Source organism: Rattus norvegicus, chromosome 5 (assembly GCF_036323735.1).
Source record: "Rattus norvegicus strain BN/NHsdMcwi chromosome 5, GRCr8, whole genome shotgun sequence".
NCBI lineage: Eukaryota > Metazoa > Chordata > Mammalia > Rodentia > Muridae > Rattus > Rattus norvegicus.
In genome coordinates this window covers 59539146-59611234 of record NC_086023.1, presented here as the reverse complement: position 1 = coordinate 59611234, position 72089 = coordinate 59539146, and the positions used below count along the sequence as shown (strand labels likewise).

Below are 72089 nucleotides of genomic sequence, written 5' to 3'. Positions count from 1 at the left end.
GTATACAGTAAAGGACTGGAGGATAAAAATAGATGTTAGGAAAAGGAAATTGAATGGATGGGTGGGGAAAACTTATGGATGGATGGAAAATGGAATGGGAGGAACAAATGGGGTGGGAAAGGGGATAAGGTAGGTATATGGGAGAGACAGCTAAAATTAAGGGCCATTTGAGAGGTAATATCAAAATCCAATGCTGTAGAATTTCCTAAAATAAATACACGCATAAAGGTGATCTAAATGAAGTTACCAATTAATGGGGGAGACAGAGTCCCAACTCATCACTTATTGTCATTACATGAAGATTCAGTATCAGGATTAGGTTACATTTAATTGAGTGTTGGGCAAAGGGAGCCTACAGGAATCCACAAACAACCCAGGCTGTTGCCAAGATGATAGATTGCTGCCTACAAACTGACACATAACTGAAAACAACACCTTACAACTCACTGAATTTGGAGAATTCAAGCTGGTGCCTACATGAAGCCATCACACCTACAGTCTAACGTTGTACAGGGATGTACTCTGCGTGCAACCAAAAGAGAAGTCAACCCAGCAGCATACCCTTTGATTTACAGTGGTGTTCTGTCTGCAAGATAAGCTAGGGGAACTGTAGCACAATGCTTGTTGAGCTACCAACCAATATCTGATGGTACTTAAAGCTCACTCCATGAGATAGAACCCGTATCTGGCACTGCTTGGGTGACCTAGAATTAGAGACTAGATAGCACATGGACCTAGGATAAAACCAAATACTACTGGTAAAAATTTAGTGATAAAATGACTTCTAATGAGATTCTGCTATACTCATGGTTCAGTGCCTTGCACGGCCATCATCAGAAAAGCTTCCTCCTGTGGCAGATGGGAACAAATACAGAGACTCCCAGTCAGACATTATGCAGAGTGAGAAACCTTGGGACACTCAGCCCTAAATGGGCTATCTCCATGAAACCTCTGATCTCAGGCTTATTGAACGTTGCAAAAGAGGAGGAGGAAAAAGTGTAAGAGTCAGACCAGATGGAGAACACCTCTGCTGAGCAAAGGTCATAAGAAAGCACAGATACTGAGGCAGCAAGCACAAGGTCTTCTGTGAATATGTTATAGCTTCCTGTTTAGTGTTTTAGTAGGATTCATGAGTATGAGAATGAGTGGGGCTCTGATTCTTATGCCTTTTGGGGGTGGGGCTTTTGGTTTTCCCCTTATCTTATTCAATTCCCATGTGGGAATTTTCACTTTGTTTCATTATACTTTATTTTGTCATATTTTCATACTATCCTTTAGAAGCCTGTTCTTTTCAAATGAGAAACAGAAAGGGAATGGATCTGAATGGCAGGGAAAGTGGGGGAGGAACCGGCAGATGAGAAGGAGGGGAAGCTGTAATCAGGATATATTATATGAGAAAGAAATTTGTTTTCAATAAAAGAAAAATGTGTTATATATTATACAGGCAATATTAAAATATGCATTATATATGTGTTACATGATATTAATGTATTCCCGGAAAGACAAGCACAATATGTACTTACTTATAAGTGGATATTGGCTATCAACTAAAGGATAATCATGCTACAATACCTGTGGATTTTAGACCCAGAGAGTCTAAGTAACTAAGAAGGCTGAAAGGGTAGGGGTGCAGAGAAAATAGAATAGATGTTGCAGATGAACTGGGGGTGAGTGAGGATGGGAAAAGAAGAGATTAGGCTGGGAGGCACAGTGAAGAGTGAGAGTACTGGAGAGATGAATAGAATTGTGTGCATGTGTGGGGGGTATTTTGAGGGTTATGTGGAAACCTAGTGCAATGGAAGCTCCCTGGAATCTATGAGGGTGATAGTAGCAAAGACTGCTATCAATGGCAACTATGGAGTGTGAACCAGACATCTTCTGTAACCTGGCAAGGCTTCCAGTGGAGGGACTGGGATGTCAACTGAGGCACAAAACCTTTAACGTACAATTTGTCCTGCCTGCAAAATGAGCTGGGGTAATGGTGATGCAGAAGTTGTGGGAGTGGCCAACCAATGACTCATCCAATTTGAGTCCAATGCCATGACAGAGAGCCCACTACTGACACTGCATGGGTGACCAGGAATCAGAGGCTGGATAGCCTAGAGACCTAGGATAGAACCAAACACAACTGGCAGAAAAAAAGTCAACACAATGATTCTGCTACACTTAATGACTGGAGCTTAGCCTAATCTTCACCAGAGAGGGTTCATGCAGAAACTGATGGGAACAGATACAGTGACCCATAGACAAACTTCAGGCAGAGCTTGGGTAACCCCCATGAGAGAGGGGGAAGAAGGATTGTAGGAATCAGAGGACTCAAGGATACCATAAGAACACAGCCCACAGAATTGACTAAATAAGGCTCATAGAGGCTCACAGAGACTGAAATGATAATCAGAGAGCCAGTATGGGTCTGAGTTAGGTCCTGTGCATATAGGTTATGGGTGTGTGGCTCTGTGTGGGAGTCCTAACAGTGGGAGTGAGGGTGTCCCTGACACTCTTGCCTGCTGTTGTGATCCCTTTTCTCCTACCGAATTATCTCATTCAGCCTTGATACGAAGGTATGAGTATGTGTCAACTTTATTGTAACTTGTTATACAGTATTTGACTGATATTCTAGGAGGCCTGCTATTTTCTGACAGGAAAAGAAGAGGAGTAGATCTGGCTACAGGGCAGTGGAGGGAGTAGCTTGGAGGAGTAGAGGGAGAAGAAAGTGCAGTCAGGATGTAATATATGATAGAAGAATAAATAAATAAATTTTAAAAATAGTATATTGCATGCTATAATATGTAAATAGATGGAATGGAACTACATTAATAAGGGATGACAGAAATTTGATCAATTTAACATGGTGTTCTTTGTTCATCTATTCATAATTCTTAATGCTGAGAGCTCGATTTATTCATTTATATTTCTTCTTTAAAGTTGATACATTTTGGAAATGCAGGAGCTTTAGTAGTTTAAGGGAAGTTTTATGTAATCTTGTATCACATCTAAGATGAAGGGATACTGATTTTCTCAGCTTCTAACATCTATAAATTACTATCATTATAGAAAATATTCAACAGTAATAAGAATGTTTCGATAATAATATGATCATATAAATGACTCATGCAGGGAGATGATTATAATTCTCATTATACACTTATTTACCCTTTCATTAATGATTTCATTTTAGTTGGTGTGGAGTCAGTCTTTTGTTAATTTGACACAAGCTAAAGTCATCTTGGAAAGGGAAACCTCAACTCAGTAAATTCTCCTACCAGATTGGCCTGTGGGGAAGTTGGTAACACATTTACTGGATGCATGATTGATGTGTGAGGGCCCAGATACTGACCATAATGACACCTCCAGGACTAGTGGTTCTGAGTTCTATGAGAAAGCAGGCTGAGCAAGCTGTTATGAGTGAGTCAGTAAGCAGCACCCCTCCAGACATCTGTATCAGATCCTGCCTCCAGGTACCCACCCTGCTTGGGTTCCTGCTCTGACTTCCTTTAATGATGAATTGTGAAGTTTAACTGCAAGCTAAATTAAATCCTTGCCATCTCATTTTGCTTTTGGTCATGGCATTTTATCATACCAATAGAAACCCTAACTTGGACAACAAAATTATAACACATACACACACATACGACATATAGCATTTGAAATACATGAACTTTGAGTATTATAAATAAGTATTATTCTTATATGTTCTTACCCCTCTGCATAAATTATTTCAGGACATTAAAATTTTTCATTTTAAAATGAAAAAGTATTTTATTGTAAACTTCCTATATACAAATGATAAATGTACTGATATAGAAATCAAGGAGACAACACCTTTCACAATGGCCTTCTAGCCAAGCAAGTGAAAGGCTTGTATAATAAAAAATTTAAGACATTGAAGAAAGAAATTTAAGAAGATATTAGATGACACAAAGATCTCCCATGTTCATGTATCAGTAGAACTAATATTTAAAAATACCCATTCTACCAAAAACAATCTACAAATCCAAGACAACTCCTATGGAAATTACAACACAATTCTTCACGATCTTAATAGAAAATTTAGTTTCATATGTATTCACACACACACACACACACACACACACACACACACACACACACACACACACACATACCAGCAAACACAATTTTGCATAATCAAAGAACTTTAAGAGGTATCACCATCTCCAATCTCAAAAAAAAAAAAAACAAAAAAACAACTGGATATCAAGAAAACAAATAACCCAATTTTAAGTTGGGCTATAGATCTAAACGTAGAGTTCTCAAAAGAAAGAAAATAAACATAAATGGCTGAGAAGCACTTTCGTCCAATAGACTTAGTCATCAGGAAAACGCTAATCAAATTACTTTGATGGTTATACTCCTCATTATACATTTATTTATTCTTTCATTAGTGATTTCCTTTTAGTTGGTGACCTGCCTGAAAGATATACTGGTGCAAACCAGTATCTAATTGGATTTACAACTCAGTCTGTGTTATGGAACCATACCCATCACTGGTTGGGTGGCAAAGAACCTGACACTAGTAGGTCAGAGACCAAGAGGAAAATCAAATACTAATGTTTTGCTAAAGAAATATAGCAATAAATAAATACATAAATAAATAGATAATCTGTGTCTTGTTCAGCTCTCATCAGAGAAACTCTTACCTGCAGTAGATGGGAACAAATACTGAGACCCACAGCCACACACTATTCAGACTGTGAGAGACCTTGGAATGCTTGGTTGTCAATGTGATGTCTCTATCAAATCCCTTCCTCTCAGGGCTCAGGGAATCCTGCAGAAAAGGAGAGAGGAAGATTGTAAGAGCCAGAGGGATGGAGGACACCGAGGGAGCACGGCCTTCTCTTTTTTTTTTTTTTTTTTTTCTTTTTTTTTTTTTTCATCTTTATTAACTTGGGTATTTCTTATTTACATTTCTTTTTTTTTTTTATTAACTTGAGTATTTCTTATATACATTTCGAGTGTTATTCCCTTTCCCGGTTTCCGGGCAAACATCCCCCTCCCCCCTCCCCTTCCTTATGGGTGTTCCCCTCCCAACCCTCCCCCCATTGCCGCCCTCCCCCCATAGACTAGTTCACTGTGGGTTCAGTCTTAGCAGGACCCAGGGCTTCCCCTTCCACTGGTGCTCTTACTAGGATATTCATTGCTACCTATGGGGTCAGAGTCCAGGGTCAGTCCATGTATAGTCTTTAGGTAGTGGCTTAGTCCCTGGAAGCTCTGGTTGCTTGGCATTGTTGTACTTTTGGGGTCTCGAGCCCCTTCAAGCTCTTCCAGTTCTTTCTCTGATTCCTTCAATAGGGGACCTATTCTCAGTTCAGTGGTTTGCTGCTGGCATTCGCCTCTATATTTGCTGTATTCTGGCTGTGTCTCTCAGGAGCGATCTAGATCCGGCTCCCGTCGGTCTGCACTTCTTTGCTTCATCCATCTTGTCTAATTGGGTGGCTGTATATGTATGGGCCACATGTGGGGCAGGCTCTGAATGGGTGTTCCTTCAGTCTCTGTTTTAATCTTTGCCTCTCCCTTCCCTGCCAAGGGTATTCTTTTTCCTCATTTAAAGAAGGAGTGAAGCATTCACATTTTGATCATCCGTCTTGAGTTTCGTTTGTTCTAGGGATCTAGGGTAATTCAAGCATTTGGGCTAATAGCCACTTATCAATGAGTGCATACCATGTATGTCTTTCTGTGATTGGGTTAGCTCACTCAGGATGATATTTTCCAGTTCCAACCATTTGCCTACGAATTTCATAAACTCGTTGTTTTTGATAGCTGAGTAATATTCCATTGTGTAGATGTACCACATTTTCTGTATCCATTCCTCTGTTGAAGGGCATCTGGGTTCTTTCCAGCTTCTGGCTATTATAAATAAGGCTGCGATGAACATAGTGGAGCACGTGTCTCTTTTATATGTTGAGGCATCTTTTGGGTATATGCCCAAGAGAGGTATAGCTGGATCCTCAGGCAGTTCAATGTCCAATTTTCTGAGGAACCTCCAGACTGATTTCCAGAATGGTTTTACCAGTCTGCAATCCCACCAACAATGGAGGAGTGTTCCTCTTTCTCCACATCCTCGCCAGCATCTGCTGTCACCTGAGTTTTTGATCTTAGCCAATCGCACTGGTGTGAGGTGAAATCTCAGGGTTGTTTTGATTTGCATTTCCCTTATGACTAAAGATGTTGAACATTTCTTTAGGTGTTTCTCAGCCATTCGGCATTCCTCAGCTGTGAATTCTTTGTTTAGCTCTGAACCCCATTTTTTAATAGGGTTATTTGTTTCCCTGCGGTCTAACTTCTTGAGTTCTTTGTATATTTTGGAAATAAGGCCTCTATCTGTTGTAGGATTGGTAAAGATCTTTTCCAAATCTGTTGGTTGCCGTTTTGTCCTAACCACAGTGTCCTTTGCCTTACAGAAGCTTTGCAGTTTTATGAGATCCCATTTGTCGATTCTTGATCTTAGAGCATAAGCCATTGGTGTTTTGTTCAGGAAATTTTTTCCAGTGCCCATGTGTTCCAGATGCTTCCCTAGTTTTTCTTCTATTAGTTTGAGTGTGTCTGGTTTGATGTGGAGGTCCTTGATCCACTTGGACTTAAGCTTTGTACAGGGTGATAAGGATGGATCGATCTGCATTCTTCTACATGTTGCCCTCCAGTTGAGCCAGCACCATTTGCTGAAAATACTATCTTTTTTCCATTGGATGGTTTTGGCTCCTTTGTCAAAAATCAAGTGACCATAGGTGTGTGGGTTCATTTCTGGGTCTTCAATTCTATTCCATTGGTCTATCTGTCTGTCTCTGTACCAATACCATGCAGTTTTTATCACTATTGCTCTGTAATACTGCTTGAGTTCAGGGATAGTGATTCCCCCTGAAGTCCTTTTATTGTTGAGGATAGCTTTAGCTATCCTGGGTTTTTTGTTATTCCAGATGAATTTGCAAATTGTTCTGTCTAACTCTTTGAAGAATTGGATTGGTATTTTCATGGGGATTGCATTGAATCTGTAGATTGCTTTTGGTAAAATGGCCATTTTTACCATATTAATCCTGCCAATCCATGAGCATGGGAGATCTTTCCATCTTCTGAGGTCTTCTTCAATTTCTTTCCTCAGTGTCTTGAAGTTCTTATTGTACAGATCTTTTACTTGCTTGGTTAGAGTCACACCGAGGTACTTTATATTATTTGGGTCTATTATGAAGGGTGTCGTTTCCCTAATTTCTTTCTCGGCTTGTTTCTCTTTTGTATAGAGGAAGGCAACTGATTTATTTGAGTTAATTTTATACCCAGCCACTTTGCTGAAGTTGTTTATCAGCTTTAGTAGTTCTCTGGTGGAACTTTTGGGATCACTTAAATATACTATCATGTCATCTGCAAATAGTGATATTTTGACCTCTTCTTTTCCAATCTGTATCCCTTTGATCTCCTTTTGTTGTCTGATTGCTCTGGCTAGAACTTCAAGAACTATATTGAATAAGTAGGGAGAGAGTGGGCAGCCTTGTCTAGTCCCTGATTTTAGTGGGATTGCTTCAAGTTTCTCTCCATTTAGTTTAATGTTAGCAACTGGTTTGCTGTATATGGCTTTTACTATGTTTAGGTATGGGCCTTGAATTCCTATTCTTTCCAGGACTTTTATCATGAAGGGGTGTTGAATTTTGTCAAATGCTTTCTCAGCATCTAATGAAATGATCATGTGGTTCTGTTCTTTCAGTTTGTTTATATAATGGATCACGTTGATGGTTTTCCGTATATTAAACCATCCCTGCAGAGCACGGCCTTCTAAGGACAGTGTAACCAACACACATATGAACTTACTGAGACTGTGGCAGCATGCCCAAGGCCTGCACACCATGTGTTTCTTAATCTGAAGGGAGACATGGTCAAACTTCTACATGCCTAAAAAGGTAGTTTCAATTGTTAACCGCTTGCAGATGGAAAATTAGTTCTCTCCAAGACAGTTGAACTTGGGGAAGAAACTAAAGGTAGGCCCTATGCTCAGAGAAGATGAAAACAAAAGAATCCAGTGGCAACTTCAGAGGATCTTTGTCTCATTACATTGTGACAGGGCTTTTTTTTTTTTTTTTCATTTTATAGGTCCTCCAGCAGATACTCTGACTTCCGGTTTTGTGTTTTTTATAGGATCCCAACAAGAGTGAATGTATCTGTGTCTGTATGTGTTTCTCAAGCTTTTTGAACTTTTCTTTTTTTTTTCTTTTTCTTTTTTTTTTACATTTTATTTTTTTTTATTAACTTGAGTATTTCTTATATACATTTCGAGTGTTATTCCCTTTCCCGGTATCCGGGCAAACATCCCCCCCCCTCCCCTTCCTTATGGGTGTTCCCCTCCCAACCCTCCCCCCATAGCCGCCCTCCCCCCACCAGTCTAGTTCACTGAGGGTTCAGTCTTAGCAGGACCCAGGGCTTCCCCTTCCACTGGTGCTCTTACTAGGATATTCATTGCTACCTATGAGGTCAGACTCCAGGGTCAGTCCATGTATAGTCTTTAGGTAGTGGCTTAGTCCCTGGAAGCTCTGGTTGCTTGACATTGTTGTACATATGGGGTCTCGAGCCCCTTCAAGCTCTTCCAGTTCTTTCTCTGATTCCTTCAACGGGGGTCCTATTCTCAGTTCAGTGGTTTGCTGCTGGCATTCGCCTCTGTATTTGCTGTATTCTGGCTGTGTCTCTCAGGAGCGATCTACATCCGGCTCCTGTCGGTCTGCACTTCTTTGCTTCATCCATCTTGTCTAATTGGGTGGCTATATATGTATGGGCCACATGTGGGGCAGACTCTGAATGGGTGTTCCTTCAGTCTCTGTTTTAATCTTTGCCTCTCTCTTCCCTGCCAAGGGTATTCTTGTTCCCCTTTTAAAGAAGGAGTGAACCATTCACATTTTGATCATCCGTCTTGAGTTTCATTTGTTCTAGGCATCTAGGGTAATTCAAGCATTTGGGCTAATAGCCACTTATCAATGAGTGCATACCATGTATGTCTTTCTGTTTCTGGCTCTTTTTCTTCTGTTTGTTTGTTTTGTTCTATATTGATTTGTTGTTTCTTAATTGTTATTTCCTATATGCCTGATTGTTTTCTAAGGAGAGACAGAAAGGGTATGGATCCAGATAAAAGGGGCAGATGGATTAACTGGGAGGAGCTAGGAAAGAAGTATGTAAAAAAATCTATTTTTAGTAGAAGAAAAAGTCAGTGTTATATAGAGCAGTATGTTATTTGGGAGAATAGTCTGATTCAATGACTGGAAAAATGTGAGAAGTTCCTTGTTGTCAAAGTCAATCTTATGTTGATTACTGAGAACCTTAGATGTCCTGAGAGGGTGTGCAAGAATTTTGGTGCTGATAGTAAACACATAAAGGCAAAAAGATGAGACCACAGAAGGAAAAGTAACATAAGGAGAACTGTGGGTATCAGTTCTCCTTCTTAAGCTCTGACTCTGGAGAAAGGAGAAAAGCATTCTCTTGGTCCTTTCTAATCAAACCAGTCCTCACAGGGACAGGAACAAAATTTACATCTTATGGTGGGGCAAAGAAACACTGAAGACAAGAACTTGACAATTTAATGTCAGTTGTCTAGACCAGAAGACGTCAGGTGAAAATAGGTAAAATGTATCATTGTGTACAATTCATCTCCGCTATAAATCCAAGTCCAACCAACTACCGTCACCAACACGAGAAGCCAGATGCATGTCTTGGCTGTAGCATGTCTTGATTCAGGCCTCAGAGAACTTGTAGAGGCGTAAGTCTTCCAGAAGAAAACAAATTCACACGTCAGGATGAAAAAAAGAGAGTAATCCATGCAGAAGAAGATACTAGAAATATCGAAAGTTCACCCGAGAGTCTGATCAATTATACATAGCCTATGAAATAAATGTCTTTGTGTCAGAGAAAGAGAGAGAGAGAGAGAGAGAGAGAGAGAGAGAGAGAGAGAGAGAGAAACAAGATCATATGTGACAAACAAGGTCCTCATAGGTTACTGTGAACAAAGTTTAGTAAACAAAGTGAATGCTAGAAAAATAAGGTATACAGACAGCATTTCTGGATCTTTGTCTCTCTTCATAGGGGGCCACATTGAACACAGTTCCTTTGTCTGTGCTCTACTATCTCTCTCTCTTTCTCTTTCTCTCTCTTCTCTGTGAGAGAGTTTCACAAAAGTCAACTGAGACACTCAACATGGTAGCTAGGAATCAGAAAGAACACAGTTGAATTTGTCTGCTAAAACTTAAGTGAGACGAAGTTTACTCAAGACAGGTTTCAAAGCAAATTGAAGCAAGAGCTATTCTTTACTAAGAGAAACACAACAAACCCTTACCTTGGAGAAGGACCAATGGCTACAAACTCACCTTGTATTCATTGGAGTCGAGGTCCTGTTATGAAGCTGTGAATGAATAAACAGTCTAGAATGTGAAAACTGGAAGAGAGAGATTAGTATTATCTATCAACATATAGATGCCTTAAAATACATAAATTACCCATGGACTATATAGCATATAACCAATAAACATATAGAAAAATGCTAGGAAGATAAACAATTAATTTTTAGAAGTAAAAGAGCTTCATGAAAGTCAGCTAGGAAACAAGTACACCCTGAATTGGTTAGTCCAATTAATGCCTGAAATATGCAAGTTAAAATTATCATTAAAAAAAACACCACATTTTTTTTATTAACTTGAGTATTTCTTATATACATTTCGAGTGTTATTCCCTTTCCCGGTTTCCGGGCAAACATCCCCCTCCCCCCTCCCCTTCTTTATGGGTGTTCCCCTTCCCATCCTCCCCCCTTGCCGCCCTCCCCCCAACAATCTAGTTCACTGGGGGTTCAGTCTTAGCAGGACCCAGGGCTTCCCCTTCCACTGGTGCTCTTACTAGGATATTCATTGCTACCTATGAGGTCAGACTCCAGGGTCAGTCCATGTATAGTCTTTGGGTAGTGGCTTAGTCCCTGGAAGCTCTGGTTGCTTGGCATTGTTGTACATATGGGGTCTCGAGCCCCTTCAAGCTCTTCCAGTTCTTTCTCTGATTCCTTCAACGGGGGTCCTATTCTCAGTTCAGTGGTTTGCTGCTGGCATTCGCCTCTGTATTTGCTGTATTCTGGCTGTGTCTCTCAGGAGCGATCTACATCCGGCTCCTGTCGGTCTGCACTTCTTTGCTTCATCCATCTTGTCTAATTGGGTGGCTATATATGTATGGGCCACATGTGGGGCAGACTCTGAATGGGTGTTCCTTCAGTCTCTGTTTTAATCTTTGTCAGGCCAGTTTCTTAATAAAGTTAATTTAAACTAAGATGAGTTGATATTTCTGTTGTTGAAGTTTGTAATTTCAGGGGTTGGGAAGTGATTCAGTGGCAGAGCATTTTTTTTTTTGAGAGGGTGCAGCAGAACTTTATTGAAGGTATTCAAGAGAGAAGGGAGGGCTCCCTAGGCCCTTCCTGTTATTATGGGGTCTGGGATGGAATTGTGAAGGAGATGCTCAGTGTTGGGGGCTGAGTTGGGATGGGGACTCCTCAGCAACTGAGGGCCTCTCTCTTGCTCTCAGTGTCCTTGCTGGGCTGGGTGGTCCAGGGTTTCTTACTCCTTGGAGGCCACGTAGGCCATGAGGTCCACCACCCTGTTGCTGTAGCCGTATTCATTGTCATACCAGGAAATGAGCTTTACAAAGTTGTCGTTGAGAGCAATGCCAGCCCTAGCATCAAAGGTGGAAGAGTGGGAGTTGCTGTTGAAGTCACAGGAGACAACCTGGTCCTCAGTGTAGCCCAGGATGCCCTTTAGTGGGCCCTCAGACGCCTGCTTCACCACCTTCTTGATGTCATCATACTTGGCAGGTTTCTCCAGGTGTAGGGAGCGGTGCGACAGCTGTATGATAATGAGGTGAATCTGGCGCCCTCCTAACAACAGTACTGAGCATGCGTGGAGTTTTGCACCTGACGTCAGTCTGGCTGGGGCGGTACTATGCTAAATGGGAGTTCATGCCTCGCCAATCTCTGGAGGACAAGTAGCTGGGATGGCAGTGGGGTGACTCGTGCCCCACCAATCCCTGAAAGAAGATTAGCATACTGTTGTGTATATAAGCCGAGCGGCTTTGCCGCTCGGCGCGGTAACACTTAAAGCTGTAACACTTGGAGCTGTAACACTTGGAGCTGTAACACTTAGGGCTGGCTGCCGCCGCCTCCCTGTATCAACAAAGAAGGTCTCCTACAGTAAAGGCTGTTGAGAAGAATCCAACCGTGTTGCGTCTTCCTTGCCGGACGAGGTGGGCGCGACAAAGTGGTGGCCCGTACGGGGAAGAGGACATCCTCGTGGATCTCAGAACTCTTCAGCTTCAGGAGGAGCGACGTTGGAAAAGTTCCCGGTAAGGGACCATAAAGTTCTCTGGAGGTGAGCAGAGACGATGGAAGCCTTGGGTTAGAGGCTAAAAGGTCTGCGGTCTGCAGCGATGTTGTTTCAAGTTGATCCTTTGTGGGCAGGTTTTATAATTTTGTTTCTTTTCGTCTTTGTGTTGTGTGTTTGCTTTCTTTTGAATTGCCACCGTCCCGGACGGGAGTGCACTTGCTCGGAGTAGCCAACAGGTGCCAGGCTACGGAGTTGGGTATAAACAAACAGGCCAGCTTGCTAAAAAACCGCTTGCAAATAAGTTCATTGAGTATGGGAAGCTCACATTCCAGCCCACTCCTGACAGCTCTCCAGGAGCTCCTTAATCGGCGTAAGCTCAAAGTTGAAAGGAAAATCCTGTCAAGTTTTCTTGATGAATGCGATCGTTGTGCTCCGTGGTTTATAGTGTCAGGATCTCTTACCTTGCGAGCATGGGACAAATTGGGAAGGGATCTAGATAAAGAAGCCACAGAGGGCAAGCTTAGACCCGGATCAAAGCCTCTTTGGCGAATAGTCCGTGCTTGTTTAGAGGATAAGCGATGTGAGGAAGTCGTTAGAACAGGTCAGAGAATCCTTGCAGAGCATCAAGAAAGTATGTCAGAGGGAGAAAAGGTCCCAAAGAAAGAAAGGAAAAGAAAAGGAGACAAAAGGAACAGAGAGAAGGCAGAGATAAAAAAAGGAGATAATCAGGACCAGGAAATAGATAAGATATATCCCTCCTTAAAAGCCTTGACTTTAGAAATGTCAGATGAGTCAGAGCTTAGTGAGGATGGTGAGGCTGACCTTGAGGAAGAGGCTGCTCAGTATGAGGGGGAGAGATGTGATCCGGACTGGCCACATGCTAACACCACGTGGCAAGGAGGCAGACAATTAGGCAAAAAGGTAGTTATACCAACCGCACCTCCGTACAACCCTCAACATAAAAGCATAGCGAGGCCTGCAAAAGGTACTTCCTTTTGCCCAGAGGTATGGAGAGAAATGGGATTAAGTTTCCCAGTATTTTTGGACGCCAATGGGCAACGATATCATGAACCCGTTGACTTTAAGACTATAAAGCAATTGGCAGAATCGGTTAGAACTTATGGGGTCAGTGCAGCTTTTGTTGTGGCTCAAGTTGAGGCTCTTGCTAGGTATTGCCTCACCCCTGGGGATTGGGGGAGTCTGGCTAAGGCCTGCCTCTCCTCAGGTCAATACTTGGATTGGAAATCTTATCTTTTTGAACATGCTAATGCTCAGGCTGCCATTAATCTGGCCTCAGGAGCAGACCCTCAGAGACATTGGGATGCTGACATGCTATTGGGTCTAGGGAGATTCGCTCTGGACCAGACCAGTTATCCAGAGCAAGTTTATAGCCAAATTAATGGAGTAGCCATCAAGGCATGGAAAGCACTGCCTAATAGGGGCGCAGTCTCCGGGAACCTTACCAAGGTTCTACAAGGACCTACAGAGCCGTTTTCAGACTTTGTGGCCCGCATGGTAGAGGCCGCTACCAAGATCTTTGGAGACCCTGATGCAGCCATGCCGCTCATTAAACAGCTGGTATATGAGCAATGTACAAAAGAATGTAGGAATGCCATAACACCATACAAACATAAAGGTTTAGAGATTTGGATGAAAGTCTGCAGGGAACTGGGAGGACCATTGACTAATGCTGGTCTAGCGGCAGCTGTGGTACAATTAGGGAAAACCACTACCACGGATACCTGTTTCCAATGTGGCTGTAAAGGGCATTATCGAAAACAGTGCCCTGAAAGGAGTAAGGGGAAAATTAGCAATAGATCCAAGCAGCCTGGACTATGTCCACGATGTAAGAAGGGAAACCATTGGGCAAATGAGTGTTGATCTGTGAAAGACTTGGATGGCCGACCCCTAGTGACAGGATATGGTGGTACACAGCCAAAAAACGGACAACGGGGCCCACGTCCCCAGGGCCCTCAAATATATGGGGCTCTACAGGGCGACAGACAAGGACAGGACAATCAGAGGCCTTGGCCTTTCCTTCGCCACCCGAAGGACCGAGGAGAGCCGTTAAAGGCTCCGCAGGACTGGACCTCCACTCCACCACCAGACTCGTACTGACCCCCCAAATGGGAGTGCAGCCTGTAGATACAGATTTTAGAGGACCCCTCCCTAAAGATACAGTTGGGCTTTTGTTGGGATGCTCCTCCTCTGCCCTGGACGGTTTGCAGATTGTGCCCGGAGTAATTGATCCTGATTATTTAGGTACAGTAAAAGTGCTGGTAGCCTCCCCCCAGGGTGTCACTGCCATTTCCCCTGGAGACAGAATCGCTCAAATGCTGCTTCTGCCCAGCTTACATAAGCGCTTTCCTGCTGAAAATAGGATTAGAAGGGATAGGGGCTTGGGATCTACAGGTTCCCGATTTGCCTTTATCTCATTGGAACTGAGTGATCGTCCAATGTTAACATTGACTGTGGAGGGACGTTCATTCCTTGGTCTATTGGAACTGGAGCAGATCGTAGTATTATCTCTGCTCATGACTGGCCACCCAGATGGCCTACACAAACATCGTCTCAGGCCCTACGTGGTTTAGGGTACGAAATGGCTCCTTTAATGAGCTCAAAAGAATTGACGTGGAGAGATACAGAAGGGAGATCAGGAAAGATCACTCCTTATGTTATAGACATTCCAGTAACGCTGTGGGGCAGAGATGTTTTAGTAGAGCTGGACATGAGACTGACAAATGATTACTCCCCACAAGTCCAGGATATGATGGCAAAAATGGGTTACGTGCCTAGAAAGGGTCTGGGAAAGAACTTACAAGGACGAGTTGACCCAGTACTGTCAGAACAAAAACATGACAGGACGGGTCTGGGTTTTTCCTAGGGGCCGTTGAGGGGGGAATACCCATTACATGGAAAACAGAGGAGCCTTTATGGGTTCCTCAATGGCCTCTATCCTCTGAAAAATTAATTGCTGCTGCCGAATTAGTATTCGAACAATTACAATTAGGACATATTCAACCATCCAGATCACCTTGGAATACGCCCATATTTGTTATTAAGAAAAAGTCAGGAAAATGGCGGTTATTACATGATCTAAGAGCTATTAATTCTCAAATGCAAATAATGGGTCCCATACAGAAAGGTATACCATTACTCTCCAGCATTCCTGCTGAATGGCCTATTATTATTATTGATATTAAAGATTGCTTTTTTTCTATCCCTCTTGCTCCACAAGATAGCGTGCGATTTGCATTTACTTTGCCATCTATGAATAATGAGGAACCTGATAAGCGCTATCAGTGGGTGGTCTTACCTCAAGGTATGGCAAATAGTCCTACTATGTGTCAACTTTATGTAGGACAGGCCCTACGGCCTGTACGTGACCAATTCCCAAAATTAAGAATGATTCATTTCATGGATGATATCTTGCTTTCTGCTAAAGATCATGGCACCCTGGAAGTAGCTTATGCGAAAGTGGTTAAGGCGCTTGAAAGCAACCAATTGTGCATAGCACCTGAAAAAGTCCAAATGGGCCAAATGGGAGAATACTTAGGAACAAAAATCACTCCTCATAGTATTTCTCCTCAAAAAATTGAATTACGGAAAGACCATTTAAAAACATTAAATGACTTTCAAAAATTACTAGGAAGCATAAATTGGATTCGACCCTATATTAAAATGCCCAATGTAGATTTACAACCACTTTATGAGATCCTGAAAGGGGATTCTCAGCTTACTTCACCCCGTGTTTTAACCAAGGAAGCACGATTATCCTTGAGGAAAGTAGAAGAAAGACTAGAAAAGACAATACTAAAAAGGTATAAGGAAGAGGAAGATCTGCTATTGTGTATACTGAGAACTTTTCGTCAACCTACAAGAGTATTATGGCAACAAGGTCCACTTCTTTGGATTTATCCCCACATTTCTCCTAATAAAACCCTTGAATATTACCCTTCTGCTGTTGCACAGCTAGCTATATTAGGCGTTAAATCTTACATTCAGCATTTTGGTATTTCACCAAAGAAAATTATTATACCATATACAACTGCTCAGGTAGAAACATTGTGTGCATTGATAGATGATTGGGCCATATTGCGCTGTAGTTTTGATGGAGAGTTTGACAATCATTATCCTAAGGATCCGCTGCTACAATTTTTTACTGAACATCCAGTGATCTTTCCAAAGGTCACTGCCTCAGAGCCTTTGTCTGGAGCGTTAGATATTTATACAGATGGCTCCAAAACCGGTGTAGGTGCCTATATGGTTGATTCTCAAGAACCAGTATTAATTCAATATAGTCCAGGTACCCCCCAAATTACAGAATGTAAAATTGTATTGGAAATTTTCAAAAGATTTCATGATTCTTTTAATTTAATTTCTGACTCTGCTTATGTGGTTAATGCGGTACGCTCACTTGAAATTGCAGGGCCAATTCGGTCGACTAGTACTGTATGTCAAATTCTTTTAGAATTACAAAATTTGATTTGGGCCAGAAAAAATAAATTTTTCATACAACATATTCGAGCCCATACTAATTTGCCTGGTCCCATGACCAGTAATAACGCCCTGGTGGATGCTAGTACTCGTAGAGAGTTTATTTTTCATGCTGCTCCGGTTGATCTCGCTAGAGAATTTCATCAAAAGTTTCATGTACCTGCCTTTACTCTTCAACAAAAATTTAAAATCTCTAGAGCTGCAGCTCGTGATGTGGTGTTAAGTTGCCAGAATTGTGTTCAATTTCACCACCCTCCTCATGTAGGGATTAACCCTCGTGGTCTGATCCCGCTAAAACTTTGGCAGATAGATGTCACACACATATCTCAATTTGGAAATTTAAAATATGCTCATGTTTCTGTTGATACATGTTCTGGTATTATACATGCTACTCTGATGACTGGTGAAAAGGCTCGTAATGCCATTAGCCATTGCTTAGAGACATGGACAGCCTGGGGAAAGCCTGATAGTCTCAAGACGGACAACGGGCCTGCCTACACTGCAAAGTCCTTTCAGGCATTTTGCCAGACAATGCAGGTCAAACATACTACAGGATTGCCATACAATCCCCAAGGTCAAGGAATTGTGGAAAGAGTACATCGTACCTTAAAAGAGCTGATAAAAAAACAAAAAGAGGGAATTGCCAGCAGCCGAACACCAAAAGAACAACTTTCTTTAGCTCTTTTTACTCTAAATTTCTTAGTTTTGGATGCGCATGGCCGCTGTGCTGCGGATCGCCATGCTGCTACTACACCTATAACTAATGCAGAAGTAAAGTGGAAGGATGTCTTAACTGATAAATGGTGTGGCCCAGATCCCGTGATCTCGAGATCTAGGGGAGCTGTTTGTGTTTTTCCGCAGAATCAAGAAAATCCAATTTGGGTACCTGAGCGCTTGACTCGAAAATTGCCTTCTGCTCTTCCTGAAGATGAGACTACGAACCCTACTATTGCTACTGGGAATGATAATACAGGTTAATTCGATCACCCTGTGGGCTATTGCCAGATCCTGGCCAGTACCCATGCCAGTCCATAGCAATTCTACTGTTTTACCAACCTTTTTCTCTACCTCCTGTTTGCGTGATGTTCCTTGTATAGTGCCAACTGGAGAAATGCCCCAACGGTATGCCGCCACTAACGTTTCTCTGTTGCATACCTTATGTTTTACCATTAAAGACTCTTCCCTGCCCTGTATTTGGTTACGTAGAGCCACGTTAGCTAATTGGTTGAATCCTATAAGTGACAGCACAATGAACACCGGGATCATCCTGGCTGCTTTGAGTCAAATTGCCCAGGGAGTCTCTTCACCCAGCGAGGACATGTCAGTCGATAGTTCTGCTGATCTGAACATTACAACACTAATTGTGATACATAATTGTAGTGTTCCATCACGCCCAGGGCAAGGTAACTATACACAGAATAGCTCTACCCGTCGTAGAGTCTTACCCGCTTGCCCCCCGAATCAAGAGTTTCCACCTAATTTTACCCCATGTCAGAGTCCATTCCATAGAACAAAACAATTCCTACCGGGATTTGAATTTTCCCCTCCTCTTGGCCATGTACAGTATGACTGGGGGGAGAATAAGACTGGCAAGCATAATCTCTGGCCTTGGTTTCAATGGGTGCTGTCCAATGAGCAAGGGGCATATACATCCCTGACCCCTTTTGCTAGGTTGATGGGTGAGAACTTCACGCTATATAATGTTTCGGCTACAAGAAAAAAGGATACCAGGTTGACCAATATTCAATATAATAACCTCTTGGAACATAATACTGCCACTAGTACTTCAGTATGTGTTAGATCACCTTTTTTCTTTCTGATAAGCACTAATGTCAGCAATGGTGTTTTAAATTGTAATAGCTCTGATGTAGTCTGCTATTTAGCTGAATGCTGGGATGGCAACAATGACACCGCAGTGATGGTCAAGATTCCCTCCTTTGTGCCAATCCCAGTAGAGGCAAACCCAGATAGTTTTCCTATTCTCAATTTGCTGAGAACCAAAAGAGATTTTGGAATTACGGCAGCCATAATTTCAGCCATCGTGCTGTCTGCTGCCGCAGCTACCACAGCTACAATTGCTATGACCAATCAAATACAGACGGCTGAGACTGTCAATCAGATTGTAGAAAGAACTACAATGGCGCTAGAGATACAAGAAGAATTTAATACTCATTTGGCATCTGGCCTTCTATTAGCCAATCAAAGGATAGATTTAGTTCAAGAACAAATTGAAGCACTGTATCATATGACACAGCTGTCTTGCGTTTCCTCCCTAAGAGGTTTATGCATTACTCCTTTGCAAGCCAACTTTTCTCAGCATTCTCAACAGAGCAAAGAAATCTCAAATTATCTGAAAGGAAACTGGTCCATGAAAGCAGAGCAACTATCCAGACAATTGCTGATGCAGATTGCTGTCCTCAACAGCACTAGGCTGGACCCCATCACAATTAAAGACTTTACCTCATGGATTACCAATGCTTTCTCCTTTTTTAAGGAGTGGGCGGGCATGTTTGCCTGGGGAGCTATTGTCCTCCTGGGATGCGGAGTATGTCTCTGGCTTATTGGCCGTTTAAAAAGAGAACATGCCAGACACAAAGCGGTTGTTTACCAGGCTATGACCGCCATTGACAATGGTGCTTCTCCCAATGTATGGCTGGCCTCTTTGAAAGATTAAGAGTTCGCCCTAGATCATTTTTGTCACAGTCATGTGGGGTCATTGTATCCAGGGACGGGCAACTTTCCTCGAGCTCGGACCAACCTAAGACACGGGGCCCGGTGGCGATAGGGTGACCCAACGACGGGTAAGGCCGAGTCATCGTCAGGAACGACCTAAGACAGGAGCAATGACAAGATTGACGTGACACCCAGATCTAGACCAGTCATTTTATTAAACAAAAAAGGGGGAGATGTAGGGAGCGGTGCGACAGCTGTATGATAATGAGGTGAATCTGGCGCCCTCCTAACAACAGTACTGAGCATGCGTGGAGTTTTGCACCTGACGTCAGTCTGGCTGGGGCGGTACTATGCTAAATGGGAGTTCATGCCTCGCCAATCTCTGGAGGACAAGTAGCTGGGATGGCAGTGGGGTGACTCGTGCCCCACCAATCCCTGAAAGAAGATTAGCATACTGTTGTGTATATAAGCCGAGCGGCTTTGCCGCTCGGCGCGGTAACACTTAAAGCTGTAACACTTGGAGCTGTAACACTTGGAGCTGTAACACTTAGGGCTGGCTGCCGCCGCCTCCCTGTATCAACAAAGAAGGTCTCCTACAGTAAAGGCTGTTGAGAAGAATCCAACCGTGTTGCGTCTTCCTTGCCGGACGAGGTGGGCGCGACATCCAGGCAGCATGTCAGATCCACAACGGATACATTGGGGGTAGGAACACGGAAGGCCATGCCAGTGAGCTTCCCATTCAGTTCTGGGATGACCTTGCCTACAGCCTTGGCAGCACCAGTGGATGCAGGGATGATGTTCTGGGCTGCCCCACGGCCATCACGCCACAGCTTTCCAGAGGGGCCATTCACAGTCTTCTGAGTGGCAGCGATGGCATGGACTGTGGTCATGAGCCCTTCCACGATGCCAAAGTTGTCATGGATGACCTTGGCCAGGGGGGCTAAGCAGTTGGTGGTGCAGGATGCATTGCTGACAATCTTGAGGGAGTTGTCATATTTCTTGTGGTTCACACCCATCACAAACATGGGGGCATCAGTGGAAGGGGCAGAGATGATGACCCTTTGGCCCCACCCGTCAGGTGAGCCCCAGCCTTCTCCTTGGTGGTGAAGACGCCAGTAGACTCCACGACATACTCAGCACCAGCGTCAGTCACCCCATTTGATGTTAGCGGGATCTCGCTCCTGGAAGATGGTGATGGGCTTCCCGTTGATGACAAGCTTCCCATTGTCAGCCTTGACTGTGGCATTGAACTTGCCATGGATGGAGTCATACTGGAACATGTAGACCATGTATTTGAGGTCAATGAAGGGGTTGTTGATGGCAACAATCTGCACTTTGTCAGAAGAGAAGGCAGCCCTGGTAACCAGGCGCCCAATATGGCCAAATCTGTTCACACCGACCTTCACCATCTTGTCTATGAGACGAGGATGGCACTGCACAAGAAGATGTGGCTATCTCTGGAACAGGGAGGAGCAGAGAGCTGCAGAGCATTTTAAATAGCGTGCACAAGGCCCTGGGATACATTCCAGCACCACAAAAATTCAAGACAATAAAATAATATTAGTAAAGACTAAAATTAAATATGTCAAATTTTGCCTTTTTTTTACAGGATTAATATCATCATAATAAAATAAAATTAGTAAAGATGATAAATTAAATATCATGTCACATTTTTACTGTTTTAAAGAGATTAATGTTAACACACTACTTGTAGAAATTTCAGTGAAAATTGTCTTTCTGGAATGTTCCATATGTGTCTTTAGTTTGAATTTACATTTCTGTTAACAGTACATAAGTGCTCCCTTTCCTCAGTCTCCTTGCCAACACTTATAGCTTATCCTTTTGATAGTTATCATCCTATCAAGGATTAAGGTTAACTTGATTACAGATCTGATTTTTATTTTTCTTATGGTTAGATCTGTCAAATAACATTTCTTTGTACTCTTGGCTCTTACACATCTTCTTTGGGAAGAGTGAACACACAGGTCCTTTGATGACTTATAATAGGGAGCTAACCTGGGGCTTCTGTTCGTCCTCCTACTTTCTCCATATTCACTGTTTACACATAAGGTTTACTCTGATCTTTGGTTCCATGCTCTTTATTCATCACTGTGGGATTTCTTTGAACCAGGAGAGTTTTCAATTCTCTCCTAAACGTCCTTTCATGTAAACCCCACTGCATTTTGTTTTTCCTTAACTAATTTTTTAAAAGACCTTTCACAGCTGTTTTATTTTTGTTGGGAATAGAGAAGACCTTGCATGGAGATGGCACACATCTTCCACAGGAGACAATGATTGCTGTGATGGTTAATTTTAAATGTCAACTTGTCACAACCTAACATCAACTGGACAGAGAACTTCATTGAGGAACTATCTAGATTAGGTTGGCCCGTTGGCAGGCTGGGAGGTTTGTTTTTGTTTGATAGGTAGGGTTACTTTTTGTAGTATGGGTAGCCTTTCAACTTACAGCAATCCTTCTGCCTCAACTTCCTCAGTGTTGGGCTTACAGGCATGAACCACCACACTTTGCTATTCTTCATTTCAGCTAAAATCTTTCTGAGGCACCAGTGAGGCATCAAGCAGTGTGGACTCATTCACTCAGGGATCCTAGAAGAAACGTCTCACTTTCCCCTCTGAATTTGTGCTTTATCATTGTAAGATAAGCATGTGCTTCCCTTAACCATGATCACAACCTGAGTATGCCCAGAAATAGCTGCACTCTTAATGTTCTTTCTTAAATGACTTAGATGTGCACCCCAGGCAAATTTCTTGTGTTTCCAGTTTTCTGGGAGACTGCTGCTTTTGGGATGACCCCTAGAGCTCTCCCTACCTATGAGATCAATGTCTTCTTTATATACTTCTAGATGGTTCAGTTTTGCTTTGCTCTCACCATGGGGTAAGATCATCACATTTGGTGATGCTTCATGTTTCTCCTGTTGTTTATGCTGCTCCTCAATGCAGTAAATGCTCATGATAATTCCACAAATTGTGCAATGTCTCTTGGTTCCTAAGGACAAAGATTGGTAGCTGAGCTGTAGTAGTACTTAAGTATTTGTTAGTTTATGCCTTTGTTCTTTTCTGTGGGGTGGCACTGTGTTTACTCTACCTCCCAACTTCTATTAAGAGAATGCTTGCTTACTCTAGGGATTTCAACCCCTTCCTTTTCTTACATCCATCTTTTTTCCCTCTTTTCTTTATAAATTGAGGACATTACTGCTCCTAGGTTTGATTAAAGGGAAGTTTTTTATTGCAGATATGGGGGAGAGTACAGCCAGAGGCATTTGAAAGAGTCAAGAACAGGGAGAGAGAGTAGTATACTGAACATGGCCATCAGACTGGACTTGGCCATGAGGGGGAGGGGGGCAGTGAGAGAAAAGGCAAAGAAAGTGCAGTGTAGGCAAAGGTCACCAAGGAAGATGAGAGAGAGAGAGAGAGAGAGAGAGAGAGAGAGAGAGAGGAGAGACAGAGACACAGAGAGACAGACATAGAGAGACAGAGACAGAGAGAGACAGAGAAAGACACACACGGAGACAGAGATACAGATAAAAAGACAGAGACACACAGACAGACAGACAGACAGACAGACACACACACACACACACACACACACACAGAGAGAGAGAGAGAGAGAGAGAGAGAGAGAGAGAGAGAGAGAGAGCGCACAGGGCTGAAATGGCAGAGTTATATGGTAATGAAAAGCTGATGGAAGGAAGTCCATGAGCTGGAAAAGTTTATGGTAGGAGGTGGGATGAGAAATACTGAGAAGAGCCAGGATTCCAGTATAGACTCTGTAACAGGTATTTTTGGGGGGATGGGAGGGATGCTGAAATTAGTGGCTAGCATGCACTGGGTATGTTAATAGGCACCATCGATAGCCATCGATGGCGTTTCTTTTGAACTTGATGTTCCCTTCCTGTGATAACTACCCCACAATTAAGTACCATGGACCACTCAGATGTTAAAATGTTCATGATAGATGGCTTCAGGGCTGTGTACGTGTGATCAACTCTGGAGGAGAATCACCCAAACACCCAAGCAGCATAGCTGGGTCCTTTCATTGGTGCGTTGCCTCACACCCCTTCCTCTCCCATCCAGCCCTTGATACATTTCTTTCTTCCTGCCAGCTCACCTTTGTATGTTCTCAGCAAAACTTCCTAAAAGATTTTTAAAGTCTCTTTAAAAGACATCCCATTTACCAGTTGTTTCTTTCTTCTGTGATTAAATACTCGTATCAAAAGCAAAATAAGGAGGAAAAGGTCACTTGGCTCCCAATTCCAGGTGATAGTCCATTACTTTGAAGAAGTGAAGGCAGGAATGCAGGCATTCCATTCATCCACAAGATCAGAAAGAATAAACTTGTTGATTCTGTGTACTCAGTTGCTCGTGCTCAGTTAGCTTTCTCCATTCCCCCACAATTCAGGGCCTCTGCCAGAGAAGCATGCCGAGTACAGTGGGTTTGCCCTTCCTGCTTCAATTAGCAATCGTGACCAATCTCCTGTCCACAGGCCAAACTATTCTGGATAATTCTTCAAGGAGGGTCTCTGTCCAGTTGATGTTAAGCTGTGACAAGTTGACATTTAAAAGTAACCATCACGGTAATCGATGTCTTTGGTGGAAGATGCATGCCATCTCCATGCAGGGCCTTCTCTCTCCTTCACAGCTGGTACAACTTCACTTTCACAGACCTGCTATAAGGCTTCTCTCTTTGCAGTGAATGTCACCCAATTCCTTTCCATCTCCTTGTGAAAGCTATAGAAACTGAGAGATCTCTGACATGGAAGGCTTATGAGCCATTGAAGATGTTATACATAGAAGCACAAGGACCTGGCAGAAATTCTCAAAAGCAAGGCTAGGTTGGAAAATGCTGGGTCTAAAGTGAGAACATTCTTGGTGTTTTCTTTGGTTTGGTTTTGTTTGGCAGCGCTGAGGACTAACCCTAGTGTCTCATAACTGTTAGGCAAGCACTCAGCCACTGAGTTACATGTCCATTCTGAAGAAGAACATTTTTATAATAAAGAATCAGGAAAAGAAAACAAACTGTTTCTACTGAACTTGCATTGGCCAGACAAGACATATTGGAGTGATCTAAACATGGGACTTTGGATCTGATGACTGAACATAAGAAGTAATTGCTGCTTTTGACTGATTGGAGTTAATAGTCTGGCAGTCCACAATGGGGTTTAGGTCAAAGTTTCAGTATATAGTTAGAAATATGTGATGGTCTTTTATTGTTTCCACCAATAGTTGTGACTTCCTTATGTGTTTTCTGTTGCCGCCTAACTCCTGTAGCAAAATTTAGAATGTTTCAGAATTTTTGCTTCATTGCTCTCGGGTCAACCAGTGGAACACTGTGTGTGGAGAAGCTGTGAGGCTGAAAAGGTTTACAACCAACCAGAGAATGTGGGAGGCAGAGACTAATGACAGGCAAGACCAACAAGCAATGCTGGCTTTGCTGTACAAACAAGCGTGTTCAAATGCTTGGGGTTCTCTGGGGAAAAGTCCCGTGATTTATTTCTGGGATCTGTCATGTATACGAGGCTACTTTGTCCAGTTAGAAGGACTTATAGAGCCAAAACTTTAATTGCTTTCTTTCTCTTTGACAACTTAATCAGCTTAGAGATTCTGACAACAGATATGCTGGCCACATTGTTGAGTGCATTCATGCCTCAAGGCAGAATAGTAATGAGTCTTTGTCGCCCATATGCCTGCTCACTGTTAGCTTTTACCAATGAGGGATAGAAAACATTTCTGAGTTTTGAGTCTCATTTCTGCTAGCAAAGTCAGTGCAAAAACAATACTCTCTCCTCAAAGGGGATAATGCATTGTTTACTCTCTGTAACCAAATATGAGTGACAGATTCAGGTGCAGATTCAGGTTACCCAGAATTCCATGTTTCAACTAGGTAACAGTTTCAGCAAGAACGAAGAACATAGAACAAAGGAAATAATAAATCAATACACTGTTCAAATCCAATCATTGAAATACCAGGGAGGCAGATTACAGAAGAGCAGGACATCCCAGCTGGTAGCCCTTGCTATCTCCTGACATTGTTAGTCACATGGTTGGTGGGAGCTAGTGGTTTGTTTCTGCATTAAAAGATTTACCTAATTGTTACAAAGATGTTAGCTTACACACAGAGGTGAAGTTAAAAGAGCCCAAATAACCCAAGATAATCTGTATTTAGGACCTGAACCTATAACTCTCCAACCTCCCCATATGTGGTGCGGCTTTCTTCCCTCTAAATGAGACATATGTTTTTTTTCCTTCAAACTCTTTCTCTTTTAACTTCTTTGTAAAGGACAGCAATTTTTACCCAATGTATAACACTGTCACTCTCTTCCCCAATGTTTTTTATAGGTCCACAAATACATTAGATGTGTTATGTTCATTCCAAGGAGTGGCTTTTATCATACACAGATTTTACTCTGAACTTTTTTGAGCATAACCTGAGATCAATAACAGAAAACAAACAAACAAAAAGGACCCTTTATAACAACCCATGATTCAAACAGAAATTCTTAAAATATTTTAAATACTTACACACACACACACACACACACACACACACACACACACACACACAATTTGTGACAGGCAATGAAAGCTGTCCTGATGGCAGTCCATAGTATTAAATGGTCACATTGGAAGAGGGAAGTCTTTAAATTAATAACCCTAAGTTCTACATTAAGAAATCGCTGGTGGCAGAGTGGCACACACCTTTAATCCTACCACTCTGGAGGCAGAGGCAAGTGGATCTATGTGACTCCAAGGCCAGTCTGGTCTACCTTGTGATTTCCAGGACAGCCAGAACTACATAGAAAAACAATTTCTGAAAAAAAAAAAGCAAGAAAGCAAGAAAACAAACAAAAAAGAGACCTTAAAACAAAGTAAAATGAGTCCAAAACAGTCTGTTAAAAGAGAATGGCAATCAGAATAGAAATAATGAAAATGAAATGGACAGTAGAGAAGCTGAAATCAAACTGTTTTTCCATACGGGGGGGAGAAACAAGAAAATCCCAGTAATTTGTAATTTGGATACCTGTTGCAGTAAAATTAAAAAAGGCATGAGACCTGGTTCCTGTGGGTTCCTACTCCGAGCAGGATCTGCGTGCTCTTGCTCTTTCTCTGTTACCACTTTCACACACTGTCCCCTTGGCGGTTGTTACCACACCTGAGACTCACACTGCATTCCATGGGCCATGTTAGCATGGCCCCATGCCATGCTATAACCTAAGTTATAGAATCCCAAGCATTCTATAGCTTAGCATGGCTTCCTGTCACAAACTCTGTTCACACTCCCAACACCCGGTGGAATCACTACTGAGCAAACTGGAACCCAACAACCAGATTTATGTGTTAAATACTCAATGTACAATACATCCACTCGGTTAACTTGCAACCAATTGGTAAGGATATAAACTGCCCACCCAGATAAGATACAGTTTGCTCATCTAGATACACGAAATCCTGTACACATCCACCCCTTAAGAAAAGTCATAACAACCTGTAAATGTGCAGAGAGAAATCTTAACATCTGCCTCCATGTTCTCTCAGCTGCTCTCTTCTCCAGTCTCCTCCTCTTCTAAAACTTTTCTCCTGCCCATCCTTCTTTCTTGTCCAATGACAGGCCTCACTCATTCTATCCTGTACCCACCTTCACCTACATAATGACATCAACCTACAGATACTCCTCTAATAAGAGTAATGATGTTAGAAATTACGAAAGCACAGCCACCATGAAAGGAATGAACCAGAGGATGCCAGGACCATCAGGACAATGAGGGGAACTTGCATGGAGAGAGCTTACTGTTCTTAAATTTGTCAACTTGAAACAAATGGACCAGTTCATGGAACTCTATAAACTACACACACTCAAACCAAGAAAAATTGAATAACTAGGCCTGGACTCTGACCTCATAGGTAGCAATGAATATCCTAGTAAGAGCACCAGTGGAAGGGGAAGCCCTGGGTCCTGCTAAGACTGAACCCCCAGTGAACTAGATTGTTGGGGGGAGGGCGGCAATGGGGGGAGGATGGGGAGGGGAACATCCATAAAGAAGGGGAGGGGGAGGGATTAGGGGGATGTTTGCCCGGAAACCGGGAAAGGGAATAACACTCGAAATGTAAATAAGAAATACTCAAGTTAATTTAAAAAAAAAAGAGTACGTGAGTTGGTACATGTGCTTTTACTGGGGCACCCTACTTCCCATTTGCATGGGGGTTAATATTAGTTTCACACATTTCTCATAGAGAATCGAAAGGGGTGGATGCTTCTTAACTTATTTCACGAGTCAATAATTACTCATTGCCCTAACTGGAAATTATTGCACCAACAGAGAAATGACTCCGTGGTCACTAATGAGCAGGGCTGACTGCACCATACATAGAGTGGAAACATAGAGTACACAACAGTAGAAACCAATGTTTCTATACTCGCCTGTGTCTTCTGAGAAAGATATTGCCAAGCCAGCATTCCTGTATCATTTGTACTTGCATCATTAATAGAACCTAAGCTTATGGCGTGACATTCTCTTTCCTGGCATACTAACTGTCCCCGCCAGCGGGGACCCAGTTATTCAGGGTCCCGAAGAGGCTTTCTACCTGTGGGCCAAAATGGGGGTGAAGAGAAGAAGGAGACCAAGCAAAAGTTCTGTTGTCAAGGTCTCGTTTATTGGGATGAACATTGCAGCTTTTAAGGCTTTCAGGTAGGGGGAGTGACCTTTGTGAAATATGAAGGAGGGGGAGATGAGGGTATAGGCAGTGATAGCTGGAGGCAAAGAAGTCAGGCGATGAGGTCAGGTGGTGGAGACACTGGGTGTTGACTGAGGAGATAACTGGTATCTGCTCGAGCTGAGGCATCCCTTGAATATTATACTCCTGTGCCGTAAATTCATGGGAGAGGCTTTATCCAACAATCTTAAGATTTATGGCAGTCATCTTCGGGGTGAGTCTCTGTGGCCAAACAGCCCAGAGTCACTTTGAACCATGCAGTCAAAAAGCGGCTAGGCCCAAATCCAATATGGCTCCGTGCATCTCCCCCATTTTTCTTTAAAAAAAAAAAACCATTAGGTTGAAGTAGTGGTCTGAGAGAGATCAGACATGCCTCACAGAGTGCCCAGCTCGGCCATGGTGAGCCACTCTTGCAGTTAGGACTGCACCCCAATGGCTAGGAATGAACTTATGCTGTAACACACCGTTCTGGGCTATACGTGTGTGTTATTGGGGGAGAAACTGGGCAGAGGAACATTTGACCGGCCCGCACGTTTAAACGGGGTGTAGCCACCTCTGTCTTAGGATCGACCTCTGAAACCCCAGCCTTATCTGTCATAGGATCACCTTGTCGCCCCCAAGGTTCCTGTCTTAGATTGGTCAAGGGTCAGAGGAAGTTGCCCGTCCCTGAGGATAGCTACATCAGGTCATCTTCTCATTCCTCTCACTTGAGCCCAGGGGCGAAAGAGCAAAGGCCAGATGGCATTAATATAAGAGATTGTGGAAATTGAGCCTCTCCCGACAAGTTGTAGGCACCTCATCTTGTTCGTTGTCTCTCTGGTTCTCCTCAGCTGTTCCGGTCTCCAAGCGATGATAATGTACTGAAACAGAATTTCTAGGCAAAGCAGAATCTATTTGTGATTTAATAAAGCGTGTAAGTCGTTGGAAGGCCCAAGGACCAAAGGAAATCAACAAAAGTAGGCCCACAAGGGGTCCCAAAATTGAGGGCAACAAGGTAGAGAGCCATGGGGATGTAGAAAACCAGTTTTGGTACCAAGACTCTTGTTGTTCTCTCTCTCTCCTTCGTTTTTCTAGGCTATCTCTCACCTTTTTTAGATTGTCTTCTACAAGTCCAGTCTTATCTACATAAACACAGCATTCCTCTTTTAAGGCTGCACAAAGTCCTCCTTGTTGTAGGAAGATTAAGTCTAGGCCTCTTCTATTTTGTAAGACTACTTCAGACAACGAGGCAACTGAGTCTTTTAAGTTAGCTAATCCATCTCTTAATTCAGCAATATCCTTATCTATGGCTTCACTAAGCTGGTTATAGTATTGATGGGAAGTAACGAGGGAAGCGATGCCAGTGCCTGCACCCGCGGCCCCTAGACCTAGGAGAACGGCGAGAGTGATGGCAGTTACTGATTCTCTTTTTACCTTGTGAGGCATATCCGAGCCCTTTTCCCAGGATTTAAGAAAAGTCTCTGGCTGATGTATGCTGAGTCTGGGAAATAATTGAACCAGCACACAGTAATCTTTAGTCTTTAAAAATTGAGATGTTATAACATATGTGGTTAGACCAGTGGAACATGCTAGATAAGTATACTTGGGGGCTTGTAAATATGTATTTTGATTGTCAACGATTATGGTATGATTACATATTTCTAATAATTGTTTAGGGAGGAGCATGTTCTTCCCGAGGAGGCAGCTTCCTATCCCTGAGACTTCTGTGATAGTGAGTTCTATGGTGTTCCAAGAGAGACCACCAGTGTTATTAGTATATGTGATGTTGCCAAAAGTGGCTATACCCTCATAGAAAGGAGGGTTAGCTGAAAAACACATCCAGCATTCCTCATAAATAGAGGTATTTGTTTCCTGTTCATGATATACCAAGGCAAGAGCTGAGGCGTTAAGAACAGATAAAATCAGGGTTGTGGGGGACATTGGCCCAACAGGTATGGTGGGCTGAAAAAGGGTAGTTGGAGGACTAGAGGTGTTAAAGGGGGGCTGAGTCACCACCCTGGGCGGCAAGGAACCCTGGCTATGCAATTGAGGGTTAGGTCCAATGGAGGCCTTATGTAAGTTGGGGGTGGTTTTAAATAATCTAATTTTGAAGGTTACTCCGGGGTCTCTATTGGCAACATACATCCGGAGACCCCACTCAAACCCCCTATGCCAGTTTTCTGGGGTGATCTTTTTCCCAGCATCAGTAAAAGTTATTGTAAGAGGGTTGCACCAGCCCTTGGAAGGCTCAGTGTTCCGGCATTCCTGGGTTAGAGTACTGTTTCTGTTAGAATTGTGCCACCCCTTTTTTACTGTGATATAATCCCAAGAGGAGGTAGGTTTCCAGTATGCGTCTCCTGTGGTTTCACACCCCCAGGAGGCACAATAGAATTGATCCCTGTATCCACACTTATAGTTTAGGGAGCGATCTCTGTGGGATCTGGGACAGACATAAAAGTCAGTTTCCCTAATGTTGGTGCGTCGATGGACAGTGTCACAACCGACATATCTTTCATTAAAACTAGACCCATGAGGGGCTTCAATTAGGGGTAAGTATTTGTCTTCGAGGCCCCAGTAAGAATTTCCTCCTGCAGCTAGTTTACAAAAATCTGGAGTTAATTGTGGCCAGGTGGGGTTAGGGCCAGTGTGGGAGGTGGTAAAGGCGGTATCTCCGGCCTCATTTATAATTACCCAGGTGTAATTCCAAATCTGATAGGGGCTTGACGTTCCAGATGTCAGCACAATTAGAAAGAGAAGTTTCAGTAGAATCCAGTAGAGCTTCATTGCTCTGAAAAAGAAAACATGCATTTTTCTCAGGCGCCACCCTGGAATTTGTTATAAGGCTTTATCAGTCTTGGAATTTGTTTGAAATTTATTGTAAAGCTTTATTAATCTTTCAGGGAGCCATCTGGCTCCCCCCTCTTTAGAGTTATAAATACAGGCGGACCCTTTTCCCCAGACTATCACAGGGTCAGGACCCTGCCACTGTCCAGTTAGGGGGTCCTTCCAAAGAACGTGAGCGTGATCCATCTTGGTTGAGGGGTGCCATAAGCGATCGGCGGCTGAACGCCCTTGATTATCCAAAGTTAAGAAATTCAAAACAAAAAGGGCATGGGATAATAAAAATTTTGCGCTGCCTTTAAGAGAATAAAGAATTTCTTGGGCAGTAAGCTTTAACAGTGTATTCTTAAGGGTTTGATGTGCTCGTTCCACAATTCCTTGTCCCTGAGGGTTATAAGGTATGCCTGTAATATGTTTTATTTGAAATTGGGAGCAAAATTGTTTAAATTTATGACTAACATAGCCAGGCCCATTATCCGTTTTTAGCATTTTGGGTTGTCCCATAACAGAAAATGTGTAGAGCATATGAGCAATAACATCTTTTGTGGCCTCTCCTGTGTGTGCAGAGGCACATATGAACCCACTAAAGATATCAATGGTAACATGTACAAATTTTAGTTTTCCAAAAGATGGGACATGGGTGACATCCATTTGCCATATTTCTCCCGGGATAAGGCCCCTGGGATTAACCCCAATGTGTGGCTCAGGAAGTAGGGTCAGGCAGTTTTTACAATTTTTGACAATTTGTCTGGCTTGTTCTCTAGTAATTTTGTACTTAAGCCGCAATGTTTGAGCATTAAGGTGATGGAGTGAATGTGCCATCTGTGCTTCTTGTAAGGAATCACTAAGAGAAGCAATCATTGTCAGTCTAGTGGCCCTGTCAGCTAAATCATTACCTTTGGTTAAAGGACCGGGCAGATTCGAGTGGGCTCTGATATGGCCCACAAAGAATGGGTTTGGCCGGGCCCTTATGTGTTTTTGTATTTCTGAAAATAGTTTAAAGGTAGGTGTTGAGGGTTGTATAGTAGAGACAGTCTCCAAGACTCGGAGAGCTCTGACTACATAATGGCTATCAGAAAAAAGGTTAAATGATTGATTTATTAATTTAAATATTTCTAAAGCACTATAAAGTTCTACTAATTGGGCAGAAGCGTATGGGGTATGGACAAAAAAAAACTTGATCTTTAACAACAAAGGAGGCCTTTCCATTCTTAGATCCATCTATGAAGACAGTTAAGGCATTTGGTATAGGTTTCAGCTGTGTAACCTTTGGGAAGACAAAGGGGGTAACATGGAGGAACTGTAATAATTTATCTCCTGGTAAATGAGTATCAAATGTTCCCTGATAAATAGACAGCAGGACTGTCCAGTCATCATGTCTGTGCTGCAGCCAAGCAAGCTGCTCCTGTGAATATGGAGAAATAATAATATCGGGATCGCAGCCAAAATGGCGAGTAGCCAGCTTAAGCCCCAAGAAAATGGTCTGGCAAATTAAGGAGGGATAAGTAGGAAGTATTTTAGGGGGGGTTGCAGGCAGGTAGATCCACATTAGTGGATGATTATCTTGCCATAGGAGGCCTGTGGGTGTAAACCTTGTAGCGAAAAGGATCAGATACAGTGTCTTGGAGGGGCTGAAATAACCTATGAATTGTTGGCTGATAGCCTGTTCAACCTTTAGTAGGGACTTTTCAGCCTCGGGAGTCAGAACCCTAATGGAATTAGGATCAGGGCTACCCTTCAGAATTGCAAATAGAGGTTTTAAATCACCGGTGGTTAGCTTAAGGTAAGGTCTAAGCCAATTAATATCACCCAAAAGTTTTTGAAAATCATTTAAGGTATGTAGCTGCGATCTTCTAATTGTTAGCTTTTGAGAATAAATGGATGTAGGTTCTAATTGGAATCCAAGAAACAAAAAGGGATATTGCGTCTGAATTTTTTTAGGGGCAATGGTGAAACCCCTTTTTTGTAAGGCCAGAACAATAATTTGGGCTAGTTTTTGAGTTTCCTGTAAACAAGCAGAGGAAACCAAGATATCATCTATGTAATGAATGATGTAAGCAGAGGGGAAACGCAGCCTTATTGGATCTATAGTTTGGGCCACATACCTTTGACATAGGGTGGGGCTATTAGCCATCCTGTGGTAACACTCGCCACTGAAAGTGGGGATTAGGGCCCACATGGTTAATGACAGGGATAGAAAAGGCAAAGCGGGCACAATCCTCTGGATGAAGGGGAATAGAAAAGAAACAATCTTTTATATCAATGACTATTTTATAAAAGTCTCTAGGAATAGCTATTGGAGAAGGCAAGCCAGGTTGTAGGGCCCCCATAGGGACCATAGTTTTATTAACCGCTCTAAGGTCTTGTAACAATCTCCAAGAACCATTTTTCTTTTTTATGACAAAAATAGGGGTGTTCCAAGGCGAAGTGGACTGTTCAAGGTGCCCTTGTAATAATTGTTCCTGCACCAACTGTAGGGCCGCTTGAACCTTTTCTTGAGGCATGGACCACTGATCGATCCAGACTGGATCATTTGACTTCCAAGATATTTTATCAGCCTGGAGTGCAGGAGGAACAGCGGTCTCTATGAAAAAAGGTCTGCTCCTAAACCTCCTCTATCTGTTTTGGGTGTGGGAGTCAAGGGTTCTGTGATTCCCTGTTCATTTCTACCTAATCCTTTTCCAGGGAGGAATCCTGTCCTTAACATTTGGTTAGTAATGACCTCATTGGGACTACACATCATCACCCCCATCTGGGAAAGAATATCCCTTCCCCAGAGGTTAACAGGGAGTCCAGAAACTACAAATGGCCTAACTGTGCCTATATTATTCTCTTTATCTTTCCAGGTCAGGAGCTTTGAACTTTGGAGTGTATCCTGTGTTTGACCTATCCCTTTTAAATGTGTGGCAGTAGCCTTAAGGGGCCAGGTTGAGGGCCAGTGTCTAGAGGAGAGCACTGTTGTATCCGCCCCTGTATCTAAAAGGCCCTGAAATTGTTTGCCATCAAGCCAAAGAGACATCATGGGTCTTTCATCAGTTAATTTTTGCACCCAATAAACATCTGAAGAGCCAGGGGAGGAAGAACCACACCCCTTTACTTTATGAGGGAACTGCCCCATGAAGGGAAGCGGTAAGGCCTGTGCAATGCGTTGTCCGGCTCTAATCGTTAAGGGGCCCTGCGTGGCAGTGGCTAGAAATTTTATTTCTCCAGAATAATCAGCATCTATTACAGAGGGAAGGATGACAAGTCCTTGAAGAGCACTCGAGGCTCGCCCAATTATTAAGAAAAACATGCCAGGCAGCGGGGGCCCAACTTTCCAGATTCTATGATAACAGTGCCTTCCTCAGGGGTTATAATCCTGGTGGTGGAGGAACACAGGTCCACTCCTGCACTTCCTGCTGTTGCCCGGGATAAGTTGGCGTTGCAGGAGCTTGATGCTGCACTTGGGGGCGGGTGGTCACCCGTGGATAGGGGCCCCATTGTGGGGCCCCCCGCTCGTTTCCCTGGACCGCAGGGAGGGTTTGTTCACTAATGTCAGTCTTAGACTGACATTCCCTGGCCCAGTGACGGCCTTTCCTGCAGCGGGGACAAACCCTCGGGGCAGTGGGCCATCCAGCAGGGCTGGGGGACTGGCTAGGTTTTGGGATGTTGCATTCTCTAGCAAAATGACCGGGTTGTCCACATTTGAAACATGTTCTGCCTCTAGGGTGACCAGAATCTCCAGCTCTTTGGAACACAGCCCCAATTGCCAGGCTGATAGATTTAGATACTTGGTGAGAAAAAGAGTCGACATCCTTGCAAAGTTTAATCATGCCTGGGATATCAAGGTCTTTGGTCTTGCCTCGAAGTGCGGCTCTACACGCCGAGTTAGCATTTTCGAGAGCAAGCTGTCTAACGAGAAGCCCTTCACTTTCATTTTTACCTAGGATTCTTTCAGCTGCTTCTTGTAGGCTCCCTACAAATTGAGCATAGGGCTCTTGTGCCCCCTGGATTATTTTAGTTAAGGGGGTGGTGAGCGCCCCTGTAGCGGGGACTGCTCTCCAAGCGGACAAAGCCGCCTGCGCCGTTTGTGCGAGTACACCGGGAGACAGCCCCAGCTGTTTTTCCTCAGAGGCAAATGAGCCCCTCCCACATAGCTTATCTGCCGTCCAGGAAGCAGATTTACTTAAGGGATTGTTTCTGTTTCTAGCAGCAAGGCTCTCCGCTTTATCAATAAATTCAGATTTCCAAGTCAAATATTGTCCTCTAGTGAGGACAGATTGTACTACCTTGGTCCATTCACTAGGGGTCAAATACCCAGACCCCGAAAGTCCTTCTAGGATAGCCAAGGTAAAGGGGGCATTCATACCATAATTTTTAACAGCTGAATGTAATTCCTTTATGTGTTTGAGTTTAAGTTTCTTGTATACGGGACACGAGGTCCCACCCTCATCCTGATCAGGGCTTTCCTCTTCCGAATCTGAGGGTCCCTCCTCATAGTCATTTTCTTCTTCACTTTCTTGTTCCTCATTACGGTTACGATTAGTACTGTCTGGCTCGCGCTCGTCTCTGGCCGACCTATTTAGTGTTCTAGTACTGTTTAACTCAGACTCATCCCTGGCCTGTCTGGCGCGTGCCCTAGTCATAACTGGGAAAGTTAGTTTTGGTTGGGGTTTTCTACTGGCTTTAGCTGGCCCTTTTTGGGCATACTGTCCCTTAGTCATGGTCTCTTGTAAATCCTGGATTTCTAGTGTAAGATCCCCCAATTCTTGCTGTAGGTGTAAGATCTGTTTAAGCCCAGTAATTTGTGCTTGAAGTGCAGTCTTAGTCTGAGTCAGTTCCTCCACTACTGTGACCGGTAGAGGTGCAGGTGGGGCTGACGATATAGGGGGTAGATAAGGTGGGAGGCAGACAGGCCCAGACCTCCGAGTGAAGAAGATCTGAGTCTCCTGTGGCTCGGGACCATATCTCTCTTTCTCATACCTGGCAGCTTCCTCCTCTAATTCGGCCTCAGAGGCGGGATCTAGACCTGACTCAGAGCATTTGTTTTTCCCAGAAAATTCTTTAAGAGAAGGATAAATGGTCTTTGAATTTTTGGACATCTTGGGGTCTTCTAGAGAGCATAAGGCTTTGGATGAGGGATTTCCCTCACCCCCAGGCATATCAATAACAATGGAAGGGCAGGGAGAATGCGGCTCCCTGTTTTCTTTTTCATTGTTAGGTGAAGCCAGCCGGCTGGGAGGCTTGTAAGAAGTCCTCTGCGACAGCTAGGAGGCGGGCACTCTGGCCTCCTTCCTCAGCATCTATTATAATGTCTCTAATGATACCCCAGTAACTGGAAAAAGCCGCGGACACTGGGTCGCTGGCTTTCAAAAGCCTATTAATCTCCTGACCAACCTTATTCCAAGTATGGGGGTGAATATCGGGGCCACTTAAAATTAACCAAGGACATTTTTCATCTATGAAACAAAAAAAATTGATTAAATCCTTTTTCTTAACTCTTATTCCTCTCTCCCTGAGTAAACGCTTGATTTCTCTTATGAAACAAGCCTTCTTAGACAATACCTTCCCCATGGCAATTAGACGACAATTATTCGACCAGTCCTTACCTCCCTCTCCAGCGACGCACGAGCTATACGGCCTGAAGAGTCCTCGATTCCCGCTGCAGCTCTCTTATCTCCGTCGTCCTGTAGTCGGCCTTGCTTCGGGGTCCCTGTTCGGGCGCCACTTGTCCCTGCCAGCGGGGACCCAGTTATTCAGGGTCCCGAAGAGGCTTTCTACCTGTGGGCCAAAATGGGGGTGAAGAGAAGAAGGAGACCAAGCAAAAGTTCTGTTGTCAAGGTCTCGTTTATTGGGATGAACATTGCAGCTTTTAAGGCTTTCAGGTAGGGGGAGTGACCTTTGTGAAATATGAAGGAGGGGGAGATGAGGGTATAGGCAGTGATAGCTGGAGGCAAAGAAGTCAGGCGATGAGGTCAGGTGGTGGAGACACTGGGTGTTGACTGAGGAGATAACTGGTATCTGCTCGAGCTGAGGCATCCCTTGAATGTTATACTCCTGTGCCATAAATTCATGGGAGAGGCTTTATCCAACAATCTTAAGATTTATGGCAGTCATCTTCGGGGTGAGTCTCTGTGGCCAAACAGCCCAGAGTCACTTTGAACCATGCAGTCAAAAAGCGGCTAGGCCCAAATCCAATATGGCTCCGTGCAACTAACATTTACGAATGCTAATGTGAGCACCATACATGCCAGGCGCAACAGACACATCTGGTTTAGACTGAGGAATCATGTCTCTCTTTTTTTTTAAATTGCATATTTATGTATGTATTTAACTATCAATCCAGGTAAAATTTTATTTTACTCAGAAGAAACACCCGATGAATCCAAAGTCCTATTTTTAAAGCAAACATGAAAGTTTACATGTGTAAATGCATGTTGTAGGAAAGTACGACTGAAGTCTGTCAACAGCCAGAAGCTACAATTGCCAGTAGAGTAAAGGCCAGGTACCTTCTTGGGAAGATGCATATAAAGGTAGATCTGTGTCATCAGATGGGGCATGGGCGTCTGACGAGAAAGGGCTCCGTGTTCGGATCAAGTGGCACGGCAGGATCTCATCCTGCTTTCTCATGCTCTGCCAACACAATAATTAGAACACTTCGCATATTAAAATTCTGCATTAAAGTTTAAATGACTTTGTGCTCATCCCTTTCAATGAACCTAGATTCATCTAGCTTCTAGTTCTGGCTCCGGAGACAGGGGTTTCCAATTCAGTTGGATACATCTTGGCTGTGCTCCTTGTTAAGTCAAGAAACTAGTCTGCGTTTCATCTGCGCACCAACTTTTTTACGTTAACTTTGTGGAGAGCCATTTGGACCACACGAGTCTTAAAGTTTTATTCTTGCTTGCAGAAGGTGGCAGCTTAGTGGTGTTATTTATTGGTTTTCTTTCCCCCCACATTCATGACGGTAGACAGCCGTCTCGGTGTCAGTGAGCCTCTTGCTAATTCTGAGGGATACCTGCTTGCTTCATAAGTATGTCTTCTCATTCAAGAGTTGACAGTTAATACTGCTTAAACTTTAAGGGTCACATTATGGAAACGTGTCCAGGTTTACAAACATCGTGTATTGGAGTCAGGGTGCATAAAATAATAGAGTGTAGTAGGCCCAGTGATTTTGCTGGCTTGCGTGCTGCATGGAAAGGATTCCTACCGGCACCTTGGGAAAGTATACCCAAAGGTTTGTTATGTTTTGAGATTATAAATGGTAATGTTTATTCATAAATTTAAAAGAGCTGTCTTTCCCAAGTTTCAAATTTTAATGGAGCTCTATGTCATTTGATATCAATACACTCTCCCTTCCTTCCTTCTCCTTTGCATTCATAATGCATATCTTTGCCCTAGTTATTTTGGGTGTTTTATTCTTTTATTTTGGTAAAATATACACAGCATAAAATCTGTAAATCTTTACCATTTTTACGTGTGTACAGTTAAGTGGCAGGAAGTGTGTTCATAAGAAAGTCTTCGTTTTGAACCATCACAACTGTCACCTCCAGGGCTGTTTTTAATCTTGTGAAGCTGAGATTACACATTCATTAAATAATTAATGATAAATAATTTTTCTCTCCTCGCAGGCTTGGGGAGCCACGATTTTCTTTTTCTTTTTGAGTTTATGATTTTGACTACTCTAAGCGCATCACATAATTAAGTACCGTATGTCTGACTGGTTTTGTATGCTTATTTCACTCAGCATAATGTCCTCAACATTAATTCAGGTTGAAGGAAATGTCACAATTTACTTTTGCAAACATCTTTTCTTCTTTCTTCCTTCCTTCCTTCCTTTCTTTCTTTCTTTCTTTCTTTCTTGTCTCTTTTCTTTTTTCTTTCTTTCTTTTTCTTTTCTTTTTTATGAGACAGTTTCTTCTATGCAATCAGGCCTGTTTTTATACTTACTACAAAGCCCAGGCTGGACAGGAAGTCATCCTCCTCCTGGCTGAGTCTCTGAGTTGCTATTATTGGGTTGTTCTCACACACCTAGAATCTCCAGGATTTTTTCTGTCTCAAATGTTGAATAATATCCATTGTATTACCAGCTTTGTGTTGCTGATCTGCTTACCCACTCACTGAAACCTGGGATATTGCAGGTAATGATGCTCTAACATATGATAGGCATAAGTCACCTACTTATTGTTCTTATTTTACTTCTTTTAGCTCTTTTGTGTTTCAGTATTTTGGTTTTTTTTCATTAACCTCCAATTGATCACTTGGGAAAACCAGTGATCTTTCTAGCTGTGGTATATAACCTTGGTTGTCTTCTCAGTGGAATCAACACAGGAATAGACTGTTGGAACATTCTTCTAGGTGTGCCTGAGAGGGTGTTTCTAGAGAGGCCTGGTAAGTGGCTCAGTGAACTGAGTGGGGACACATTGCAATGATTAATCTTGATCTGGATTAGACTGAGATACACACTGGTAACTGATCAAGCACACCCTCTGGGTGTGTCTGTGAAGATTTGCCTAGAGACAAGTCAGGAAGTCTCAGACCTAATCAATGCCTTAATCCCTTGATAAGTTCAAAACTTGAATAGGATCTTGGAAAACAGGGGCATAGGAGGGAATCAGGAAGTAGGACCTTTTTGGAGGAAACATGTCCCTTCAGGATGCACTGCTGAAGAGTCTAGCTCTGTCCATTTTACCTTGTTACTCTGTTTTTCAGACCCTTGGAAGTGAGCAGTCTCCATTACATTTTCTCTTGAAGCCAAAGCAATGGGTTCAGCAAACCTTGGCTCAAAATCTCTGAAACTTTGAGTCAAAACATTTCCCTCACTTACTCTTACAGTGATGAAGCGTCTAACCAATATCGCTATCCTTGAATGTAAATGGCACAATCCAGGAGCTGGGGCTGCACGTGACACAGAAGCCACAAACACACAAGTTAGTCTCTTCGTCTGAGCTGGTGGAATTTTCCCTGAGGCTATCACTCAGGGCTGTCAGACTACTTAGTCTTTAGTCATTAGAAGTGGACTTGCACCAGCGACTCTCCGGGCAGCTTCCAGGCAATTTCTAGCCTCGCGGACTGGTTGCAGGTAGCAATTGTGAGATGGTTATCCTCAGAAGCTTTATAGCATCCGATAACCCTCTTTACTAATTGGGTATTTGTTCGATTGAGATGTTGCTCTGTGGAAACTTGACTGATGCACCAGTTTTCTGTAATTATATCCTCTTTATTTTTCGAGGCCACATTTCATCATGCTTGAATAGGTTGAACTCAAACTTTGGGCTCAGCCTCACAAACAGCCAAACTAAAGCTACGTATAACCACCACTCTGCCCCGCCCCTTGAAACAGGATCTCTCTGTGAAGCCCTGGCTGTCCTAGAATTCACTCTGTAGACTCATCTGTCCAAATCACTGAGATCCACCAGCCTTTGCCTCCTGAATGCGGGGATTGAAAGTGAACCACTATGCCTGGTTCCTGGCTATCTTTTAATTCTTTATTGTACCCACCCCATTCCTCAGAGACCTTAACTCTATTACATACGTGTAACTGGAGTAACCAAGACTTTCTTTACGTGTTTATATTAAAGCTATACTTGTTTCCATGGAAATGTCTCCTGCATTTTCCCTGCTGCACTGGGAGAAGTGTGTCTCCTCCCATGTAAACTTCTTAACGTCTTTGTGACTCTTAGGCAATGCCTCAGACCACAGCGCTTACCAGGTCCTCTGAATTTCCCTTTCCTGATAAAATTTCTTTGTATCTAGGCCATTCCTACCCTTGCCTGTATCACTTGATAACAGATACAGGGTTACCTTTCTCTGCTGCTGGTTTCCAGCGCTCCACACCAGTAGGTGGTTTTTCTTTAAATCAGGATAGTTATGCACACTAGCATTATTTTCATTTCTTGGTATCTATCAATGGCTTTTTGGAATATCCTTCAGGATAATATCTAATATACTATGCACATTGCCTTTACTTACCTTATTTTCTCCCTGTGTACTTCCTTACTGATTTTATAGGTGAAATTATGGCCTTAAAATTCCCAATTAGGTAACAGTTGAGTAAACAGATGGATTCCTGGGTCATGGAATCTGGTTTACATTTGTGCATCAAGGTGTAATTTTTTTTCTTTTCTTTTTTTTTTTCATTTTTTTTATTAACTTGAGTATTTCTTATATACATTTCAAGTGTTATTCCCTTTCCCGGTATCCGGGCAAACATCCCCCTCCCCCCTCCCCTTCCTTATGGGTGTTCCCCTCCAAACCCTCCCCCCATTGCCGCCCTCCCCCCACCAGTCTAGTTCACTGGGGGCTCAGTCTTAGCAGGACCCAGGGCTTCCCCTTCCACTGGTGCTCTTACTAGGATATTCATTGCTACCTATGAGGTCAGACTCCAGGGTCAGTCCATGTATAGTCTTTAGGTAGTGGCTTAGTCCCTGGAAGCTCTGGTTGCTTGGCATTGTTGTATATATGGGGTCTCGAGGCCCTTCAAGCTCTTCCAGTTCTTTCTCTGATTCCTTCAACGGGGGTCCTATTCTCAGTTCAGTGGTTTGCTGCTGGCATTCGCCTCTGTATTTGCTGTATTCTGGCTGTGTCTCTCAGGAGCGATCTACATCCGGCTCCTGTCGGTCTGCACTTCTTTGCTTCATCCATCTTGTCTAATTGGGTGGCTGTATATGTATGGGCCACATGTGAGGCAGGCTCTGAATGGGTGTTCCTTCAGTCTCTGTTTTAATCTTTGCCTCTCCCTTCCCTGCCAAGGGTATTCTTTTTCCTCATTTAAAGAAGGAGTGAAGCATTCACATTTTGATCATCCGTCTTGAGTTTCGTTTGTTCTAGGGATCTAGGGTAATTCAAGCATTTGGGCTAATAGCCACTTATCAATGAGTGCATACCATGTATGTCTTTCTGTGATTGGGTTAGCTCACTCAGGATGATATTTTCCAGTTCCAGCCATTTGCCTACGAATTTCATAAAGTCGTTGTTTTTGATAGCTGAGTAATATTCCATTGTGTAGATGTACCACATTTTCTGTATCCATTCCTCTGTTGAAGGGCATCTGGGTTCTTTCCAGCTTCTGGCTATTATAAATAAGGCTGCAATGAACATAGTGGAGCACGTGTCTTTTTTATATGTTGGGGCATCTTTTGGGTATATGCCCAAGAGAGGTATAGCTGGATCCTCAGGCAGTTCAATGTCCAATTTTCTGAGGATCCTCCAGACTGATTTCCAGAATGGTTGTACCAGTTTGCAATCCCACCAACAATGGAGGAGTGTTCCTCTTTCTCCACATCCTCGCCAGCATCTGTTGTCCCCTGAGTTTTTGATCTTAGCCATTCTCAATGGTGTGAGGTGAAATCTCAGGGTTGTTTTGATTTGCATTTCCCTTATGACTAAAGATGTTGAACATTTCTTTAGGTGTTTCTCAGCCATTTGGCATTCCTCAGCTGTGAATTCTTTGTTTAGCTCTGAACCCCATTTTTTAATAGGGTTATTTGTTTCCCTGCGGTCTAACTTCTTGAGTTCTTTGTATATTTTGGATATAAGGCCTCTATCTGTTGTAGGATTGGTAAAGATCTTTTCCCAATCTGTTGGTTGCCGTTTTGACCTAACCACAGTGTCCTTTGCCTTACAGAAGCTTTGCAGTTTTATGAAATCCCATTTGTCGATTCTTGATCTTAGAGCGTAAGCCATTGGTGTTTTGTTTAGGAAATTTTTTCCAGTGCCCATGTGTTCCAGATGCTTCCCTAGTTTTTCTTCTATTAGTTTGAGTGTGTCTGGTTTGCTGTGGAGGTCCTTGATCCACTTGGACTTAAGCATTGTACAGGGTGATAAGCATGGATCGATCTGCATTCTTCTACATTATGACCTCCAGTTGAACCAGCACCATTTGCTGAAAATGCTATCTTTTTTCCATTGGATGGTTTTGGCTCCTTTGTCAAAAATCAAGTGACCATAGGTGTGTGGGTTCATTTCTGGGTCTTCAATTCTATTCCATTGGTCTATCTGTCTGTCTCTGTACCAATACCATGCAGTTTTTATCATTATTGCTCTGTAATACTGCTTGAGTTGAGGGATAGTGATTCCCCCTGAAGTCCTTTTATTGTTGAGGATAGCTTTAGCTATCCTGGGTTTTTTGTTATTCCAGATGAATTTGCAAATTGTTCTGTCTAACTCTTTGAAGAATTGGATTGGTATTTTGATGGGGATTGCATTGAATCTGTAGATCGCTTTTGGTAAAATGGCCATTTTTACTATATTAATCCTGCCAATCCATGAGCATGGGAGATCTTTCCATCTTCTGAGGTCTTCTTCAATTTCCTTCTTCAGTGTCTTGAAGTTCTTATTGTACAGATCTTTTACTTGCTTGGTTAAAGTCACACCGAGGTACTTTATATTATGTGGGTCTCTTATGAAGGGTGTCGTTTCCCTAATTTCTTTCTCGGCTTGTTTCTCTTTTGTATAGAGGAAGGCAACTGATTTACTTGAGTTAATTTTATACCCAGCCACTTTGCTGAAGTTGTTTATCAGCTTTAGTAGTTCTCTGGTGGAACTTTTGGGATCACTTAAATATACTATCCCATCATCTGCAAATAGTGATATTTTGACTTCTTCTTTTCCGATCTGTATCCCCTTGACCTCCTTTTGTTGTCTGATTGCTCTGGCTAGAACTTCAAGAACTATATTGAATAAGTAGGGAGAGAGTGGGCAGCCTTGTCTAGTCCCTGATTTTAGTGGGATTGCTTCAAGTTTCTCTCCATTTAGTTTAATGTTAGCAACTGGTTTGCTGTATATGGCTTTTACTATGTTCAGGTATGGGCCTTGAATTCCTATTCTTTCCAGGACTTTTATCATGAAGGGGTGTTGAATTTTGTCAAATGCTTTCTCAGCATCTAATGAAATGATCATGTGGTTCTGTTCTTTCAGTTTGTTTATATGATGGATCACGTTGATGGTTTTCCTTATATTAAACCATCCCTGCATGCCTGGGATGAAGCCTACTTGATCATGGTGGATGATTGTTTTGATGTGCTCTTGAATTCGGTTTGCCAGAATTTTATTGAGTATTTTTGCGTCGATATTCATAAGGGAAATTGGTCTGAAGTTCTCTTTCTTTGTTGTGTCTTTGTGTGGTTTAGGTATAAGAGTAATTGTGGCTTCGTAGAAGGTATTCGGTAGTGATCCATCTGTTTCAATTTTGTGGAATAGTTTGGATAATATTGGTATGAGGTCTTCTATGAAGCTTTGATAGAATTCTGCACTAAACCCGTCTGTACCTGGGCTCTTTTTGGTTGGGAGACCTTTAATGACTGCTTCTATTTCCTTAGGAGTTATGGGGTTGTTTAACTGGTTTATCTGTTCTTGATTTAACTTCCTTACCTGGTATCTGTCTAGGAAATTGTCCATTTCCTGAAGATTTTCAAGTTTTGTTGAATATAGGTTTTTATAGTAAGATCTGATGATTTTTTGAACTTCCTCTGAATCTGTTGTTATGTCCCCCTTTTCATTTCTGATTTTGTTAATTTGGACGCACTCTCTGTGTCCTCTCGTTAGTCTGGCTAAGGGTTTATCTATCTTGTTGATTTTCTCAAAGAACCAACTTTTGGTTCTGTTGGTTCTTTCTATGTTCCTTTTTGTTTCTACTTGGTTGATTTCAGCTCTGAGTTTGATTATTTCCTGCCTTCTACTCCTCCTGGGTGTATTTGCTTCTTTTTGTTCTAGAGCTTTTAGGTGTGCTGTCAAGCTGCTGACATATGCTCTTTCCTGTTTCTTTCTGCAGGCACTCAGCGCTATGAGTTTTCCTCTTAGCACAGCTTTCATTGTGTCCCATAAGTTTGGGTATGTTGTACCTTCATTTTCATTAAATTCTAAAAAGTTTTTAATTTCTTTCTTTATTTCTTCCTTGACCAGGTTATCATTGAGTAGAGCATTGTTCAATTTCCAAGTATATGTGGGCATTCTTCCTTGATTGTTATTGAAGACCAGTTTTAGGCCCTTGTGGTCTAATAGCACGCATGGGATTATTTCTATCTTTCTGTACCTGTTGAGGCCCGTTTTTTGACCAATTATATGGTCAATTTTGGAGAAAGTACCATGAGGAGCAGAGAAGAAGGTATATCCTTTTGCTTTAGGATAGAATGTTCTATAAATATCTGTTAAGTCCATTTGGCTCATGACTTCTCTTAGTCTGTCTACGTCTCTGTTTAATTTCTGTTTCCATGATCTGTCCATTGATGAGAGTGGGGTGTTGAAATCTCCTACTATTATTGTGTGAGGTGCAATGTGTGTTTTGAGCTTTAGTAAGGTTTCTTTTACGTATGTAGGGGCATAGATATTTAGGATTGAGAGTTCATCTTGGTGGATTTTTCCTTTGATGAATATGAAGTGTCCTTCCTTATCTTTTTTGATGACTTTTAGTTGAAAATTGATTTTATTTGATATTAGAATGGCTACTCCAGCTTGCTTCTTCTGACCATTTGCTTGGAAAATTGTTTTCCAGCCTTTCACTCTGAGGTAATGTCTGTCTTTGTCTCTGAGGTGTGTTTCCTGTAGGCAGCAGAATGCAGGGTCCTCGTTGCGTATCCAGTTTGTTAATCTATGTCTTTTTATTGGGGAGTTGAGGCCATTGATGTTGAGAGATATTAAGGAATAGTGATTGCTTCCCGTTATATTCATATTTGGATGTGAGGTTATGTTTGTGTGCTTTCATTCTCTTTGTTTTGTTGCCAAGACGATTAGTTTCTTGCTTCTTCTAGGGTATAGCTTGCCTCCTTATTTTGGGCTTTACCATTTATTATCCTTTGTAGTGCTGGATTTGTAGAAAGATATTGTGTAAATTTGGTTTTGTCATGGAATATCTTGGTTTCTCTATCTATGTTAATTGACAGTTTTGCAGGATACAGTAACCTGGGCTGGCATTTGTGTTCTCTTAGGGTCTGTATGACATCAGTCCAGGATCTTCTGGCCTTCATAGTTTCTGGTGAGAAGTCTGGTGTGATTCTTATAGGTCTGCCTTTATATGTTACTTGACATTTTTCCCTTACTGCTTTTAATATTCTTTCTTTATTTTGTGTGTTTGGTGTTTTGACTATTATGTGACGGGAGATGTTTCTTTTCTGGTCCAATCTATTTGGAGTTCTGTAGGCTTCTTGTATGCCTATGGGTATCTCTTTTTTTAGGTTAGGGAAGTTTTCTTCTATGATTTTGTTGAAGATATTTACTGGTCCTTTGAGCTGGGAGTCTTCACTCTCTTCTATACCTATTATCCTTAGGTTTGATTTCTCATTGAGTCCTGGATTTCCTGTATGTTTTGGACCAGTAGCTTTTTCCGCTTTACATTATCTTTGACAGTTGAGTCAATGATTTCTATGGAATCTTCTGCTCCTGAGATTTTCTCTTCCATCTCTTGTATTCTGTTGGTGAAGCTTGTATCTACAGCTCCTTGTCTCTTCTTTTGGTTTTCTATATCCAGGGTTGTTTCCATGTGTTCTTTCTTGATTGCTTCTCTTTCCATTTTTAATTCCTTCAACTGTTTGATTGTGTTTTCCTGGAATTCTTTCAGGGATTTTTGCGATTCTTTCAGGGATTTTTGCGATTCCTCTCTGTAGGCTTCTACTTGTTTATTAATGTTTCCCTGTGTTTCCCTAAGGGAGTTCTTCACGTCTTTCTTGAAGTCCTCCAGCATCATGATCAAATATGATTTTGAAACTAGATCTTGCTTTTCTGGTGTGTTTGAATATTCTATGTTTGTTTTGGTGGGAGAATTGGACTCCGATGGTGCCATGTAGTCTTGGTTTCTGTTGCTTGGGTTCCTGCGCTTGCCTCTCGCCATCAGATTATCTCTAGTGTTACTTTGTTCTGCTATTTCTGACAGTGGCTAGACTGTCCTATAAGCCTGTGTGTCAGGAGTGCTGTAGACCTGTTTTCCTCTCTTTCAGTCAGTTATGGGGACAGAGTGTTCTGCTTTCGGGCGTGTAGTTTTTCCTCTCTACAGGTCTTAAGCTGTTCCTGTGGGCCTGTGTCTTGAGTTCACCAGGCAGGTCACTTGCAGCAGAAAAATTGGTCTTACCTGTGGTCCCGAGGCTCAAGTTCGCTCGTGGGGTGCTGCCCACGGGCTCTCTGCAGTGGCAGCAAACAGGAAGATATGCGCCGCCCCTTCCGGGAGCTGCAGTGCACCAGGTTTCCAGATGGCTTTTGGTGTTTTCCTCTGGCGCCTGAGATGTGTGTGCAGAGAGCAGTCTCTTCTGGTTTCCCATGCTTGTCTGCCTCTCTGAAGGTTTAGCTCTCCCTCCCACGGTATTTGGATGCAGAGAACTGTTTATCCGGTCTGTTTCCTTCAGGTTCCGGCGGTCTCTCAGGCAGGGGTCCTGCCGCTCCTGGGCCCTCCCCCACTGGAGCCCAGAGGCCTTATACAGTTTCCTCTTGGGCCAGGGATGTGGGCAGGGGTGTGAAGTGTTGGTGGTCTCTTCTGCTCTGCAGCCTCAGGAGTGCCCACCTGACCAGGCGGTGAGGTCTCTTTCCCACGGGGTTTGGAAGCAGAGAGCTGCTTCGGGCCGGGATCCGCGGGTGTGGGACTTCCGGTAAACACAGGACGTGCCCGGTCCTAGAGGAATTCTGCCTCTGTGTGTCCCGATTTCACCAGGCAGCTTTCTTGCAGCAGACAAGTTGGTCTTACCTGTGGTCCCCAGGCTCAAGTTTGCTCGCGGGGTGCTGCCCACGGGCTCTCTTCGGTGGCAGCAACCAGGAAGACCAAGGTGTAATTTTTAACATGAGCCACCCATAGAAAAGTCTTCTGTGTTTCATGATTAAATCAGTTTTTTTTCCTTTTCTTTAGAAACAGGAAATCAGTCGGATAACGAGTATACTCCCAGCAATATGTTAAGATTTCTTTGTTAACCACATTTGGTAAACCAAATGTCAACAAGCAGAGGACATCCACTGACAAGATGAACCACGAATTTCACAAAGACTTTGAAGTTATTTGTAAGCACTGTACAAACGGATTCCCCTTCTCATCCTAGATGTTACAAGCCACAAGTAAATGTTATGTATTCGTTGTAATTAATCTATATTAATTTAATTTTAAATTTAATAATACATTTATTGCTCTTGTAATTTTGAGTTAATTACAAGGCTAGGTGATTCAACTTTTTTCTTTTATTAAATCTTTTCTTTATTTACATTTAAAATGTTATCCCCTTTCCCAATTTCCACTCCAGAAAATCCCTATCCTTCCCCCTACCCCCTGCCTTCATCAAGGTGTTCCCCTACCCGAGCACCCATTCCCTACCACCTCCCTGCCCTGGCATTCACCTACACTGGGGCATCTAGCCTTCACAGGATCAAGGGACTCTTTTCCCACTGATGACCAACAAGGCCCATCCTCTGCTCCATATGAGGCTAGAGCCATGTGTTGCTCCATGTGTAATTTTTGGTTGGTGGTTTAGTCCCTGGGAGCTCTGAGATGTGTGGTTGATTGATATTGTTGTTCTTCCTATGGGTTGCAAATCCCCTCAGCAACCTCAGTCCTTTGTCGAACTCTTCCATTGGGGACCTCGTTCTCAGTCCAATGGTTAGGTGAGAGCATCACCCGCCTCTGTATTTTCAGGCTCTGGCAGAGCCTTTCGGGAGACAGCTATATCAGGCTCCTGTCAGCATATACTTCTTGTCATCACCAATCATGACTAGGTTTGGTGACTGCATGTGGGATGGATCTCCATGTGTGGCAGTCTCTGGATGGCCTTTCCTTCAGTCTCTGCTTCACTTTGTCTTCGTATTTCCTCCTGGGAGTATTTTGTCCCCCCTTCTAAGAAGAACTGAAGCATGCACACTTTTGTCTTTCTTCTTCTTGAACTTCATGTGGTCTCTAAATTGTGTTTTGGGTATTCTGAGCTTTTGGGCTAACATCCACTTACCAGTGAGTACATACCATGTGTGTTCTTTTGTGATTGGGTTACTTCACTCAGGATGATATTTTCTAGTTTCATCCACTTTCCTAAGAATTTCACGAAGTCACTGATTTTAATAGCTGAGTAGTACTCCATTGTATAAATGGACCACACTTTCTGTATCCACTTCTCTGTTGAAGGACATCTGGTTCTTTCTAGCTTCTGGCTATTATAAATAAGGCTGCTATGAACATAGTGGAGCATGTGTCCTTGTTATATGTTGGAGCACCTTTCAGGTATATGCCCAGGAGTAGTAGAGTTGGGACCTCAGGTAGTACTATGTCTAATTTTCTGAGGAACCTCCAGACTTATTTCCAGAGTGGTTGTATCAGCTTGCAATCCCACCAACAATGGAAGAGTGTTCTACTTTCTCCACATCCCCAACAGCATCTGCTGTCACTTCAGGTGTGTGTGTGTGTGTGTGTGTGTGTGTGTGTGTTTCTTTTAAGCCATTCTGACTGGTATGAAGTAGAACCTCAGGGTTGTTTTGATTTGCATTTCCCTAATGAGTAAGGATGTTGAACATTTCTTTAGGTACTTCTCAGCCATTCTATATTCCTCAGTTGAGAATTCTTTGCTTAGCTCTGTACCTCATTTTTAAAATATGGTTATTTAATTCTCTGGAGTCTAACTTCTTGAGTTCTTTGTATATTTTGGATATTAGCCCTCTATCAGATGTAGGATTGGTAAAGATCTTTTCCCAATCTGTTGGTTGCTGTTTTCTCCGGTTGACAGTGTCCTTTGCCTTACAGAAGCTTTGTAGTTTTCTGTCGATTCTTGATCTTAGAGCATAAGCCATTGATGTTCAGGAAATTTCCCCTGTGTCCGTGTGTTCAAGGCACTTTCTCCACTTTCTCTTCTATTAGTTTCAGTGTGGCTGGTTTATATGGAAGTCTTTGATCCACTTGGAGTTCAGCTTTGTACAAGGCAATAAGAATGGATCTATTTGCATTCTTCTACATGCTGATCACCAGTTGAACCAGCAGCATTTGTTGAAAATGTTGTCTTTTTTCCACTGGATGGTTTTAGCTCCTTTGTGAAAAATCAAGTGAACATAGGTGTGTGGGTTCATTTCTGTATCTTCAATTCTATTCCATTGATCTGCCTACCTGTCTCTATACCAACACCATATTTTTTTTTTTTAAAAACTATTGCTATGTAATACAGTTTGAGGTCAGGGATGATAATTCTCCCAGAAGTTCTTTTATTGTTGAGGATAGTTTTTGCTGTCCTGAGTTTTTTGTTATTCTAAATGAATTTGCAAATTGACCATTCTAAATCCGTGAAGAATTGAGTTGGAATTTTGATGGGAGTTGCATTGAATCTGTAGATTGCTTTTGGCAAAATGGCCATTTTTACTATATTAATCCTGCCAATCCATGAGCATGGGAGATCTCTCCATCTTCTGAGATATTCTTTGATTTCTTTCTTCAGAGACTTGTAGTTCTTGTCATACAGATCTTTCACTTGCTTGGTTAGAGACACAACAAGGTATTTTATATTACTTGTGACTATTGTGAAAGGTGTTGTTTCCCTAATTTCTTTCTCAGCCTGTTTTTCCTTTGAATAGAGGAAGGCTACTGATTTGTTTGAGTTAATTTTATATCTAGCTACTTTGCTGAAGTTGTTTATCAGGTTTAGGAGTTCTCTGGTGGAATCATGAGATGTGATTTTTAAATCCAAATCTTGCTTTTCAGGTGTGATGGGGTAGCCAGTATTTCTGTGGTGGGAGAACTGGGTTCTGATGATGCCAAGTAGTCTTGGCTTCTGTTACTTATATTCTTGTGTTTTTCTCTTGCCATCTGGTTACTTCTAGTTATCTGTTCTTGCTGTCTCTGACTGTAGCCTGTCCATTCTCTGATCCTGGTTTTGTTAGAACTTCTCAGAATACAGCTGTCTCTGTGATCTTATGATTCTGTGAGCCTGTGATTCTGTAATCCTGAGAGTGTTAGAGCACCTGGGAGTCCGGTTTCCTCTGGGTATTATGGTGCTTGGTGAGGAGACAGTACCCAATGTCTGCTCAAGGCACTGGTTCATACTGGAAGGGACTCATACTTCTGACCGAGTTGGGGTTCCTGAATCCCTGGATCCTAGGGAACCTAGTTACTCTGGATGTTGGTTTGGGTGTTGGGGCAAATGTGGCCTCTCCTGTGGTCCTGGATGTTTGAGAGCACCTGGGTTTCAGGCTCCCTTTGGGTGTTGTAGGACTGGGTGAAGAGCTAGTGCCCAAGTACTGCTAGGGCACTGGTTCAGAATGGAAGGGCTCTTTTCTTTCTTTCTTTTTTTTTTTAACATTTTATTTCTATGAGTACATCAGTACATCATAGCCATCTTCAGACATACTGCAATAGGGGATCAGATTCCACTCCATATGGTCGTGAGCCACCGTCAGGTTGCTGGGAATTGAACTCAGGACCTCTGGAAGAGTAATCAGTGTTCATAACCACTGTAGCCAATATCCGGCCCTTAGGTGATTTATTTTTACATAATAATTGGTATGTATTTTTATCGAGAATAGTTTACATGTAATATATTCTGATTACAGTTTCCCCTTCCCCAGCTCCTCTCTGATTTTCTTCACTTCTCGCCCACCTAAATCCATCTTTTCCTCTCATTAGAAAACAGGTATCTATAAATAATAATAATAACACTAATAATACTAAAACAAACAAACCAGAATAGGATCAAACAAACAAACAAACAAACACCGAAGAAACAGGCCCAGAGATTAGAGATACGTGTTCATCTCATTTCCAGTGTGGTTTGCGATCTCTGTCACATATGCCACTTTTAATAAAATGCAATTCATTTTCTATAAAGAGATTTCCATTTGAGATATCACTATGTGAAAAAGACATTTTCATCCAAAAAGCTCATAACATTAGCCTGACAGAACTTTAAAAATTTTAAAGCTCCTTTAAAAATTCTTTATCACACACTATATTCAGATGCTGATTACCTGAGCAGTCCTGCAGTTCCACACCTGAAAACTGAGTTAAATTCTTAACAGACATCAATCTTTGTATTCTCTTTTTTTTTTTTTTTTTCCAAGTCAACAGCACGGTTTATTAACCACATGGATTCCTTATTTTTGACAACTTATTTTGACCTAAATCTCGTCTTATCGTGCAGAATTCAGGGAAGAATTGGTAGGCTCTAACACTCCGGAGTATAGGGCCGAGAGGTTCCTGCATGAAAATCTACCCATATAAGGAAGAAATCCTATTAAAGATCTGAAGCCTCTGCCCCAGCTCACACTCAAATGCTATCTAGACAAAGTGTAAGCCAAGTGTACAGAATGGCAGCTAGAGCTTGCAGAGTGCTCTGAATACACTGATTTTTGTGGTAACAATACAAAAAAACTTTCAGTTTTAAACAGTTTAATCAAATCATCCACCAATTTACAATTACTTCAACAGCTTATGTTACCCACTCACCTCAGTTCTCAAACCCTTCATGTAACTGCTATCTGAGGTCAGTCGTTTGGTTAGCAATTTAGTTTAACTAAATGAAACTTGCAAGCTACACCTAGAGTCTTTTTGAACTATTCAAAGATTTTGTAGTTACATATGCACCTACTTGGTAAAAATTACTATTTACTCTGGAGTGAATGCTTTGGCAGTCTTTTTTTTTTTTTTTTTTTTTTAATTATCTTGAGTATTTCTTATATACATTTCAAGTGTTATTCCCTTTCCCGGTTTCCGGACAGACATCACCCTCCCCCCTCCCCTTCCTTGTGGGTGTTCCCCTCCCAAACCTCCCCCCATTGCCACCCTCCCCGCATAGTCTAGTTCACTGGGGGTTCAGTCTTAGCAGGACCCAGGGCTTCCCCTTCCACTGGTGCTCTTACTAGGATATTCATTGCTACCTATGGGGACAGAGTCCAGGGTCAGTCCATGTAGAGTCTTTAGGTAGTGGCTTAGTCCCTGGAAGCTCTGGTTGCTTGACATTGTTGTACTTTTGGGGTCTCGAGCACCTTCAAGCTCTTCCAGTTCTTTCTCTGATTCCTTCAACGGGGGACCTATTCTCAGTTCAGTGGTTTGCTGCTGGCATTCGCCTCTGTATTTGCTGTATTCTGGCTGTGTCTCTCAGGAGCGATCTACATCCGGCTCCTGTCGGTCTGCACTTCTTTGCTTCATCCATCTTGTCTAATTGGGTGGCTGTATATGTATGGGCCACCTGTGGGGCAGGCTCTGAATGGGTGTTCCTTCCGTCTCTGTTTTAATCTTTGCCTCTCCCTTCCCTGCCAAGGGTATTCTTTTTCCTCATTTAAAGAAGGAGTGAAGCATTCACATTTTGATCATCCGTCTTGAGTTTCGTTTGTTCTAGGGATCTAGGGTAATTCAAGCATTTGGGCTAATAGCCACTTATCAATGAGTGCATACCATGTATGTCTTTCTGTGAGTGGGTTAGCTCACTCAGGATGATATTTTCCAGTTCCAGCCATTTGCCTACGAATTTCATAAACTCGTTGTTTTTGATAGCTGAGTAATATTCCATTGTGTAGATGTACCACATTTTCTGTATCCATTCCTCTGTTGAAGGGCATCTGGGTTCTTTCCAGTTTCTGGCTATTATAAATAAGGCTGCGATGAACATAGTGGAGCACGTGTCTCTTTTATATGTTGAGGCATCTTTTGGGTATATGCCCAAGAGAGGTATGGCTGGATCCTCAGGCAGTTCAATGTCCAATTTTCTGAGGAACCTCCAGACTGATTTCCAGAATGGTTTTACCAGTCTGCAATCCCACCAACAATGGAGGAGTGTTCCTCTTTCTCCACATCCTCGCCAGCATCTGCTGTCACCTGAGTTTTTGATCTTAGCCATTCTCACTGGTGTGAGGTGAAATCTCAGGGTTGTTTTGATTTGCATTTCCCTTATGACTAAAGATGTTGAACATTTCTTTAGGTGTTTCTCAGCCATTCGGCATTCCTCAGCTGTGAATTCTTTGTTTAGCTCTGAACCCCATTTTTTAATAGGGTTATTTGTTTCCCTGCGGTCTAACTTCTTGAGTTCTTTGTATATTTTGGATATAAGGCCTCTATCTGTTATAGGATTGGTAAAGATCTTTTCCCAATCTGTTGGTTGTCGTTTTGTCCTAACCACAGTGTCCTTTGCCTTACAGAAGCTTTGCAGTTTTATGAGATCCCATTTGTCGATTCTTGATCTTAGAGCATAAGCCATTGGTGTTTTGTTCAGGAAATTTTTTCCAGTGCCCATGTGTTCCAGATGCTTCCCTAGTTTTTCTTCTCTTAGTTTGAGTGTGTCTGGTTTGATGTGGAGGTCCTTGATCCACTTGGACTTAAGCTTTGTACAGGGTGATAAGCATGGATCGATCTGCATTCTTCTGCATGTTGTCCTCCAGTTGAACCAGCACCATTTGCTGAAAATGCTATCTTTTTTCCATTGGATGGTTTTGGCTCCTTTGTCAAAAATCAAGTGCCCATAGGTGTGGGGGTTCATTTCTGGGTCTTCAATTCTATTCCATTGGTCTATCTGTCTGTCTCTGTACCAATACCATGCAGTTTTTATCACTATTGCTCTGTAATACTGCTTGAGTTCAGGGATAGTGATTCCCCCTGAAGTCCTCTTATTGTTGAGGATAGCTTTAGCTATCCTGGGTTTTTTGTTATTCCAGATGAATTTGCAAATTGTTCTGTCTAACTCTTTGAAGAATTGGATTGGTATTTTGATGGGGATTGCATTGAATCTGTAGATTGCTTTTGGTAAAATGGCCATTTTTACTATATTAATCCTGCCAATCCATGAGCATGGGAGATCTTTCCATCTCCTGAGGTCTTCTTCAATTTCTTTCCTCAGTGTCTTGAAGTTCTTATTGTACAGATCTTTTACTTGCTTGGTTAAAGTCACACCGAGGTACTTTATATTATTTGGGTCTATTATGAAGGGTGTCGTTTCCCTAATTTCTTTCTCGGCTTGTTTCTCTTTTGTATAGAGGAAGGCAACTGATTTACTTGAGTTAATTTTATACCCAGCCACTTTGCTGAAGTTGTTTATCAGCTTTAGTAGTTCTCTGGTGGAACTTTTGGGATCACTTAAATATACTATCATGTCGTCTGCAAATAGTGATATTTTGACCTCTTCTTTTCTGATCTGTATCCCCTTGATCTCCTTTTGTTGTCTGATTGCTCTGGCTAGAACTTCAAGAACTATATTGAATAAGTAGGGAGAGAGTGGGCAGCCTTGTCTAGTCCCTGATTTTAGTGGGATTGCTTCAAGTTTCTCTCCATTTAGTTTAATGTTAGCAACTGGTTTGCTGTATATGGCTTTTACTATGTTTAGGTATGGGCCTTGAATACCTATTCTTTCCAGGACTTTTATCATGAAGGGGTGTTGAATTTTGTCAAATGCTTTCTCAGCATCTAATGAAATGATCATGTGGTTCTGTTCTTTCAGTTTGTTTATATGATGGATCACGTTGATGGTTTTCCTTATATTAAACCATCCCTGCATGCCTGGGATGAAGCCTACTTGATCATGGTGGATGATTGTTTTGATGTGCTCTTGAATTCGGTTTGCCAGAATTTTATTGAGTATTTTTGCGTCGATATTCATAAGGGAAATTGGTCTGAAGTTCTCTTTCTTTGTTGGGTCTTTGTGTGGTTTAGGTATAAGAGTAATTGTGGCTTCATAGAAGGAATTCGGTAGGGCTCCATCTGTTTCGATTTTGTGGAATAGTTTGGATAATATTGGTATAAGGTCTTCTATGAAGTTTTGATAGAATTCTGCACTAAACCCGTCTGGACCTGGGCTCTTTTTGGTTCGGAGACCTTTAATGACTGCTTCTATTTCCTTAGGAGTTATGGGGTTGTTTAACTGGTTTATCTGTTCCTGATTTAACTTCGATACCTGGTATCTGTCTAGGAAATTGTCCATTTCCTGAAGATTTTCAAGTTTTGTTGAATATAGGTTTTTATAGTAAGATCTGATGATTTTTTGAATTTCCTCTGAATCTGTAGTTATGTCTCCCTTTTCATTTCTGATTTTGTTAATTTGGACCCACTCTCTGTGTCCTCTCGTTAGTCTGGCTAAGGGTTTATCTATCTTGTTGATTTTCTCAAAGAACCAACTTTTGGTTCTGTTGATTCTTTCTATGGTCCTTTTTGTTTCTACTTGGTTGATTTCAGCTCTGAGTTTGATTATTTCCTGCCTTCTACTCCTCCTGGGTGTATTTGCTTCTTTTTGTTCTAGAGCTTTTAGGTGTGCTGTCAAGCTGCTGACATATGCTCTTTCCTGTTTCTTTCTGCAGGCACTCAGCGCTATGAGTTTTCCTCTTAGCACAGCTTTCATTGTGTCCCATAAGTTTGGGTATGTTGTACCTTCATTTTCATTAAATTCTAAAAAGTTTTTAATTTCTTTCTTTATTTCTTCCTTGACCAGGTTATCATTGAGTAGAGCATTGTTCAATTTCCACGTATATGTGGGCATTCTTCCCTTATTGTTATTGAAGACCAGTTTTAGGCCGTGGTGGTCCGATAGCACGCATGGGATTATTTCTATCTTTCTGTACCTGTTGAGGCCCGTTTTTTGACCAATTATATGGTCAATTTTGGAGAAAGTACCATGAGGAGCTGAGAAGAAGGTATATCCTTTTGCTTTAGGATAGAATGTTCTATAAATATCCGTTAAGTCCATTTGGCTCATGACTTCTCTTAGTCTGTCTACATCTCTGTTTAATTTCTGTTTCCATGATCTGTCCATTGATGAGAGTGGGGTGTTGAAATCTCCCACTATTATTGTGTGAGGTGCAATGTGTGTTTTGAGCTTTAGTAAGGTTTCTTTTACATATGTAGGTGCCCTTGTATTTGGGGCATAGATATTTAGGATTGAGACTTCATCTTGGTGGATTTTTCCTTTGATGAATATGAAGTGTCCTTCCTTATCTTTTTTGATGACTTTTAGTTGAAAATTGATTTTATTTGATATTAGAATGGCTACTCCAGCTTGCTTCTTCTGACCATTTGCTTGGAAAATTGTTTTCCAGCCTTTCACTCTGAGGTAATGTCTGTCTTTGTCTCTGAGGTGTGTTTCCTGTAGGCAGCAGAATGCAGGGTCCTCGTTGCGTATCCAGTTTGTTAATCTATGTCTTTTTATTGGGGAGTTGAGGCCATTGATATTGAGAGATATTAAGGAATAGTGATTATTGCTTCCCGTTATATTCATATTTGGAAGTGAGGTTATGTTTGTGTGCTTTCATTCTCTTTGTTTTGTTGCCAAGATGATTAGTTTCTTGCTTCTAGGGTATAGCTTGCCTCCTTATGTTGGGCTTTACCCTTTATTATCCTTTGTAGTGCTGGACTTGTAGAAAGATATTGTGTAAATTTGGTTTTGTCATGGAATATCTTGGTTTCTCCATCTATGTTAATTGAGAGTTTTGCAGGATACAGTAACCTGGGCTGGCATTTGTGTTCTCTTAGGGTCTGTATGACATCTGTCCAGGATCTTCTGGCCTTCATAGTTTCTGGCGAAAAGTCTGGTGTGATTCTGATAGGTCTGCCTTTATATGTTACTTGACCTTTTTCCCTTACTGCTTTTAATATTCTTTCTTTATTTTGTGCGTTTGGTGTTTTGACAATTATGTGACGGGAGGTGTTTCTTTTCTGGTCCAATCTATTTGGAGTTCTGTAGGCTTCTTGTATGCCTATGGGTATCTCTTTTTTTAGGTTAGGGAAGTTTTCTTCTATGATTTTGTTGAAGATATTTACTGGTCCTTTGAGCTGGGAGTCTTCACCCTCTTCTATACCTATTATCCTTAGGTTTGATCTTCTCATTGAGTCCTGGATTTCCTGTATGTTTTGGACCAGTAGCTTTTTCCGCTTTACATTATCTTTGACAGTTGAGTCAATGATTTCTATGGAATCTTCTGCTCCCGAGATTCTCTCTTCCATCTCTTGAATTCTGTTGGTGAAGCTTGTATCTACAGCTCCTTGTCTTTTCTTTTGATTTTCTATGTCCAGGGTTGTTTCCATGTGTTCTTTCTTGATTGCTTCTCTTTCCATTTTTAATTCCTTCAACTGTTTGATTGTGTTTTCCTGGAATTCTTTCAGGGATTTTTGCGATTCCTCTCTGTAGGCTTCTACTTGTTCTCTAAGGGAGTTCTTTATGTCTTTCTTGAAGTCCTCCAGCATCATGATCAAATATGATTTTGAAACTAGGTCTTGCTTTTCTGGTGTGTTTGGATATTCCGTGTTTGCTTTGGTGGGAGAATTGGGCTCCGATGATGCCATGTAGTCTTGGTTTCTGTTGCTTGGGTTCCTGCGCTTGCCTCTCGCCATCAGATTATCTCTAGTGTTACTTTGTTCTGCTATTTCTGACAGTGGCTAGACTGTCCTATAACCTGTGTGTCAGGAGTGCTGTAGACCTGTTTTCCTGTTTTCTTTCAGCCTGTTATGGGGACAGAGTGTTCTGCTTTCGGGCATGTAGTTTTGCCTCTCTACAGGTCTTCAGCTATTCCTGTGGGCCTGTGTCTTGAGTTCACCAGGCAGGTTTCTTGCAGGGGAAAAGTTGGTCCTACCTGCAGTTCCAAGGCTCAAGTTTGCTCGTGGGGTACTGCCTAAGTCCTCTCCGCTGTGGCAGCAACCGGGAAGATCTGCGCCGCTCTTTCCAGGAGCCTCCGTGCACCAGGGTTCCAGATGGTGTTTGGTGTTTTCCTCTGGCGCCTGGATGTGCACAGAGTGCAGTCTCTTCTGGTTTCCCAGGCGTGTCCGCCTCTCTGAAGGTTCAGCTCTCCCTCCCACGGTATTTGGGTGCAGAGAACTGTTTATCCGGTCTGTTTCCTTCAGGTTCCGGCAGTGTCTCAGGCGCAGGGGTCCTGCCGCTCCCGGGCCCTCCCCTACGGGAACCCAGAGGCCTTATACAGTTGCCTCTTGGGCCAGGGATGTGGGCAGGGGTGGGCAGTGTTGGTGGTCTCCTCCGCTCTGCAGCCTCAGGAGTGCCCACCTGATCAGGCGGTGAGGTCTCTCTCCCACGGGGTTTGGGAGCAGAGAGCTGCTGTATTCTCTTTTTTTAAAATCAGTCAATAGTTTAACATAATTGTCATGCTTGTTGCCAAAGCCAAAAAGCCAATAGACAACAGAAGAAAATCCATCTATTATCAGCTTTCTGTAGATGTTATTTCTCATGTAAAGTCCTTTTTAATAAACAGATGATGCCTGCGATGAACCTGAACAGTTATCGGTGCTAATATCACATTATATTATAAAATATTGAAGGAATGTACGTAAATCCTCTACCAAATTAAGTAAATGTCCCTAGAAGTGGCAGGGAACCTTACCCCTGATATTTAAATGTCATGGCTGTCTCCCCAAGACTTGACCCCATCCAATACCAGTAGACCTGCTAACATGGAAAGGGAGTAATGACATAGTGTCCCACCGATAGACACAGCTAAGGAACCCTGAGAGCAGGATAACACTCTTCTTCAGGGATTAAAAAATAAGTGTGTGGTCCAGGCATCTGACAGTACATTTCTTTCTAGTTCCAAAGTAACTCTGATAACTTATTCAGGGAGATAAATTTGAAATGTATTTGAGTACCGGGGATATGTTGGCTTTGCTGCCATGCTGGTTGCCCAGTGATTTCTCACCATGGCAGTGTGTGTGTGTGTGTGTGTGTGGTTGAGGGGGGGCAGAATAATGACAACGGGACTGACCAAACATTCAAGTTATACAGAAAAGCACAGGATAAGGTGGGCCCTCAGGATGCTGAAGGCCTTGTATTTGTCTGATCCTTTTAGCCTTGAGTCTTTCATATAACATATGAAGGTTTTCATTACAAATGGACAAATCCAGGAGGGCATTGCACTGTTTAAATATGCATTTTAAAAAGTTTCTTTTTCTGCTTACTCAGACATGCTCTTATTGGAGCTAAGACCTTTGGCCATGATATTTCTTCCTCCACTTTGATTGCTATTTTTGCTGTCTTTCTGCCACGTCTTTCCGTCCATCTTCTCTTCCTATTTTATTTGGGATTCTCCAGACTATAGACGAGATGATTTTACCTTTGCCTTTTTTCCTTGAGGTAATCTCCAGCCTAGATCTGAGCTGGGTTAATATTGCTATTTTCTCTGACTCTTCCCTTGCTCGTCTCAAAGACTATGGGGCTGAGTGAATGATGGCTGGAGGATGGGGAGGGGTCTGTACTCTGGCCAGCTGCTGCTACTTGTTTTCCTGATGAAGTCCTTTAGATTTAAAGATCGCTTTCAAGTACCCTCCTAGTTCCCAGGAGCCACACAGCCAATTCCACACCAAGGAAAATGAACCACTGTCCTGATGGCAATACCTTCAGATGTGTGTGGAGACTCATTTTTATTTTGTTGTTTGTTTTCCCTGTCCTCACTGTCATTTGGCTGCATGTTATGGGGAGCACACTGCTGCGCCGGCTTCCCTATGCCAGCGCAGGTTAAATGATTTCATCTTCTCTTATGCTTTCATCAGAGGCGTTGGGAGCCATGAAATTTGTCAGTTTCTCAGGAACAAATATAATGCAAATTTCTGGTACCCCAGTGGAGTAAATGACATGTTTGGAAAGAGATTCCTATAGACCTGCCTGATTTTCATCTCTCTTCCTAGAGTTTAGAATGTATTAATTCCATTAGAATATATTATCCGCACACCACAAGCTAGACTGACTGGTAAAACATGAAGAGGAATTTAAAATAAATGGTTACATTGAAAGCTAAGGTTGATATCTTAAAGCACGGGACCCAGTTACTGAATACAGTTAAACATGCACACATCATTCTTTCTGGGGCAGTGGCTTAATTTATAAGGATTACACAAAGCTCTTTCTCATACATCTTTTTAAAATAGTTAAACCTTTGTGTTGTTACTTAGAAAAAGCATATCTAGTTCTTTCTAAAAGAACAAATAAGCAAGTGGATAGTTTACAGAAAATTAAAATTTTCTCATTATACAAAGGGAAAAAATAAAGACCTTAAACAAATAACATGTAACTCTTGAAATTAAGTTTGTCCATTAAAATGATGATTTTTAGTGACCACTGACCAAGACAGCCTTAACCTCGCTTCTCGCTGACTATTCATTAAACAGACTTCTTCCCAACTACAGGAGCTTTATTTTAAAAAATTGCCAATCTAAATGATTTCTCTATCCTTTGACATTCAAGTAATTTGTTCAATTGATGGATTTTACTCTATCTAAAGACTGAAATTATCCAGTGACAGATTGCTGTATTGTTGAAGTATTACTTGTGAAACGGTCCTGCCTGGGACAGATCACAAACCACAATATGCTTTGAGACTAATACACATTAGCATGTCTTACTTTAAGACTTTGATGTTTTATATGTTTATGAACCATTCAAGCCACATGATTTTGTAGTAAAATTGAAATTAGAAGATGAGGAGTTACACTTGTGATGCTAACTGCTAAATACCAAATCTTCTGGAACCATGGGAGAATGGTGCAAAAGAGTAATTTGACTCATAAAGAATGAGTTCCTGCCATCTTTGACGGCACCTTCTTCGCTCTTCCTTGTTAACGCCACACCTACACAATGGCTATATTTGAACAACAGTAAATGCTGCCTCAGTGTTAAGATGCCACATTATTTTGTACAAAACTTTACTCTATTTACAAACGTATCCTTTACAGACAAATAAATGTATTTGTACAGATCTCTTACAGGACTACAGAACAGGTCCAGTGGTTGAGAGAGCTTCTTGCTTTTCCTAGAGGATCTGAGTTCATTTCCTAGCACCCACACTGTGGCTCATTACCCACCTCTGACTCCAGTTCCAGGGGCTCTAGTCCCCTCTTCTGGCCTCCACCATCTCCTGTACTTATGTGATGCACATAAGGTTAGGAAAGCAGGAGCACAGGAAAATTTAAAAGACAAAGCAAGCAGACAACCCACCCTTTAGAAGCCCCCCATATCTGTTTAGGTCCAACATTGCTCTTTGCAGAAACATAAGCATCAAGGAATGGCTGTGGGCCCAGTATCTGTGGTACAAAAGAGTCTGACTTCAGTCAAGTCTTCTTGCTCTAATGAAAAGCAAAAATTAAAACAAAATTCCTGTTTCTTGGAATTAAAATAAGATAAGACCAGATCCCCCTCGGGGTAGCACAAGCCCTTATCCCAGCACTAGAAGGTAATGGCAGTAACTGTGAGTTCCAGGCCAGGTAGGAACTACATAGTGAGACCCTATCTCAGAAAAACAAGTACTTCCCCTCCCAGGTAGCCTAGCCTGGAAATGTTTGGATGTGCAAATTCCCCATCTTCAGCAAACCCTTTACCTCAGCAAAGTTGTCTGCGTGCTGCTTGTTCTCTGTGGCATTCATTTCTTGCATACTGGTGGATGCTTGGAAGAGATATTGAATGGAAAACATGTATTGTCTATTTCTTGTGACACGAAATAAACCTGTGGATGCAGGAAGAGGTCAGCTCAAGAAAACCAGATGAATTTCTCAATAGATTTAAGAAGAAATTTGAGACTATCATCTTGATAGGTGTTCACTGAATCAAAGCAGTGGATATAGAACTCCACCTAAGCAGAGAAAAAGAATCTCAGAATGTAACTGACACTCCTACCTACTGTATGAGGAAGAGGGCATGTAAGCATAAAACAATAATTTGAGGCCACGGGTGACTGAGAGGAAAGAGGAGCAAGAGCAATCATTGGGATAGCAGAGTTGATATGTTGAAAATGACTTAGTATGCATGATTTCTTTATAAAAGTGATTCATCAGTATGGCCTTGTCAGCAATACACAGATGGGAAATGCCTGGGAGAAACCAGCATTCATGTGTCATTCACAGTACAGCTGTAAGAGCAGTTAGATAACTCTTTGAAAACATGGTTTAAGCAACTAAAATATACACAGTTTTCTCTCCGTCCTGGTGTTTCCATTCAGTAAGACATTTGTGAAAATATACTTGAAGTCTGAGAGTATTATACACATGGTAAAGGAGGCCACAATCTTGGACATGCCCATGCAACCCCAGACTAATAAGTTTGTCTCAGCTCACTCCAGCATAGTGGTACACTGTGTTGTCAAGCATGGCCATTCAGCATCCTTGAGAAACCTTTCAGCTTTGACTTTTCCATTGGTTGTTGACATGTCTAAATTCAAGAAGCAGATGCCTCTGTTTATGGAATGGGAGACTCTGCCCTTTCCAGAAACAACATATTTGAGTATTTGGAGGAACCAAGAGGGTACACATCTTTTCCCTCTACTTTTCGCTGTTCATTTAACAAGAACACTGCTGTTGCATCATTTCTCCCCTCTCTCTTTTCTCCTTCTCATTCTTCCCCGACCCTGTTCCTCCCTCTCAAATACAACCTCTGCTTCTTTAATTATTATTACATAAACATATGTGTGTGTGTGTGTGTGTGTGTGTGTGTGTGAGAGAGAGAGAGAGAGAGAGAGAGAGAGAGAGAGAGAGCCATTGAGCCCACTTAGTGCTGCTCTGTGTCTGTGTTTAGAATTGGGATTAAGATTAGCTAGCCTATTAGAGGCTCATCAGTGACAAGTCTGATTCTCCCTCTCACAGCAGCCATTGATCACCTGTAGCTTTACATCTAGGGGCGACACCTTGTAATATTTTCCTCATTCTAGTTGGCATCAACTGCTGCTATCATTGGCAGGCCTCACCTAAGTGACCAAACTGTTGACATTTTCTTTGAAACCTCAAAGCCTGCCCCTGTGACACACTTTGTCCAATAAGACCACACCTTTTAATCCTTTCCAAACAGTTCCATGAACTGGGGACCAAGTACCCAAACATATGAGCCTGTGGTCATTCTTATTCAAACGACCCTACTCTACCCACTGGCCTGCATAACTTCGTGGCCATATCATAATATAAATTGCATTTAGTTCAAATTCAAAAGTCTCCATATTCTTTCAATCTTAAGACAGATTAATAGTCTGAAGTCTTCGGAGATTCTAGGGAATCACTGGAGTGTGCCACCCTGTAAGATCAAAAAGAAAATTATATAGCTCCGACAAATAATCACACAGAAGATACATTACCATTAGGGACACAGTGAGGAAGAGATGGACCAAAGCTAGGAAGGAAAACTTTAAATCCTGTAGCTGTATTCTGATGTTAAAGAGCTTCCAGGGCTCCTCCCTTTCAGCTTTGCTGCCCACAACACACTTCTCTCTCTTGGGTTGGTTCCACTTCATGTGTGCAACTCTTCTTGGCAGACATCACATGGCTCTGTCTGCGTCTTAGGGGCCCATAATGGAATCCAGCCTTCATTTTTACAGCTTTGTGCAATGGCTTCATGGGACCTCTAGCAGTGACTCAGCTGCCATATGCCCGACCTTATTGACTCCCCTTAACCCTGAAGGAAGATTCTACAATCTCTTTACTCATGTATCGTTCACGACTGTAGAGCCATAACCCTGCCCATTGATACTTGCTGAGCTCTGCTCACTGCTGTGCTATTCACAATAGCTAGGAAAGGGAAATCACCAGACGTCTTCTGGGTGTAAATAAAAGTGAAATTTGAAGGTAAATGGATGGAACTAGAAACTATATTGAGTGAAGTAACACAGACAACCAACATGAGTGTTCATTTTTATTTGTTGATCCTAGCCCTAAATGTTTAGATGCCAGAATTTACCTTAAATTCTCTTCAGAAACCAGGAAAGTAACTAGAAAACATTGGAGGGAGTGCTGTATAGAGGCTGCCCGTGTCTGTCATGAGGATAACAGGTGGGGCTTCTGATCTGCCTGGAAAGAAAGAAGGTCGTAGTGATGCTAGATATTACTATTGAGGCCAGATGTCCTGAGTTTCTGTTCTGACTCTACTGTTCATTAGCTGTCACATCTTTGGCAAACTCAGTATCTACATGTCTGCATTATGTTTTTCATCTGTAGGTAATAATAGTTGCAATGTGGTTTACATGCTAGTCCAGCAATGACTCCATGACACGTTCAAGGAGAATGCTTAGAACAACAGTAGCCTAAACTAAAACCTCACAAAGAATTAAGAGTGTAGAAATCCCAGTGAGAGCTAATGGGGCATCTATGTATGTGTGTACACAACCACACACACAGGGAGAACACACTAACAGTGATCATGATTCCTCTTCCTTTGCAGACACTGTAACCGGAACTGACATCCTGCCAGGAGTCTCATGTGCTATGCATTCATTAGTGATTTCTTCTTTCAGACCCAATGCTCTAACATAATTGATTCTTCTTCAATTGCTCTTTGAGGAGCAAGCTGACCTGCCTCCAGAGTAGCTTGATTGGACACCTGAGCCTTCAGTGACTCCATGCTGATGGACTGTTATATCTGCACTAACAGCTTCCTCGTGCCACACAATGCCAGGAAACACCCAGGTGCCCTCATTCTCTCTTGCCAGAGCCACCCTGGGCACTGGAGAAGCACTATTGTTTTTCAGGACCATGCTTCTCCCCGTGCTGTGATCTGGCCTCAGAATAAAGAGCCCCTGAGCCTGCCTCTTCTCACTTCATGCTACCACATGGTGGGGAAGATGGATCACAGAGGCAGCATAAACGTCTGCATGGAGGGCGGCCAGCTGTTTATTGCTACATTATCTGCTTCTGGGAAACAGGCTATGGAGCCGCCCCCAACACACTAACATAAAACTTGATGAGATATTAACATTCAAATTACAACACGCTTTATTTTTATTTTGTTTTAGAGGCGTTGAAATGTGTGAGACTGTTTCAAAATGCCTTTTGGGGAGGTTTAATAACTCTTCCAGCTTCTCTGTGGTCTTTTTCAATGTGGGTACCTGCTGTCACTTCCAAAGTCCACAGAAGGGGATTTCAGCAATTACTGGGGCCCCAGGCTCTGGTTTGTCTAATATTCTAGGCATGTCAGCTTGACAAATTTACCCAAATAAAAAGTGAGATGCAGGCTCCTTTTCTCTTACGAATTCCTTAAGTGACTAAATTCTCTTTCTTTCCAATCCAAGGGCCTGTAGTGTGCTCAAAGGTACCTTTTGTTAGGGAGCTTGGAGAAAGTGGAGCCTCCTACTAAGGGGCTGGTCAAAGCTGGTTTTCTATTAACAGTGAGTGATAGCAATGTTTTCTTTCAAATAAAACCTTACATGCCTGTCATTGAACCCACATACTCAACCCTCTGTAACTCTCTGTCTGTCTCTGTCTCTGTCTCTGTCTCTGTCTCTCTCTCTCTCTCTCTCTTTTTCTCAGTCTCTCTCTAAATTAATAATACAAATTTTGCTTCCTCTGTTCCCCCTTTCCTGGCACTTCCTTCCCTCTTCTTTTGAGCTCTCAGAGTATGAACCATTCTGTTTTTCACTGCAAAGGATTATCTATATAATGCCAATTCATTAGTTGACATCCATTTCTGCCTTACCTCTGTCTGTGTTGATACCTGCCCAGAGTAACACTATTTGGGTACTATTGGTCTGCTACAGTAGAAACAATCATTGGAATTGTTTGCTAAGTTACGGGAAACTGAAAATAACAGAGATGCCGCAGGAAGCAAAATAGTTTAAAGATACTTAAATTATTGGTCTATTGTATCCGAGGACAAGCCTTTACCTGCATAAATCACCAAAGCACTGATTTAGTTACAATAACAACTGTCACCTACTGTCACCTTTTCCAGGAGGATTATAGGGGCTTTTTTACAAGCCTGCTAATCTATGTACTATTGCACCTGCTGTCAAGTGAAGAAACAGGGTCAAAAAAGTCTGATAGTATCCACAAGCCCTGTGGGGTCAGTGGTTTCTGTCAGGGTTCTGCAGACAAAAACACGCAGTTGGAGCCTAGGATTGTTATTCTCTTTTCTTTCTTTTTTTCCCTGCGATATTTTTTATTCTTTCCATTAATTTATTTATTCACTTTACTCCCTATCACAGCCTCCACCCCCTCGTTTCTTCCGCCTTTAGGCCCCTCCCACCGCCACTATTCTTATTTGTCATCTGACAGGGTATAGCAACTTCTGTGCCTTAGGGCCAGCCCTCGAGGGGATCTTCAGATTAGGTTACTTGATGTGCTAATTGTGGGTGGGACCATCCTCTAATCAGTGATCCTGGACTAGAGAAACAGGCAAAGTGAGCTGACTTTCAGATTAATCATTCTCTGTTTCTGGAATACTGAAGGAAGGTGGTCAGCTGCCCCAAGTTCTTGCCAGGTGATTTCCCTGCCATGCTGAACTATATGGCTTTGATCTATGAGCCATAATAAACCCTTGTCCCTTACTTTTGTCAGCTTATTTTATCACAGCGACAGGAAAAGAAATGAAGATGTGCTTTTGTGGAACCAAAGGAAAATTCCACAAGTTACACCCCTCCCCTAGGCAAAATTCCCCTGCAGGGAAATTCCACCAGTTAACCTCCCCCACCCATTTGTGGTTTTATGACCTAGTTACACCCTGTCCTCATGGCAGTCACATGACCGGCAGAAGGGTCCGGGACTTTCCACTGCCCAAAACCACAGCATTCCTCCAGGCACCAAGGACAATGTGACTACGACATGGACCAATGAAGTTAAAGAGCAAATGGTTCCAACCAATCCTTGTGTGCCTCGATGTACCCATCCCCATTCCTGTGTCTTTTGTGGTTCTTGTGCTTAAAAGTAGCATGTATCTATAGGTCGGGGTTCTTCACCTTCTTCTTCCGCTTGAAGGCCAAGGAACCCTGACGGGCTGGAATTAATAAACCTCTTGCTGATTGCATCAAATCTCGGCTCTGGTGGTCTTTGGTGGTGTTCCTTGGAGTCCAAAACTTTCATACTATTACATGCATCTCTATGAATAAGTTTGTTGAAAGGAAAAAAAGACATTGGGAGGTCGATTAAAGGAATTATTTCTTGTGTTGGCAGGGGAAGGCAAGTGGGATAGAGATTCATAGGCAAGCTGATGACTTAGAAATCCAGTTGCTTTCATGCTGCTGGGGTCTTGAGTCAAAATTCCATAGGGAAATAGGCCTAGTTAGGCAACTCAGGCAGGGTCTTCAATTTGACAGTCTTAGGGAGAATTCCTTCTTTTGGGGTAGCAAGATGACTCAATGGGAAAAATTACTTGTGGCCAAGGCTTGAGTTCAATTTCTGGAATCCCATGGTGAAATAAGACAACTATTTCCAGCCTGTTGTGGTACCTGTGGGCCTACCACAAAATAAATAAATAAGTTTTAAAAAATTCTTTGAAAAATTCAAATGTATATAAACTCTGCAAATTTGTATAAAGCCTTCAGCTGATTTAATGGAAACCACTTACCTGATGGAAGGCAATCTGCCCTTCTCAAGGAATACTTATTTATGTGTTAATCATGTCTGCACAATACTTTTATTAGCATCCCTAGCCTGGCATTTGGCCAAACATCAAGGAAGTCCAGCCTGACAATCAGTACACAAATTTAGCCATCATGAACCTAAATCAAGTCTGCATCCAATGATTCTCTTCCTAGGATCAATTCAGGTTTTGGTCCAGCATCCCTGAACTATGATCTGTTAATTTTTTTTCTCTCAGCTAAGCTGTGTCCCCTTAGAATTTGCTTGTCTTTATCGTGAAATCTCCCACATTTCGACCTATGGACTGTTTTCTTTCTACTTGGGGTTTTAGCTCAGTGATTTTTGCTTACCTGGTTCTGAAATCTCTCCTTCCCAGCATACTCACTAGCCATTATAATTCCACAGGGTGGGCCATGAAGCAAAGGGAAAAAGCTATAGGAAGAAATACTATAAGCTATAAGCTTTAGGAGACGCGCTGGGAGCTCTGAGACCCTAGCCATGGACTGAAGTGACATTCTCCAGTGCTGTGCTGTTTTGAGCAGTGCTAAGCTCCAGTCCTAAAGAAGGGTGATGCCCATCATATTAAGCAGTGCTGAGGATGCAGCTTATTTTGTGGGAGCAAATAAACCTTAATCCTGGTGGAATCTGAAGAAAAGATTTGTTTAAAAATCAAGTATGTTAATTTATTTGAAAGCTATCACAGGATAAACATGCTTTTAAAATGTAGGTTACTTGAACTCAATCTGGATATTAATTGAATTATTATCTCTCCTACATGATACATATACTTTATATCTCCAACAAAACATGATTTTAGAGTTAAAAATGCTTCTTGAGTGAGACAGATATAGTGTGATAATTAAGAGCTCAGATTTCAGGGGTCTGTCTGAATTGGAAGCCCAGACTGGCCCTGCCATGTATTAGAGGTATGACCTTGGGAAAGTTAATTAGTCTTTTTTCAACTTAGTGTTGTAGCTCATACCAATGTTATAGTCTTACTTTGATGAATAACAATTCATTGTATTGTATTGCATTTTGTCTACATATCAGTTGACAGAAATGAGATTTTCTTCATGGTTTGTCTATGAATAATGTTACTGTAATTACCAGTGTACTTTTTATTCATGTACAGAGAGGTGTTGTCATTTTTTCTTAGATACCAGTGTACTTTTTAATTTAAAATATAATTACAACATTTCCTGCATCTCTTCCCTCTAACCCATACCTCTACACTCTCTCTCAAATTCATGGATTTCTTGTTTTGTTTTGTTTGTTTTGGTTTTTCTGGACCGAGTTTTTCTGTGTAACAGAGTCCTGGCTGTCCTGGAACTTGTTCTGTAGACCAGGTGGGCCTTGAACTCACAGAGATCTGCCAACATCTTTCGAGTGCTGGGATGAAAGGTGTGTATCATCATGCCTCGTGATTCTTTAATTATTGGAGTGTTTGTGTGGTTTGTGGGAGAGAGAGGGGGAAGAAGGAGAGGGAGAGGGAAAGGAGAGGGAGAGAGAGAGAGAGAGAGAGAGAGAGAGAGAGAGAGAGAGAGAGAGAATAAATGCAACCTACTAGATCCTTTAGTGCTTCTTATATGTACATGTTTTAGGACTGATCACTTGGTACTGTGATAACCATGTTGAAGGCCTCATCACTGTGGAAGACTAATTCTCCATCTCTCATTAATTACTTGTAGTTCTTCATATAAGGATAGGGAGCCCTTGAGATTTTATCCATCCATATTGGTCTCTCAACTGGTGGTATCATTCTTCAGGCCTTATTTAGGAAGCTATATGGTTGACATTTCATGGCTATAGCTTCCCTGTCATATTTAGAAGACATATCACAGCAGGGTATTCCTGGTCCTTTGGCTCTTACAATTTTTCTGCCCTTATATCTGCACTTTTTTCCTTGAACATTGGATGTAGGGATTGTTTTGCAGATGTCTCAGCTCAGCAGGCAGGACATCTCAGAGTCATTTTGTCTCTGCAGTTTGATCAGTTGTGGCTTCCTATAATGATCTCTGTTTGCGACAAAGAAACTTCTCTGATGAGAGGTGGCAGATACTACCACCACTTTATGAAACCAGAATAATTTCTAAGTGCATTCAAATACTTGTCCTCATCCTTGCTGCTCACACTATCTAATAGAGTGGACTGGGTAGATTAAGCAACACACCCTTACTTTTATTAGTCTTAGGACCTCACCTAACCCAAATTTTCTTTCAAAGTTCTAATTTTCAAATACTTTCAGGTCAGGGAGTAGGGGCTTCACATTTGATTTTCACAGAAGCATAACTCAGCTGAAACCAGCCTTTGTGCTCTGGGTCTTATTTCTAGGTGAAGTGACTAAGAAGCATTTACCACTGAGAGAAGTCAGCTGAGTATGTAGAAGGCCTGACTACCCATTAAACCCAGGGCAAGCAGGTGAGGAAGAGAAAAGTCAGAAACCCACAGTCAAAGCCAGTATCAGGTGCTGACTCACAAATCAAACAGGGAAATAATGCAAAGAGATTTCTCTCAGAAGCAAAAACATGGAAGTCCCAGCAGATGAGCAAGAGGATGGGGAAGTAATGTTTAGCAGGCAGAGACTAAGGAGCTATGCTTGGTTGGGGTCAGGCATAGAGGCTGGGAAAGTACAAAGTATTCTAATATTTGAAGAAGAAAATGGCTATTCCAATGTAATCTAAGTTGTCAGGAAAGACATTAGAGGAGACACCATTTTGCATGTGCACATGTCATCCAGGAAGAGGCCTAGGAATTAATAAATTATGTTGTCTCTGGGGATGCAGAGGGATCAGTGATGGTAGCTTCAGACAGTGGGGGTGGAGTCTTCATGTACTCTTTTCTGTGTTTCAGAAAATTCTGAGCAACTTCTTGTTTGATGATCTGTTAGAACTCTACACTTTATCCACAGAATCCTGGGGGGGGGTTGAGTTGGGAGATTTTAAATAATGATTCTATTTCATTGATTTTTATGGGTCTATTTAAAAAAAACTTCATCTCAATCTTAGTAGATGGATTTTCCAGTTTTTGTGGAATGTAAATTTTAACTTCTGGAGGTATCCAATCCTTGATTTCAGGTTATACCACGGAGCATAAAAACAAAAACAGCATGGAACTAGCATCAAAAATGACACATTGATTAACAGAATAGAATTGATGACCCAGACACATTGATCAATAGAATTGATGACCCACATGTAAACCTACACTCTCATAGCCTCCTGATTTTCAAAAAGCCATAAATATGCACTAAAGAAAAGAAATAATCTCATCAAATGGTGTTAGTTAAGCTGCATAGATAGATGTCAAAGAATGAAACTATTTCTGATCTCTAATCCTGAACAAAACTCAACTCCAAATGTATCAAGAGCTTCAATGTGTGACATGATATTCTTAATCTGACCAGAAAGAGAGTAGGGTATATACTTGAGTTTATAGGCACAGGAAAGGGATTTCTGAACAGGCTATGAGTAGCACAAGACACCATCATTGAGTGAATAAGCATCCTACATGTCTGATGGAGGTTTAGTACCTAGAATATATTAAAAACTCAGAACACTAAAGATAAAGAAAACAACCTAATTTAAAAATTGCATATGGAACTAAACAGAGAGTTCACAAAAGACTAAATACAAATAGTTGGTAAACATTTTTTAAAATGTTCAACATCCTTTATATCAGGTAAGTGTAAATTAAAACCACTCTGAGATTTTATCTGTCCCCAATCAGAATGGCCAAGATTAAGAAAAAAAAATACAGCAGATTCTGCTGAAGGTGTGGGGAAGACAGTTACTCACTGCTGGTAGGAGTACAAATTTGAGCAACCACTAAGGAAATCAGTGTGGAGGTTCTTCAAAAGGCTGGAACATATCTATCATACAATGCAGCTGTAG

The 72089-nt window shown here is 42.1% G+C and overlaps 1 long non-coding RNA gene and 1 pseudogene across 5 annotated transcripts; one reads left to right on the top strand and one right to left on the bottom strand.

Annotated features, from left to right (window-relative positions):
* Window positions 1-11431: 11431 nt before the first annotated feature.
* Window positions 11432-20914, bottom strand: LOC134486928 (glyceraldehyde-3-phosphate dehydrogenase-like; annotated as a pseudogene).
* Window positions 20915-28056: 7142 nt separating this feature from the next.
* On the top strand, window positions 28057-48083 carry LOC134478959 (uncharacterized). 5 transcript variants are annotated; one of them, XR_010051783.1, is made up of 4 exons: window positions 28057-29229; window positions 33466-33651; window positions 33902-34184; window positions 47860-48083. It is a non-coding gene; the product is annotated as an uncharacterized LOC134478959 (long non-coding RNA). The 5 variants fall into 5 exon arrangements; XR_010051782.1 differs by lacking the exon at window positions 47860-48083 and adding an exon at window positions 30631-30763 and having other exon boundaries at window positions 33902-34126; XR_010051785.1 differs by lacking the exon at window positions 47860-48083 and adding an exon at window positions 29891-30763 and having other exon boundaries at window positions 33902-34126.
* Window positions 48084-72089: the final 24006 nt, after the last annotated feature.